General features: G+C 55.6%; 1 protein-coding gene across 1 annotated transcript; it reads left to right on the forward strand.

Moving 5' to 3' along the window:
- Positions 1-14,098: 14,098 nt before the first annotated feature.
- SYT13 (synaptotagmin 13) lies at positions 14,099-59,769 on the forward strand. Its single transcript, XM_051852614.2, has 6 exons — positions 14,099-14,424; positions 44,436-44,661; positions 47,245-47,379; positions 48,750-49,051; positions 54,252-54,381; positions 56,681-59,769. The coding sequence occupies exons 1-6, from the start codon at positions 14,242-14,244 to the stop codon at positions 56,983-56,985; spliced, it is 1,281 nt and encodes a 426-aa protein (XP_051708574.2). The 5' UTR covers positions 14,099-14,241; the 3' UTR covers positions 56,986-59,769.
- Positions 59,770-60,972: the final 1,203 nt, after the last annotated feature.

A 60,972-nucleotide genomic window follows, 5' to 3' on the forward strand; every position in this document is an offset into this window, starting at 1 on the left:
CAAATTTCCATATACAACTGCGTGGGGGAGGGGGGCGGGTAGATTCTCAAATATCAGCAATGGAAAGCATTTCCCCAGACCCCAAGAGCTGTAGTTGTCAGCCCTGGGATTTCAAAAGAACGGGGATAATCTCCCGTAGTCCGAGGCTAACCCGTGCCGGGCACTGGGCTGAGCATGTCACAGGCACCGTGGCCCTGCCTTCCCGCCATTTTACAGATGTCCAAACTGAGGCCGGCCGAGATAAAGAGCTCGTCTGAGGCCACCCGGCTGGTTCCCGCAGGGACCGGGAGTCACCCCGGTGTGGGCAAGCTGCTGGCTTGACCATCACGTGGCAGTACTTCCGGCTGGCCTGACCACCAGCCCAAACCAGAGTCCAGGGGCTCTGGCTGCGGCTCCTCCCTTGTCCGCCCTGGGTGGCAGAGCAGAGCCGGGGCTTTTGAACTCTCTTGAGTAGGAAGGAGGGTGGGAGCTGGGCCAAGCCTCGCGTCTCGGGTGGGGCCCACGTGGCGGCAGGGTTATGGGACCGGGATCCCGCTCCAGGGTGTCCCCTGGAGGTGGCTGTGCAGGGCGCCCTGTGAGACGCCGCTCCCGGCCTGGGGACGCACCCACCGCCTCTAGGTGGCAGCATCTTCCTACTCGTGGGGCAGTGCCGCGGGCTCCTCTTCCCAGCCCGGGCGGGGGAGTGGGCGGCAAAAATGAGCGGGAAACTGGGGGGAACCCAGAGACCACACAGGAAAAATTTCTGGGATGTGAGTATTGCCCCCTTTCTTGACCTGGACGCTGGGTAAACGGGTGTCCACTATGTGGGAATCCACGGAGCCCGAACTTTCCACCTGCTGGCCGCACTTCCGTACCAAGTTCAAGGGCTACTTGGAGCCAAGACGGCTGCGCAGCGCCCGCCTTCCGGAGAGACTCCGACGCGACCGGCTGAGGGCCCCTACAAGAGCTAGGGGAGCCAGGAGAGAGACCACGGCGCCTCTTCTGTTGATAATCCCATGAAATATCGCACTGAGGAAAGCGGGGAGGGAGGAGATGCCCGCCCCCTGCGCCAAGGAGTGCAGCGTGGAGAGCCCCCTCTCCCTAGGCAGTGGGCGAGGGGACTGAATCCCACCACCAGGTGCACACGCTGTAGAACATTCCGAGGGGCTGAGCCCTGCAGCCCCAGGTCCGTGCTTGTGGAGTGAATATTTGTGGCGCCCCTGATAGCTGGCTGCTCTCTGCCACCCCTTCCCCGACGGCTGGCAGGCAGGGAAACTCCACCCGCGTGGAGTAGCCAGGAGAGGGCGCTCCGAGGTGCCTACGGGGCGGTAAATGGCACGGGAAGAAGCCCGAGACCTCCAACCCCGCGCGGGGGGTCGGGGGCTCGCTCAGGGACTGAGTCTCCGGACTGGGCTGGCACCAGGCTGAGCCCTGTGCTCCCCCAGGGGTGGGGAGGTGGGGAATGGGGGGGGGGTCTCTGCTGGCTTCTGGTGGCCTTGGTGGACACCCCGGGCCTTCGTAGGGACCTGTAACTGCAGGGGTGACCAGCCTGGGGCCAGTGTGGGTGACCAGAGGGTTGCCTTGGTCACCATCCTCCAACCTTGGGCAGACTGCAGGGGGTCAGGACTGCTCTCGGGGCTCAGTGCTGGGCTGGTAAAGCCGAATGCTGGGTGAACCCTAACGGTTACCGTCCTGAGGCCAATGCCCACGGCGCCTCTGGACTTGGCCTGGTATCAGGCAGGCAGCCTGTGCCTGGTGAGACAGACTGCTGTACCTCACCACCAGTCTCTCCCGGGCCTGGTGTGCACCCCTGAGATTGCACTGGGCCTGGAGGCTGTGAGGCGCAGGTGTGGGTCAGTGAGGGTCTGCCTGAGTTCCCGAGACGCTGCCTCTGCTGCCCTCCTCCAACCTTGGGCAGAACAGCAAGGAGTCACAGGGCTGTTGGGGGTACTCAGTGCTAGGCTAGTGAGCAGATCCTAATGCTGCCTGTCCCCAGGCCAGCATCTGCAGACAGAGCCTCTGGGCCTGCTTCTGTGCCCAGAGGCATTCCATGGTCCCAGCTGGGCAGCCAACATGGTCCTACCCCAGCCAGCACCACCATGGCCGCCAGGCACAGCAGTGCCCTCCAGCGTAGCGGGAGCTTCCGTCCCAGCCCCGGGCTGCACCGGTGTTGGTTGGGCGGAGGGCACTGGATGTGCTGTGTTAGGGAGACCGGTGCTGTCTTATCTGAGACGCCATCTTAAGCCCTGGGCACCATCTTAGGCTCTGTCCCCGTCACCATCTTGTACAACAAGCTTCCATCCTAAGCCCAGCCTGGCTTCCTGGAAGTCGGGTGACCAAATGGCCCAGCCGCAAGCATCAGCTCCACCCCACCCTAACGGGATTTGCTGCTCCTGCCTCCTCACCTCTGCAAAGCCACGGAAGACCTGCTCTCCCAGTACCGGCGCTGTTTCTCTTGTGCACAGGAAGGCAGTCTTGTTGGCTGATGGCAAACTCCCTTAACCGCAGGGTTTGGTGTGTTTTGTGCTGGCCTTTCCTTCCCTGTGAGTCTGGCAAAGGCCCAGGAGACGGCTTGTAGGAGCTAACAACCCCATGTTAGGCACTTCCCCAGTTCACACTGAACAGCATAGTGACTTCAGATTTGGGGCAAATTGGAGTGTTGTAAGACTATACCAGCACTGGTCCTGGAGCAAACCACAGCCTAGGGTCTGTCTAGTGCTGAAATGGCAGAAGCATCCACAGGCTCAGAGGAAATAGCGACTGCTTAGACCTGCCAGGAAGGCAGCCACATATGAAGTCAGGCTCTGTAGCTAATCCTTGTGTGCATCGAGGACTTCCTGGGAATCGCGACCTTCCTGAAGGCGCCCCAAGCCAAGCATGTAGGGACTGAAATTTCCAGTGCCCACATGAAAATTTCAAAATTGCTGTTTTAAAGAAATGCACTGTAATTCAAGGGAATATGGAGAAATGATTCAATAATCAAACAGATTTGATAAAGACATGAAAGTAATGTGAATCAAGTTGGAATCTTCACACTAAGTGAACTTTAAAACATGATAGAAGGCAGCAGTAGCAGAAGAGACCAAACAGGAGGGCTGGTGAGCTCCAGGACAGGCGAAGTGGAAACACAAAGAATGCAGAGGACTGAAGAGAGCTTGTGGGAAATGCGGGCTAGCATGACAGAGCAGATATCCGGGTTATTGGGAGTCAAAGGGGACTTGGGAATGCCAATGGAATGCAAAGCACAGTCAGAGATAAAGACAGAAAACACCCACACCTGGCAAAGATCCAAGGCTCCAGGCACAAGAAGGTCAAGGCTATAAGTCAGATGCAGCGACCAGTGCACGACCTGTCATGATCAAGCTCTCCAAGGTTATCGATAACGGAGAGGATTCGCACAGCTGCGAGAGAAGCAGATACCACATCAGAGGGTCCCTGTTCTCCTGCCTGCAGACTTCTCTAGAGAAACCGGTGGGGCCAGGAGAGAGCAGGTGAGACTTCTACAGCGCTGAGGGAAAAAGTCCCCAGGCAAGAACTCGAGACTCCAGCAAAGCCGTCCTCAGTGATGGGAAGAGATACAGACATCCCCAGACAGACAAAAGCTGAGGGAGTTTATCCCCATCAGACCTGTGTTACAAGAAATTCCAGCAGGAATTCCTCAAACTGAAAGAGATGTTAACAAGTAAGAAGAAAATATCGGAAGGCAGAGAATTCTCTGGTGAGGATAACGATAGAAAAAGATCAGAATGCTCTCCTACAGTAAACATAGCGTGCGAAACATTCATATCTGCTGTGAAGACTAAAAAATTATAACCATTGGAATTGTAAGACGCAGGCAATATTGAAAGAGGTCAAATGTGACATCAAAAATTCAAAATGTGGGCAGGCATGGAGCAACAATGTAGGATTTCTTATCTCTTTGTTTTTTATTTGCCTTTTCCCCATCTTTATAATCAATGTTACATTGTTGTCATTCCAAGAAAGCTTGTTATAGCCAAGGTTTTTATAAGCCTCATGGTAATGCCAAAGTAAACACCTGTAGGAGATTTATCAAAACTAATAGGCAAAGACTCAGAGCACGAGAGAAAATTACTTGATCACAAATGAAGATTGTAGGAGGGGGAGAAAGAAAGGAACTGTGATAAAAATACAAAACAAGTATCCAAAGGACAGCAGTAAACTCTGCCTTAAATGTCAACAGACTACATTCTCCAGCCAAGACGCAGAGAGGCTGAATGGATGAAAAGAACTGGACCTAATTATACGCTGCTTACGAGAAACCCGCTTCACCACTGAGGATAAACACATGGGCTGACAAGGAAAGGGTGGAACCAGGTGCTCGCTGTGTACGAATGGAAGCGGGAAGGAAGCAGGAGGAGCCCTTTGTCCATCAGGTCAAATGTATTTAAATGTATTTAAATGCATTTAAATATTAAAATGTATTTAAAATCAGAAGCAATAAAAAAAGAGACCAGGAAGGTCTGCACGCAATGATAAAGGGATCAAACCAGCAAGAGGAAATAGCACTTTATACGTTATTTCACATACATAACACCCAACATCAGGGCACCCAAATATGTAAAGCAAATGTTAGTAGGTGTAAAGGGAGAGGTCGTCTCCAATAGACTGACAGTAGGGAATTTAACAGCCCGCTCTCAGAAATGGACAGGTCATCTAGACAGAAAATTAGCAATCATCAGAGCTGCCTTGCATCTTAGATTGGTTGGGCCTGACGGACATTTACAAAACTTTTCATCCAGCAGCCACAGCTTACGCGTTCTTCTCGATGCACGTGGAAAATTTTCCGAGTAAGATCATATGGTAGGTCAAAAAGCAAGTCTTAACAAACGTAACAAAATAGAAATCATATTGAGTAACTTCTCTGGCCACAATGCAATAAAGCTAGAAATCAGTAATAAGAGAAACTTTGGAAACTACACAAATCCATGGAAATTAAACAACTTACTCCCGAACAACCAATGGATCAAGGAAGAAATCAAAGTTCAAAAGATTCAAAGTTTTTTGGGGGAGGGGGCTGGTGACTATGGCGCTGGCATCACATGTGGGCACTGATTCATGTCCCAGGTGCTGCTCTTCCGATCCAGCTCTCTGTTACTGGCCTGGGAAAGCAGTGGAAGATGGCCCAAGTGCATGGTCCCTGCACCCATGTGGGAGATGCAGACGATTTATTTATTTATTTGAAAGGCAGAATTAGAGAGAGAGAGTGAGAGAGGTCTTCCATCTGCTGGTTCACTCCCCAGATGGCCGCAACAGCCGGAGCTGGGCCAATCAGGAGCCAGGAGCTCCTTCCAGGCCACCCAAGTGGCTGGCAGGGGCCCAAGCACTTGGATATCCCCTGCTGCATTCCCAGGCCATGAGCAGGGGAGCTGGATCGGAAATAGAGCAGCTGCGACTCGAGCAATTAGACAAGAAAAAGAAATAATGAAGGGCATGTACATTGGAAAGAAATTCAAATTGCCTGCAGGTAACGTCATCTTAAACATGAAAGACTCAACCAAAAACCTGTTAGAACCAATGAACAAATTCAGCAAAGCTTCAGGATGCAAAGTCAATGAACAAAAGTCAGTAGAGTTGTTGTACAGAAACAGAAAATCAAGACAGCAAGCCCATCTCAAATGAATGAATAAATACCTGGGAATAAATGTAACCAAAGAGGAGACAGAGCCCTACAAAGGAAACTGTAAATCATTTAAAGAGAACACATGTAAATGGAAAGACAGCCCCTTGTGGATGGATTGAAACGATCAGCATCATTACAGTGTGTCTACTGCCCAAAGCCATTTACAGATTCAGTGCTATCCCTGTCAAACTCTCAGTGACATTTTTCACAGAACGAGGAAAAGCACTATGAAAATTTCTATGGATGCAGCAAAGACCTTGAATAGCCCAAGTGATCTTGAGCAAGAACAACAAAGCAAGAGGCATTATACTACCTGGCTTTAAAATATCTAACATGGCTACATTCATTAAAACAGCATGGTGGCACAGAGGGTTAACACCCTGGCCTGGCATCCCTTATGGGCACTGGTTCGAGACCTGGCTGCTCCACTTCTGATCCAGCTCTCTGCTATGGTCTGGGAAAGCAGTAGAAGATGGCGCAAGTGCGTGGGCCCCTGCTCCCATGTGGGAGACCGGAAGAAGCTCCCGGCTCCTGGCTTCAGATCGGCGCAGCTCTGGCCATTGTGGCCAGTTGGGGAGTGAACCAGCAGATTGAAGACTTCTCTCTCTCTCTCTCTCTCTCTCTCTCTCTCTCTCTGCCTCTCCTCTCTCTGTGTAACTTTGACTTTCAAGTAAAATAAATAAATCTTAAAAAAAAAAAAACCCGCATGGTTTGGCATAAAAGCATCCACAGGGCAATGGAACAGAACTGACAGCCTGGAAGTAAACCCACACGTCTACAGCCAGCTGGTCTTTGGCAAAGGTGCTAGGTACATGCATTGGAAGAAGAGCAGTTTTGTATTTTTGTTTTTGTTCATGAATGGTGCTGGGGAAAATGGATAGTCAAATGCAGAAGAATGAAACTAGACCCCTGTCTCTCACCAGCACAAAAATCAACTCAAAACGGATTGAAGATCTAATGTGAAACCTGAAACGTTGAAACCATTAGAAGAAAACATAGTGAAAACACTTCAGGATGTTGGAATGTGCAAGGACCTTCTAGATCAGATCCCAAAATAACAGGAAATAAAAGCAGAGTAGACAAATGGCATTTCATTAAACCAGAGAGCTTTTGAACAGCAAAGGAAATAATCTAACAGGGTGAAAAGAAAAACCTACAGAATGGGAGAAAATATTTGTAGGCTATACATCTGACAAGGGGTTAACATCTAGAATATATAAGGAACTCAAACAACTCAATAGCAGAAACCCAAATAATCTGAGTTAAAGTTGGCCAGCACATCTCAGACCTTTCTCAAAGGAAGATGTACTAATGGTCAACAGGTACACGAGAAAAAAAAAAGTTCAGCAGCAGTAGTCATCCAGGAAACACAAATGAAAATTATGATGAGCTATGAGCTATCACCTCAAACTAGAAGAAGGGATTTTGAATGTTTTCACCACAAAGAAACATTAGAGGAAATAAGAATGTTCACCCCAATTGCACCTTACACAGTGTGTACATGTATTGAAACATCACGTGATACCCACAAATATGTACAGCTTGTGTGTGTCTGTTAAAAATAAAAAAGGATTTAACAAATTAAACTGAGTCACTCTTGCACCCTTCACATCTGTTACTCATTTGCAGCATAGATTTTTGTATCGACTAGAAGATTAAACAGGCGCATATAAAGCGTGAAAATGGTTAAATCAGAACCAGGGTTCGTTCTCTGCTTTCAATTGAATGCCAATCCTTCCTTGCATAGTAATTTTGCTCTCATGGCTTTCCAATGCAGCAACTTGTTTTCTTAAGGATTTATTTATGTATTTGAAAGGCAGAGTGACGGGGGCAGGGACACTTCCATCCACAATTTTACTTCCCAAATGACCACAGCAGGTGTGGCAGGATCAGGCCAAAGCCAGGAGCCAGAACTCCATCCTGGTCTCCCATATGGGTGGCAAGGGCTCAGGTACTGAGGCCACCACCTGCTGCTTTCCCAAGCACCTGAGCAGGGAACTGAATTGGAAGTGGAACAGCAGGCACTCAAACCAACAGTCCACTACACAATGCCAGTGATTCTGGCTGTGGCTTAACCCACTGTGCCACAGCACCAGCCCCAAGCATGGCAACCCTTGGAGATAAACGGAGGGTAAGTATTTTTAATTCCAGCTTCAAGGTAAGGAGATTGAAAATCTGCTTTCAATTTTAATATCAGAAACTATAAAAGCACAAATGACTATTAGAGATTAGCTGGCGAAATCCACTTAGGGATGAAGGAACCAGGGCTAAGAAAAGCTGACCGAATTTCCAAAGCTCTTAACAGACTCAGGCTGAAATGATGACATCTTAGCCGTGTTGGAACAGGAAGGTCTATGTCCCTGAACAAATCGGCTCACCATTAGTGGACAATGCCCTGTTATTATTTGTACTGCGCTGTGTTTGGGAGATGATGGTTCCCATTCTGCAGATTTTACAGGAAATGGGGGCTCCATGGAGCCCATGGCCCAATGCATGGAGAGACAAAGGGCTCAAACCTATTTCTCTTGGTTTCAATTCTACCAGTCTTTTGGCCATGCCCAAGACTCCCAAAATGAAAAAACAGACGCTCAAGCAGGTTAAACTAACGTGTCCATCCAGAGCCTTCCGAATGGATGTCCAGAAGTCATCAGGTGGTCTCTGCATAGCTTAGGGCTGCCTACAAAACTTTAGATCAAGGCATTGTACTCAAGCAGTTTTCTGGAAAAATGGAAATGGATTTTACTAGATCCTCATGGGCTTCCATGACCCCCATGAAGTGACGAATGACATTTCCGAAAAAGTCCTGGCACACTCACACACACACACACACCTCCAGGGCACCCAAGGCCTGCGGGCAGTGTGCATAGTCTCTGAATGTTCCCGAACCAGAGAGAGAGAGAAAGGGAGCCTTTAGGTAGCCCTGGAGGAAGTGCAGTGCAGTCGGAGGCTGTGCCTCGGAGGCAGGGAATGTGCCACTTCATCCTGTGATCAGATGGGGCCAGGGTCTGGAAGGCAACGGGGTGGCTCCAAAGGCCCTGCTGGGGTGGCCGAGGACAAGCCATGGTTGATAAAATGATGCTGCTCTGTGCACCAACTCCAAGATACTTTTCTGCTATCAGCAGATTTTGGATTTCTGGATCAGGGGCTCCTGGACACCACCCCCTTTCTTCTTTCGACCTGAGGACATGGCCCCGGAATTGTCAGAACCAGCAACGGGAGTCCTGGAACGGAACTTCACTGCTTGGCTTGGGCAGAGCCAGGCTGATCACTCCCTGCTTTCGCTGTGGCCAGGGGTCAGCTCTCTTGGATTCTTCCAGGCCCTGCTGGGGGACCCAGAACCTCCACTCCTGAGCTCACGCAATGTCCTCCTGCACATCCCACCCTGGGCAGGGACCTGGGCTTGGGGAACTTCCAGTTGCCAGTGGTTCAGCTTAGAGACCCACAGAACCATCACACCACTGAGCTAACAGCACACAGCTGACACCTGGGGGTGGGGGCAGAGAGAAACAGGGGCCTGCTCGTGCTGTACCTGCCTGTTCCTGTGCCAGCAACAATTTCAGCCCAGCCGGGTCTGCACGTGTCTGGGGCGAAGCCTGGGAAACCTCCCCTGGACACCTGCTGCTGCCTTCTGTCTGGTCTACCGCATGGGTGGTACCCTTCCCAGTCTGTTCTCAATACATTGGCTCTCAGTACCCATGGGTTCCACAGCTGCAGGCTGAACCAAATTGGGATAGAGAAAATATTGTTTTTAATTGCACCTGCCCTGAGCACGTACATTCTCTTGTCATTATTCTCGAAACAATACGGTATCTCTACCAAGACAGCATTGACGCTGTAGTAGGCATTATGAGTAATCCAGGAAGGATGCGGGGCTGGGTGTTGTGCTTAGGCTCTGTGCAAACACAGTGCCATAGGACATAAGGAACTTGCACCAATCCCCTGCAGATACAGGGAGATGCCTGCAGTGCAGCCAGAGGGATCTTTCAAAACACAAGTCTGATCAGATGAAGTGGTCCTCCCCAAACTCACCCAATGGCTTCCCACTATGGCAGGCAAGGCCCTGCCTGCCTCTCCCCTAGGGCTTATTTCTTCCTCCCTCCCTCCCTCCCTTCCTTTCTTCCTAGATTTATTTATTTATTTGAAAGTCAGAGTTACACAGAGAGAGAAGGGGAGGCAGAGAGAGGGAGGTCTTCCATCTGCTGGTTCACTCCCCAGTTGGCCTCAATGGCCAGAGCTGTGTTGATCCAAACCCAGGAGCCAGGAGCCTCCTCCAGGTCCCCCATGTGGGTGCAGGGGCCTAAGGACTTGGGCCATCTTCTACTGCTTTCCCAGGCCATAGCAGAGAGCAGGATCAGAAGTGGAGCAGCAGGGACTCGAACCTGCGCCCATATGGGATGCTGGCATTGCAGGCGGCGGCTTTACCTGCTACGCCACAGCGCCAGCCCCAAGGGCTCATTTCATACCGAGCATCTCTCACTTGTGTGCAGGAGCTGGCTCCTACCTTCCCGCAGGAGCCAATTGATAAATCTCCAGGAATGTGTTGGTAACTAGAAATCCACCAGGTGGGAGTATTTTACAGCAGAGAAATCAACAAATGCTAAAAATCAGACTCTTGTTTTCCCAAGAGCCCACCAGCCCTGTGTCCGCCCATGCCAACTGTGGGCAGGATCCTTGCACACACCTGGAGCTCTGAATGGAACGTTTGTGGTGGGTGAGTCTTGTCCGTCTTCACCATGGGAATGGAGATCTTCCAGGCAACTGGCACCACGCCTGTCTGTTCACTATCTCTGCTCCGTCACTGGGCTCAGTGCCCGGCGGTAGAAACTCACATCGGGGAGACTGGAGGAGAGGACTACACACTGGCCTGCAGCCCTAAGCTCAGCTTCTGCCCGTGCCCCTGCTCGTTCTCCTCTGCACTTCCCAGCCTCCCTGGCTGCCTGCGGGTCCTGTACTAAATCCGAGCCCATGGAATGGGGCGCTCCATGTGAGACTCTCGTTCTAGCCATGACCTCTAAAGTGGTCTTCAGCGCACTTCCTCCCCTCCTCTGAAGGCTGGAAGCAGCAGGGAAAGCCCAGGTCCCCCCGGGGGGGGATCGGCTGGAGAAGATCTCTCCAGGGGAGTCAACAAGTCTCTTGGAGCTTAGTCGGAGGAAGAACCTGTACCCAACTGTGTCTTTAACTCTCACCCTCCAGGCAAACCACAGTCTCTTGGGTCCCAATTCCCTCCAGGGCCAATATGCTGTCACTGTACTTGCGTATTTTCCTTCCCCCTGCCGGGCACCATATGCTGGCGCCACAAATGTTGGCCACGTAAGAGAATCATCTACACAGTTACAGGCCACCTGACGGCTTCTCAACGGCATAGCACCTGTGCAGGGCTGAACAGTTCCTGCTGCCTGGCGACGCTGGGACCACTGTGGCCTCTTAGTGCCAGGTTACTCACCTGTTCATGCTGATGTCGGCTTAAACACACCTTCTGCTCTGCCAGTTGTTTGCAACTCTGGTGCTTAGCATTGTATACAGGTTACCGGCTTCTGTGTTTTTATTATTCTATATGTTTTACTGGGCTGTGTGTTTGACTGTGTTACTTTGGGTGGGAATTTTAAAATGTACCTCTTCGATCTGCATAAAAAGATCGACTGTCAAGACTGTCAAATAGGGTGTCAGGGTACAGCCGTGGCCATCTCCTGCATCCCTCAGTTATCTGGTCTCTTGACTGTCTGGAGAAAGGCCGCGTGGAGGCAGCCGCCTGTACCATGCAGCTGTGCATCTGTGTCCTCTGAGATGTTCACATGATGTTGAAGCTACCTCACGACGCACTTCTCAAACCACGTCCCCTCTAATAAAAGCATTTTTAATAGCTTAGCCATTCAGAGAGATTCCTTCGAATATTTAAACACTCAAAAGGTACAATGTCCATCCCAATAACAGTGGTGACATCTCATCAAGAGGCTGGGGAGCCCGTGGAAGTCTGCCTCCCACCTCCACCTTACAGACGCTCCCCTCCCCGCGTCTTGCCCCGTGTGCCCCGGGCTTCCCGACAGCCCCCCAACCTCCCCAATTAGTTCCAGGCTTCCGCCTCAGACTGTCTAGCTGTTCTACTTTTACTGACTCTGTCAATCACTTTTTCTCGAAACACACAGCCTTGTCTTCTCAAAGGAATCCAGCAGCGCCTTATCTTCGGCACTGCAGGTCGCACCTGCTTATCAGAAACCAGGAAGCAAATGTCGGATATTTGATGAGAACTTGGGTAGCAAAGGCAGCCCAGGGTCCTGATGCTTCAGCCGGCTCTCAGAGATCTCCTGGGTTGTCTTCCTGGCTCTGCCCCAGGAGCATTGTGTGCGAGAGAGAGGTCAAGGGCTGGGCTCTCTCTTCCTGCTGCTAATAGCCTCCTGGTAACCATGGTAACCAGGGACCACATGACAGGTGTCTGATTCCCATCAGGCATTTTCTGATATTCAGCATCCCTACCCTGGATTCTGCTCAGAGTGGTGGCATCAAGGGTCTCGGGGGAAGCAAGTCAGCCAGGGAGGATCTGGAGCGGCAGCATTAATTAAATCTCTGATTTCCCCCCAGAACATTCTGCATAGCCGGGCCCGAGAGCCAGGAAAATCTCCCAGGGAAGTTTTTATGAGAAAGCGCGCTACGTCTCACACCGGGAACTGAGGCACTCCTGCTCCACAGCTGGTGGCAAATGGGGCTCAGTAGGGAAATACGCCTGGCATACAGCAGGCACACAATTAATACTTGTAGAAGAGCTAGTTTAATAAAATGGCACTTACATGGAAAATGAGATTTCTCCCAAGCCAGAGGAATTCCTGCACGAGATGATCGTGTGGATCACTCAACAGTTACTGAGTGACAGCTGCATGCTCCCGCGAGAGATGCCACGGAGGCCCTGAGGGTGGGCGCTCGCCGAGGACCCCAGCTGTCTGGGAGTAGCTGCAGGGCAGGGCATGTTGGGCAGTGTGTAGCGAGGAGTGTGGCGGGACTCACGGGGACCACCTCCCAGAGGGCTTTGGAGCTGTTGTCTCTTGCACTTTTTCCTGGAGAACCCTTGAAGGTTGTCAGGCTTGGACAGGGTCCACTGTGCATTCCAGAAATCTCTCTTTGATGCCCACTAGGGAAAGAGCTAGAGACATGATGTCCTAGAACTCTGGGACCTAGGCCTTCAGAGAACCGGCAATGTTGCATCCTTCCTCTTGGACCCTGGTCACCGTGCAGAGGGATGCTCCAGCCACTGGGAGAGGTGATGTGCAGGAGGCCCAAAGAGCACCTGCTGATGGCCCAGTCATGTTCCCAGCGGCAGCCAGCACTGTACACTTGCCATGTGAGTATCCAGCCAGCCTGACCCCCACATGACTGCTGTCCCAGAATACGGCACGCTGAGCAGGAAAACCACCCAGCTGAGCCCAGTCAACTCACAGGATCACCATAGGTAATAAACAGAGCAGTCCAAAACTATCAGCTATGGGGGTGGGGGTGTGTAGGTGTAGACACCTGAACACTGGAGGGAGCGGGTACCAGGCAGTTTAGCAGAAGAGCGTCTGCTGGGAGATTTGGGACTCTGATCAGCTTCATGGGAAAGCGAAAGCCGACTGTGGATGAGATCTGCATATCCCTTCTCGCACACGCCCAGCTCACCTCGTGTCAGCTGACTGAGAGCAAACGTTTCCACATAATGAAAGCCCTCAGGGTGGAGGGCAGTCGCCGTTTTCTTGGTCTAAGACGGACTTCCTCACACCTGCGGTCCGGTTTCCCCTGACTCTAAGCACACCCGCTCTCTGAGTCAAGTGGGTACTCCCGGGTGGCGCGCTGCAGGGTGAAGTCCTTCTGTTGTACCCAGACCCGGAATCTGGGCTGCAAATTTGAGTTCTGGGTCAGGACGAGGCTTTTTCTGGCTACGCCCACATCCTCACTGAGCCTCAGCTTTCTCGCCTTTATCCAGGGCGGAGAACAAACTGCAGATGACACCAGGCACTGAACACGAGCCACCATCAGTGCCAAGCCGCTCAGCGGGCCTCAAATGTGCACAGAATCATCGTGGTCGTCTTCACGGGACAGGGGGACAGTCCAAACCCCGCGGCTGCAACCCTTGCCTCTACCTGTGCCCCACCCCCCCAGTCTCTCTCCTGCATTGGAAACACCTGCCATCGTCAAGAGGTGGGGGCTCGCGACCATCCTGTGACTGTTTGACAAGCTCCTGGAGGACCCAAGTTCACAGCCCCTGAGGGAGAGGCTGAGACAGGGTTAGCAGCCTGGTAGGGAGTCTCAGGCCTGAGTCCCAGCCCTGGTTTGCTGGCTCAGGGAGCGAGACCGCCGCCGGCCCCCACGGCCCCGTGTGTGCGCTAAGCAAGGAGAGCCGCCTGAGCCAGCCCTCAGGTCCCCTGCGCACGGGTGGGGACGCCGGCACGGTCACGTGTTGGCGGAGCGGGGGTTGCTGGCCAGCCTCCTCCTCTGACGTCCTCGCAGCCGTGCCCCCACCCTCGCTCCTTCCCCCGCCTCTCTGGCGGCGGGAGAGTCGCGCTCACTCGGATCCCGCAGCTGCCTGGCGGCGGGCGGCGGGCCCTGCCGGGGCAGGTGCGCGGCTGCAGGACCGAGCCCCGCGGGCAGCCGGCACCATGGTGCTTTCGGTGCCGGTGATTGCGCTGGGCGCCACGCTGGGCACCGCCACTAGCATCCTCGCGCTGTGCGGGGTCACCTGCCTGTGCAGGCACTTGCACCCCAAGAAGGGGCTGTTGTCGAGGGACCGGGACCCCGACCCCGAGAAGGCAAAGCCGGGAGTGCTCAGACCAGTCCAACAGGTGAGCTGGCGCGGCGCCCTCCCAGAGGGGGCGCAGCGGGGTCGCGGGGGGCTGCGGGGTCGTGGGAGGTGGCGCCGTCCTTCTTTGCGCCACAGAGCTTGACGGGGAGGGAGACCGCGCATGTGCTTCAGGGGTAGGGGAGGCAGGGAGGTGGGCGGGTGGGACTGCGGGGCCTAGGAGAGGAGTGGGGGCAACAGCAGGAGGGTTAAAGGGGAGGGTATGGGAAGGGGGATTTGGACCGGAATGGAGGCCGGGAGGGGAAGGGACACTCAGGAGCGTCCTGGAGGGGGCCCAGGAAGCTGGGGAGGGGTCACTGGAACAGGAATTGTGGAAAATGAGAAGCCTGTAGAATTAGGGGGCGAGAGGAGGGAGCCTGTGAGAGGGAGGCGGTAATTGTGGGGCTGGTGTAAAACACAGGGGAGAAGGGGGCACCTCCCCCACCCCGAGGGTAGGTGCCTTCTGTCCCCGTGGGTGCTGGGAGCCAGGGGGCGGTTGGACAGGGGCCACCTGGGGTCTGGAGAGGCAGCTGCATCCTGCCCCCTCCCTGCCCCCAGCAGCCCTCAGCTCCAGCCAGCCAGAGGGGTTGCTGTGGCCCCCCCTCTCAAATGTCTCTGAAGCTGGCCCAGGTCACAGGAGGGCTTTTCCCTGGGCAGGCATCTGCTGTCCCCAGAGGTCCCTGGGGAGGAAAGGGGGCAGCAGAAAGGGCTTGGGGCGGAGGTTTGGTAAGGTTTCTCCTGCGTGACCCCCTGAGGCACATTCCCAAAATGTGGGGGTGCAGAATGGGCTTGGGGTGACATGGGGAGCAGTGTCCGGCTGGAGTGACGTGAGGACCTGTGCAGACGCCTTGTGGACCCTGTAGTTCTGGGAGAGGCACCACAGCGCTCTGCTCCCCCTTCCTTCTCACGATCAATTATTCAAAAGCTCGCAGGACGCACTGGTGTGGGGCCTGTGACAGTCGCTGCACAGTGAGAGTGGCAAGGAAATGGCTGCTGTCTTTGGGCACTTAAAATCCAGAAAGAGCGACACTGACATTGGCCAACTGGGAGCCGGCTGGGCAGCAGGATGTGGGGCCTGGCACCATCTGGGAGGGGGAGTAGTGGGCTCTCAGCTGGGGGTGGGACGAGCCCTTCTCTGGAAGCTGGGCCAGCTGCCTCCTCCCCTGCTCAGTGCACCTGCAGACAGCTGTCTCACCTCCCACCGTGACCCTCTCACCTCCCACCGTGACCCTCCAGGCCCTGCCCCTCCCCCCCTCGAGAGAACAACTGGGCAGCACTGGGTGTCCACAACCTCTGGGCGCCCTCCCGGTTCTTGGTCTGATTGACAACCAGCAGCCCACACGATGGCTGGGAATCTGTTCAAGACAAACCAGACTGTGTCTCTCCCCTATCGGAATCTGCTACAATTTGCCATTGGAAGAAGTCACAGCAAACAGGGACATAGTGCACGATCCGTGCCAGACCTTGCATGCACTGCTGTGTGTACCCACCCTCGGAGGAGCCAGATGGTGACTGACTTTGCAGAGGAGGAGACCCAAGCTCAGACAAGGAGACTCGCCCCAGTCCACACAGCCCGAGGAGTCTGAGCCAGACCCTGGCTGAGCGGGGCTGGTTCTCAAGTCTCTGCTATTTTTTTTTAAGATTTATTCATTTATTTGAAGGGCAGAGTTACAGAGAGACAGACAGACACACACACATACACAGAGAGAGAGAGAGAAACAGAAAGACAGAGAGAGAGAAAGAGGTCTTCCATCTGCTGCTTCACTCCGCAATGGCCATAGCTGGGCAGATCCGCAGCCAGGGGCCAGGAGCTTCTTCTGGCTCTCCCATGTGGGTACAGGGGCCCAAGCACTTGGGCCATCTTCCACTGCTTTCCCAGGTGCATTAGCAGGGAGCTGGATCGGAAGTGGAGCAGCCGGGACTTGAACCGGCACCCGTAGGGGATGTCGGCGGCTTTACCTGCTACGCCACAGTGGCACTGACCCCCAAGTCTGAGCTGTTACTAAGCTGCTCCTCTCCACTCCCAGCCGCCTGGTGCAGCAGGTGTCTGCCTCTGTAGCCAAGCTCCTGCCTGTATTCCCTTCACCTACGGACTCCTCCCCAGATTTGTGGTGATTCTTAAAAGACACCAAGGTCTCTCTTGCCCCCACCCCTTGGGTTTTTCCCTGACTTTTCCTACATATGGCTCCTTCTTCCCCTCTAGGTCTTTCTGTTGAAATATCACCTTCCCAGGGAAGGAAATAAGCACCGAAATATATTTTTTTTAATTTATTTGACAGGTAGAGTTATAGACAGTGAGAGAGAGAGAGAGAGACAGAGAGAAAGGTCTTCCTTCTGTTGGTTCACTCTCTAAATGGCCGCCAATCCGAAGCCAGGAGCCAGGTGCTTCTTCCTGGTCTTCCATGCGAGTGCGGGGCCCAAGCACTTGGGCCATCCTCCACTGCCCTCCCGGGCCACAGCAGAGAGCTGGACTGGAAGAGAAGCAACCGGGACCAGAACCCGGCACCCATATGGGATGCCGGCGCCGCAGGCAGAGGATTAACCAGTGAGCCACGGCGCCAGCCCCGTCTTTCCAAAGTCTTGTACAGCCCTCATTACAAATAGATGTGATCCTGCACATTCACTCACCTGTGTTGATTTCCAGCCCCGACTCAGCGCACTGTCAGGCGCCAGGAGGAAACCCTTGACGGATAGGGCACCCAGCATCCAGCCTGTGGGCTGGGGTTGCTGCCTGAGATTTGCCTTCAGATGTGAGCGCGTGCCCTGTGTCTATGCAAGCCAGGGATAGCTCAGGAGACATGCAGATCTGTTTGTTTATACAGGACAGCTGCCCGGCCACAGGGGCGGGATCAGACGCATCCAGAGAAAGTAAACAGAGCGGGGGTGACAGGACTGACATTTCAGAGCGAGGAAAAAAGGTGGTGTTCGGGGTGGCAGGTGACAGCCGATGATGCACGGGGCACATGTTGACAAGGAGAGCAAGTGTCAGAGGGCTCGCTGAAGACAGCCGCAGAAGAGAGAGGGCACGGGGCTGCGGAACACGGGGTCTCCATTTCTGTAGCCCCCAAAGAGGTTTCTGAGGCTTGGGGCATCCCACTGAGAACTGGCGTGTGGGTCAGGTGGGAAATTTTCCTTGGATTCGTAGGCCATGCCCAGGAATCTGAATTCTGGCCCCGAGTGGCTGGATGAAGTTGGAGTTCCTGGTAAGCGAGTTGGAGAGCTTCATGGTCTTGGAAAACATCACAGCTTCATTTTAGCAACCTCTGCCTACAACTGAACATCTCCTGGAGCATGACCCCCGCCTGTGACCTTGTCCCCGGCACACAGCCGCTGCTGCAGACAGTCTACGATAGTATTCCCTCGTTTAAAGGATGAGATATTCATGATGTCTCCTGCTAGATCCCATTATTTACCAGATTAACAAAGACGCACACGTAGAGCTGTTGTTGCCGACTCGGTTTTTGTTAGCTATTCCTTTGTGGTTTCCTGTCTTGTAGTCCCCGCTGCTTCGCACGTTCAGGGGAAGTGACCCAGGCATCTTGGACAGCTAAGGGAGTCATGGAACAGAGAGGTCCAGGGTCCCCAGCACCTGTGCCGGGGTCCAGCCTCTCACTTACCTGTCCCCAGCCAGCTTCAACTCCCAGCTCTTGGTTTTTCTGGACTCCACACCCGGCCCCTTGCTCTCACCTTCCTTTGCCATTCCTCACCCTCTGGGGCTCGCAAGCCATGCAGTCTCCCGACCACTGACCACCGACCACTCCTGCTCTGCCAGGATGTCCTGGGACCTCCCCCTTGCCAGTCCAGCCCCAAGCTCAGCTATCATGCAGTGAGCTGGCAGGAGGAGCCAGGAGACAGGCCAGGGAGGCACCAGGAGGATGATTGCGTCCATCCACTGTTACTTCCCTGCTGTTCCTGCCCAGCAGCCAGATGGGCGGGCTCCTGACCCCTGAATGTCCGCTCCACGCCTGTCCACACAGGGTGCCCCTCATCCCCTTCGTGGGCCCTTCCAAAGCAGTCCTCTTTTTTCCTAACCCAGAGGACGGCAGAGCCAGCAGGGACCCCGGGGGCTCAGTGCTGCCCGCACCCAGCGCTCAGACGGAGGGGGGTCCTGTTTGCAGAGAACTTTCCCCTGAGCAGGTTGCTGCCCTCCCCGCTCGGTTCACCCTTCTGCCCTTCGTGAATCTTCTCAAACGCTGAGAGAGCCCCCGCGGGACCCCGGTGCTGTGCCCTGGATCTAACGTGTCGTCGGAGGCTTTGGCAAGGCTCTGAGCAATGGTCCCCACGCCTCTTCTCTCCATGTCTCCCCCACCCCCTGCCTCCCGCCACACAGCCCTGCCAAGTTCCAAAATCCTATCCTCCCTCCAACAGAGCTGGGAACCGCGAAGCTGCTTCTGATGGAACCTGGTGGACTGAGCCCCAGCTCTTCTTGTGGAATAAACTACGTAAGCGCTGGCTTTGTAGCACAGGGCACCTTTCCTCCCCGAGACCAACAGCAGCGCCTTCACTGTCCCTGGACCCCCGACAATGTCAGCCGTGATGCCAGGCACCACGTGATACCCCTCCAGTGTTTATCTTGAGTTAGTCATCTTGTACCTAACGCAGAACCAGAGAGGGAGGGAAGCTGCGAATCCAGGCACAGGCACACAAAGACTTGAAGCCAAACCCAATTTATACATGCTGCTCCCCTCCCCCTCCCACCCCGGGGAGGGGGGACAGGGAAAGACTGGGGCAGGTGCAGGAGCCTCGGGCTTTTGTTCCTGCTCTGCCTCCCCATGTGGGTGCTGCGTGTGTGTGGGTGCTGCACGTGTGTGGGTGCTGCACGTGTGTGGGTGCGCATGTGTGTGTGGGTGCGCATGTGTGTTCACTTTACGAAATTGCATTCAAGTCCACGTTTAGGATTCGTGTACTTTCCTCTATGTAGTTGCTCGTGAGTAAGGTTTTTATGAAAATGTGACAGATTGCGACGTGAGGTTTGGATACTTGAACTGAGTATCAGGCCCGTGTCTTTATGACCGGGAGGACTTGGGGACTACATTCGAGAGACGTGGCTGTGCTCTGCGTGGTCTCTGACGAGCCGCTTCCCTAACTCTGTCTGCCTCCTGCTGTCCGTCCTGTGGCTCTCTCCTTCCTTCCCGCTGGCTGGTGTTGGGCCTCCACACCACCGATGGTGCCCTATTAACCCTTCTCCGGGTTTTCCTCTTTCATAGACCTCCGGAGTCAAGCCCTGCGCCCTCTGCTGGCTTGGCTTGATTTGCACCTGCAAGTGTGAGGCTGGACCAGGGCGCAGGTGCTGCGCTTTATCAGTTAATTGGTTCATTCATTAAAGTTTAATGAGCACATGTTAGGCATCGGGATACAGCGATGGAAAAGGCAGCGTACGCTGTTCCTCATGAGGAGGGAGGCGATGAGAAGCAGCTGCCTTAAAGCTACTTCAGTGCTGCCTGAGAGGGACACTCCGGCAGAGGGGCGGGGGAGGGCACGGGGACCCTTGGGAGGGCATCCTCCCCCCTTAACCCCGAATGGTCCGTCCCCCAGTTCAAGTCGGCTGCTCCCCTCTGCCCTCCCCTGTACCCCAGGGATCATAGGAGGTCCTCGGAGTGGCTAACCTCACTCCTGGAACCGAGCGGCTAACCCCACCCCTGGAACCAAGTGGCTAACCCCACTCCTGGAACTGACTCGACCCGGGCTGCTGTGAGGTCCGAGCTCTGTGGATTCTCAGGCTTTCAGGGATTCATTTTTTCAGCTCCCTGTGAGCTGATGCCCTGGCTGATAACCTCCCCCCCCCCCCGATCAGGTGAACCACAGCAACAAGAAACCCACTTCCACAGAGTGATACATGGTGGCGGGTGGAGAGCCAACATCCATCAGGTGCTCTCGGTTGCGTCAGTCATGTGCTAAGTCCTGCTGCCACATTAATTTTAATTCCCACAAGAACCCTTGTGCATAATTATTATTTCCATTCTACAGATCAGAACATTGACACACAGAGAGCTTCAGGAACTTATGCCTAATCAATTTTGGAAATCTGGCCAGAGATGGGCAGAAAGTACTGGTCAGAATTTTACTTGAGCCACTGTGTCTTCCCCAGATAAGAACTAAACCTGTTTACGAATGCACCTGCCTCTTTGCAGGTCAGGGAGAGGTCTCTTCCCCAAGGCTCTGGGTCGCTTCATCGTCTCCTACTTCCATCACACTGGAGCTTTGGGTGCAACCCAGGCTCTTTGGAGAGATTTTACACAGTAAACATGTTTGGGCTGGTTGCTTAGCAACCTGGAAGACAGTATGAATTTTTCATCAAGGAATTAGCATAGATTATTTCGGGGAGCTAAGCACCCACCCGCTGGAAACAGCCCTTAGAAGCACTCGTGACATAGACTTTAGCGTCTGTGTCCCTCTATCCCTCCCCAAGCGCGGGGGCTGACCTGCACTGCTCCCGCCCTTCCCCAGGGTCTCCTCGGGGGTACACACAGAGCTAATGCAGGCGCACGGCCCTGGTCTGCACAGAGTCGATGGTTCGCTAGCACCTGTGTCAGCACTAGCAGAAAATACTGCTTTTCAGATAGCGGCCAGGTTATGACCAATACCTGAGCTGCAGGGAGAGGCATAGAGAGGCCCGCAGACCCCGACAGAGGAACAAACCTGAAGGAGAAGTCAGGGCAGGAGAGACTTGGGCGAAGGCAGAGGAGGAGAAGAGGCTGGCGGGAGAGGGAGCGTCAGACCTGCAGGGCAGAGAGCAGGGCGCGGGTGCAGCTTTTGGCCCCGCGGTTAAGATGTCGGAGCTCCTGGGCTCGAGCTGCAGCTCAGGCTCCCAATTCCAACTTCCTGCTAATGCACGCCCCAGGAGGCAGCAGGTGACGGCTCCAATACTTGGGTCCCTCCCACCCAGGTGGGAGACCTGCACTGAGTTCTGGCCCCACCCAGCCCTGGCTGTTACAGGCATTTGGAGAATTAACCAGCAGGGGGACAGACCAACAGGAGAGGTGAGAAGATGTAGGGAACGAGCCCTTGGCTGTCCACGCTCAGGGGCAGCGCCCCTCCCGGCCCTAGTAAGCCAGTACTGGGCACTTCCAGACCTCGCTCTTGCTAACAAGCCCTGCTTTGCGGATGGAATGCTTCCATGGAGCCAAGTTGTAAGAACCGAGGGAAAGCCGGCGCCGTGGCTCAATAGGCTAATCCTCCACCTTGCGGCGCCGGCACACCGGGTTCTAGTCCCGGTTGGGGCGCCGGATTCTGTCCCGGTTGCCCCTCTTCCAGGCCAGCTCTCTGCTATGGCCAGGGAGTGCAGTGGAGGATGGCCCAGGTGCTTGGGCCCTGCACCCCATGGGAGACCAGGAAAAGCACCTGGCTCCTGGCTCCTGCCAGGATCAGCGCGGTGCGCCGGCTGCAGCGGCGGCCATTGGAGGGTGAACCAGCGGCAAAAGGAAGACCTTTCTCTCTCTGTCTCTCTCTCTCACTGTCCACTCTGCCTGTCAAAAATAAAAAAAAAAAAAAAAAAGAACCGAGGGATTCTACACACACGTGTCAGAATTTGTGCCTGTGAAAGACCGCCTGTAACCATTTGATAATCAATCATGTATTCATAGAGCTCTCAAAGGAAAACAGATGAGAAGGGTGTGGTCCTCTCTCGCCCCTCCCTCTCTGCGTCCCTCTTTGGTGATGTGTGCTTAGTGCAAGGAGCCGGGGACCGTGTTGGGGGAGGGGATGCAGCAGGGGCTTCTCCTTCCTCGAGACCACAGCGCCCCTTCTCAGCCCTCATGCAATGCCTGGTCTCATGGGAGGAGACCTGAGTTCATGGAAGAGCACAAATCAATGAAAACATGCGATGGAAGCAAGTGACAAGGACCCGTAGGGTGCAGGATGGAGCTGGCCCAGCAGGAAGGTCAGGGAAGGTTTCCTGGAGCTGGAGTAGGAGGGAAAGTGAGCCAGGCTGATACGAGGGGTGTCAAGGGGCCCACACGGAGGAAGGGGCCGGTGCCAAGGCCTGTGCAGCAGGACAAAGCCCAGCACCCAGGCAGGCCTAGGCCAAAAAGCCGGTGGGCCTGGAGAGCAGAGAGCGAGGGGGAGCCCGGAGCACAGCGAGGCTTGGGAGGTGGGCGTGGATTTGCACCAATGGGGCTTTGCAGAGCAGACATCAATCACTGGTGCCCATGCAAGGGGCACCGCGCCGTGTCCTGACCATACAAAGCTCACAGTGGCTTTCGGAGCGTTTCCTATGGAGATGACAGTCACAGAAAATGAGCCGTTTGCGGACGGGTGAATCAGCACCGCTTAGTACATTCACAGCCGTGGCAGCCGCCACCTCCACCCCATTCTCAAGCATACAGCCCCGTATCCATGAAGCAGTCCCTCGCCATTTCGCCCTCCTTCCCCGGGGCCCTGGCAACCACCAGTCTGCTCTCTGTCTTTACGGGCTTGCTCATTCTAGAAAATCCCTCTAAATGAAACCACGTAATACATGGTCCTTGCCACGGGCTTCTTCCACAGAGCGTAATCCTCTGAAAGGTTGCCCGTGTGGGAGCAGGCGTGCTCGACTGTGATGGCTGTAGAATGTTCCAGGCTACGACATGCTTCATTCTGTTCGTCCACTCAGTGGTTGACGGACATTTCAGGGCTAACGCTATCTTTGGGCTATTGTGAATAGCACGGCTGTTTTCCTGCACTTGCATTTGTCTGGATACCCATGCTTAATTCTTTTTTAAAAAACTCATTCTAAAAGTTATTTGAAAAGCAGAGAGAGAGAGAGAGAGAGATCTTCCATCCCCTGGTTCACTCTCCAAATGCTTACAACAGCCAAGGCGGGGCCGGGCAGAAGCCAAGAGCCTAATCTGGGTTTCCTCCATGGGTGACAGGGATCCAAGGGCTTGAGCCGTCACCTGCTGCCTCCCAGGGTACACTCCCAGGAAGCAGAGTCGCCAGGATTCGAATCCAGGCACTCTACCAGGGGATGCGGGTATCCCAAATGGTAGCTTAACTCATGGCACCACAGCCCCTGCCCCTTCTATGTTTAATGCTTTCCCGAATTACCCAGGGCTAGAATTCCCGGCTCGTACCGTACTTCTGGGCTTACCTTCGTGAGGGGTCACCACACCACCATGCCCACCGGGCGGCAGCATTTCCCATCCCACCAGGGGTGTCCGAGGCTCCAGGGCAGCCCCTTCCCATTCTCTTCTCATGGCTATCTTTGTGGGGGCAAAGTAGCGCTTCACCATGGCATTTCTGAAGCTTTTAATATTAGAAAAAACCAAACCCTTCATCTTCACAATATCCACCCGGAACTGGTGAGCGCTGCGGAAACGTTTGCTGTGGGCGCCGAGTGCCCTCAGGGCCACATATGTTCGGCGGTGAAAATGGTCAGGCTCACAGCGCCTCACAGCCTGGCTCCTCGCTTCTCCCAGCAAGCTCACACTTGCTGCCCTGACCTTGAAATGCGCCCACGGCCCATTAGCACCGCCCTCTGCCCCATGGTTCTCCCCTAAGACTGGACCCCTCCCCAGAAGTCCCAATCCGCTTCACCAACACGCCCGGGGACCCTCGATCCTGTGCCCCACTGAGGCGTATCCAGCATCCTAGAGTGTCGGTTCCTGGTGCGGGGACACTGCTGGGTCAGTGGGGTGCCGGGGGCAGGGGGAGGCGAGCGCCGATCCCCCACGGTGGGGGTGTAGTGTACACACAGAAGCCTTCCTGCTCGGTGCAGAGTCACCAGGCTCACCTTCAGGGCGTTTTCATCAGTTTATAAGGCAGAAAAATCCTGGGAGAGTCTTACTCAGCGCTGAAGGGGCATCACAGTGACGGCTGGGGAAGCTGATTGACTCGGCTGGGGGACTCGGAGTTCCTTATCGTGTTTCCCATGAATGTATCAGAGTCCAGCCGCCTGCCTTCCACCATGCACTGGCCAGCACACTCCTGGCCCCAGACTAGAGTGAGGTAGAGGGGCAGTTGCATATGCAAACACAAGTGAGGAGGGATGGAGAGAAGAGGCTCGTGGGGATCCAGCGAGATTGAGGCTGAGTCCATCCAGCACGGACCAGGCCAGGGGCAGGGGACGGGCAGGGGTTTGACGCATTTCACTGCCTTCCTGCACCTCCAGGTCCATGCATGGGAGCTGAGGCAGATTCTGCCCTCTTAGCAAAGCGAGCAGGCTTAGCAGACGGCAAGGGGAAGTGAGGGGGAACGTGGGACCACCGCGTGTGAGTGGATGGGCAGGTGAGTGAGCAGGAGCAGATTCTCGGGGCGGCTTCCTCTGCTTGTGGCCAAGGTGAGAACCTCAAGGCCAGGGAAGCCGGGCGCCTTCAGGACAGGTAGAGGAGTTCCGACAAGAACGGAGTGTGGGGCGGGTTTAAGAACACGAATCCAGTATTTATCTGTCTGTGCATTTATTATCTACTTATCTGAAAGGGAGACAGAAACAGAGACCTACCATGCACTGGTTCGCTTCCCCAAGTGTACGCAGCAGCCAGGGCCAGCCAGGAGCCCAAGAGCCCAGACCTCAAGCTGGGCCTCCCATCGGAGCAGCAGGGACCCAGGAACTTGCGCCATCACCTGCCGCTCCACAGGTGCACTAGAGCGAGGAGCTGGGACTTGAACTCAGGCACTCCGATGTGGGAGGCGGGTGTCCCATGCATCAAGCTAACTGCTGCACCCAGTGCCCGCAGGTCTACCATTCACTTGGTTAACACTGGGCCGAGCTGTAAGACTCTCAGCTGTAGGGCAATGGGGCGGTACGCCTAGAGCCCAGGTTTTTGTAGGAAGCGCACTGTGACCCACATGGCTTTGACCTGGCTGCTCAGAGGACCCAGCTGGGAAGCGGGGGTAGGGGAGACTTGGCTCCTCAGGTGGCTGGGCTGTGGCGGTGAAGGGGAGACTGGGGAAGCCACCTGGTGAGGCAGCCAGAAACCCACGTGCAGAATGTCTCCCGGGGATCCTGAGCTTCTCGCCTGTTCCAGGTTCTCCTCCTTCCCTGGAGCGGGTCACCAGCTGGCTGACGCCACCACGCCACCCAGGGTTTCCAAGGCATGGAGGAAGGAGCGAGGTTGCCAGAGAGACAGGCGGGGAAGGCAGTGATGCTGTGAGAGGAAAGACGTGCATGGCACACTTCCCCCAAGTGCACCAGCTAATGAGCTCGTCTCTTACTGCCCGGTGGAACGGGTCCTCTAGGCAGCAGCATGACCGTCGCTCCGGGCACGGCAACCACAATACCAAATATGTCAAGGCCGACAATGGAGAGACGAGAACGCAGGACCAGGGCTCCTCGCCTAATCCTGCCACACTCCGGCCTTGCCTTGGATGTGGGTTACTTGCTAGAATCAGCTTTTGATAACAAGCCTGGAGCACACTCGGGAGGGAAATTGCATCTTGGAAAGAAAAATGTTCATCTGATGTGCAAGGTGCGGAGCTGGAATGGGAAGCAGATGAGACTTAGAAATCTGACCTTGAACTCAGACTCCGCCATTTTTTTAAATTAAAGGTTTATTTATTTATTTGAAAGTCAGAGTTACACACAGAGAGAAGGAGAGGCAGCAAGAGAGAGAGAGAGAGAGAGAGAGGAGAGAGAGAGAGGTCTTCCAACTACTGGTTCACTCCCCAGTTGGCTGCAATGGCCAGAGTGCACCGATCCAAAGCCAGGAGCCAGGAGCTTCTTCCAGGTTTCCCACGTGGGTGCAGGGGCCCAAGCACCTTGGCCATCTTCTACTGCTTTCCCAGGCCATAGCAGAGAGCTGGGTCAGAAGTGGAGCAGCCGGGACCTGAAACGGCGCCCACATGGGATGCTCACACTTCAGACGGTGGCTTAACCTGCTACGCCACAGCACTGGCCCCCAGACTGCGCCATGTTCAGGCTAAATGACCTTGCGCATTCTGGATTTGTGTTGGCCGTGTGTAACACCGAGACAGAATTCTGGCTCTCTAAGATGATGTCGGAGACGGAATAGCTCTATGAAAGCACCCCTCAGCCTCAGTGTTGGCCTTGACTCTCAGTATATTTTAAGTATCCCTGATTCATTTTCTCACAGATCCTTCAGCCAAGAAATGCTGTGTCTACGGTGGGTTCACCGGGCAGGAAAGTGAGCATCTGCTCAAAGTATTCTGAATGTGAATGGGAAAAATGCACCTGTTTGTTCGGGAAGGGTAGTGTGAACTCCCATTCTTGAACATCCGCTCTCTCACGAAGTCCAAGGTTTGCTTTCCTGTGACGTGCAGGGCACTGGCGTAGCCCCGGGGACACCGTGGTGACGAGACAGACTCCATCCCTGAGCTGCACAGCTCACGTTTGGACGGAGTGGCTCTCTGGTCTTCTCTTAAGATTTATTTATTTCTTTGAAAGGCAGAGTAGGGGCAGGGGAGACTTAGAAAAAGAGAAAGTGTGAGCTCTTCTGTCTGCTGGCTCACGCCCCCGGGTGGCTGCAATGGCCAGGAGTAGGCGGCAGGGACCCCAGGACCTGGGCCAGCCTGCATCAGAAGCGGAGCAGCGGGGACTGAAGCCAGCGCTCCGACACGGGGCGCCGGCACTGTGGGCAGCAGCTTAGCTCCTTCTGCTGTACCAGTGGCTCCTGCAGGGCGAGTGATTTTCGTCACGCAGTCATAGCCACTCAGGACGGTGGCAGGTGGGGCGGTTTAGGGCCCTCCAAGGAAGTGCTGACTAATGATTTCTCTGACCCTCCACGTGGGGTCCCCTTTCACTAAGAACACGTGGAGCCTACCTGCATCTCTGATACACGGACTTAGTTCTTCATAGAGCACACGTATGCTCTGTATGACGCATGTGACTAAACAAATACTTTGTACATGTAATACAGCATGCATAAAAATAGGCCTCTTGAAACAGTAAAGAGAAAAACAAATTATAAAGTGAAATTGTGTTATTTTCTTCCCTTTCCCTAAATGGACTACATTGCCCACCTCTGTGGCATATGGTTTGTGTCATTTACACAGGGAGGAAGGTTTGAAATAGTGTAGGCACACAGCATGTGCAAAGGCCCTGTGGCTAGAAGGAATATCCCTGAGGAGGGGCCGGAAGGTCAAAGGGAATGCACAGGAGGGAGAGATGAGAGGCGAGGGGTGGGCCAGGGTTGGATTTGGGTCCTGGAATGCGCCTTCCAGCTGCTGTGGAACTGGGGAGACCAGCGGGGGTCCTGGGGGAGATGCGGTCCTGGCTCGGGCCAGGGAAGGCACTGTTTAGGAGAGAGCCTGGCCTGGCAGGCGTGGCTGTCAGGAAGAGAGGAGGTGGGGACGACAGCTGAGTTTCTCCCTTACCCCGCTGGATGGCAGAGGCACTTGGTGAAGCCGGACACTCGGGCAGACGAGGTCATGGGTCTGCTTGTGTGCTGGTGGCGGGTGAGGAAGGTTGGTGCTCTCTCCATGAGGATGGCGACGGGGCTCGTGGCTTCTGCACTCCCAGTCCGCATCCAGGCCTGAGGGGAGGTTCCCGCAGGAGGCAGCAGTGGCCACTGGGAGCCTGGCTGAGCCGACTTAGGAAGAGGAGGGGGAGGGGCAGGGGCCTGGGAGCCAGTGCTGATGGCCAGTGAGTGTCTACAAGGGATGCCGGGAGGAGTGGGAAGAGAACTCAGGGCGTTCATCATCAAAAACACTCAAGGCCCCCACAGCCTTGGGGCCAGCATTGTGGCGCAGTGGGTTAAGCCATCCCGTGTGACACCGGCATCCCGTATGTGCGCCAGTTCAAGCCCCGGCTGCTCCACTTCCAATCCAGCTCCCTGCTACTGCGCCTGGGAAAGTAACAGAAGGTGGCTCAAGTGCCTGGGCCCCTGCACCCACGTGGGAATTGAGGGGCAGGAGGCTCCGGGTGACCTTGCAGACCCATTGTGACCTCCAGGGGCTGGCAGGACCTTTGGGGGATGGGCAGCAAGGGAAGATGTGGATGGGGGATGTTCGTCCCGATGGAGTGGCGAGCGGTGGCGGCCGTTGAGCAGGGGACGAGAAGTCACAAGAACTTCAGAGTACTGAAAACCTGATCGGGAGGCGCCAGGGGACGGAGGAAGGTGGATTTCAGGAGGAGGGAGGAGCAGCGGGGGTGCAGCTGGTGCAAAGCCCCCGTGCACGCAGGGGAAGGCTAGGGGCAAGGACCCTTCCTGGAGGGAGAGGTACGGGGCGGGGAGAAGAGTGCCCAGGCTCTGTGCCTGGCGCCAGGGAGCTGAGGGGCCTCCATTCTCTTGGCCAAGGAGAGGTGAGAAATCCAAAGGAGTGGACATGAGGAGATTAGGAGGTGGACTGCCGGGCGGGGGCAGAGAAGCCCAGCTCTGGCAACCGTGACTTTCCCAGGGAGTGCGTGCCCTGCGAAGCAGCCCTCCCCCCATGCAGGGGCCGTGGGATCATGGGCGGATCCCCGGCGTGGCTCTGCCCTGTGGCACCAGGGCAAGTACCAGGACACAGCAGGGTGGGCTGCTGGGGTGGGGGGCTCTTTAGATTCCAAACACGGGATCTGATGATGGACCAGGGGGTCCGATCTGGGAAGCTGGAAAGGAAAGAAAGGGAGCAGAGGGCTTCCTGGGCTCAGTGGAGGACGTGAAGCTACAGGGGGCCAGGCCAGCGCTGCCCCGGGGTGGGGGTGGAGGGTGGGGGAAGGCTGCAGCCACGGGGCACCATGCTCCACGGGTGCCCTGAGAACAATACAGCCACCAGGGCCCAAGAGCCGGAGCCGCCCTTTAGTGCCCAGCAAGGCTGGTGGGGTCGGGCAGGAGGTGGGGCGGGTGGCAGTGTTGGAGTAAGTGGTGCACTTGAAGTTCTTACTGAGAAGGGCCGGGCTGGCATCTGTCTGAGCAGTGAAGTCCCTGCCTGTGTCTCATACACGTGCACCTGGCTTCCAGTCTCCGCTCCACTTCTAATCCAGCTCCCTGCTAATGTGCAGTGGCTGATGGCTCATGGACTTGGGCCCCTGCCGCCCACAGGGGAGACCTGAATGCAGTTCCTGGCTCCTGGCATTGGCCTGGCTCAGCCCCAGCTGTTGTGGGCATTTGGGGAGAGAACCAGTGGATGGAAGACCTCTCTCTCTCTCTCTCTCTAATAAATAAACAAATACAACTTAAAAGAAGAACAGCAAGCGATCAGCAGGTAGGGGAGCAGCCAACGTGCCAGGAGTTGCTTCTAATTTTAGCAAGACAAAACTCCCTCAAGGGAGGAGTCCCTTGAACGTGCCGCCTCCACAGCTCGCAGGGGCCGGGGAGCCCGAGCCTGGCTCTGCTGCTAGTGCCAAGTCTGGGGAAGGAGCTGTGGCCACCGCCCTGGACCTAGGCAGTGTCTGCAATTCCTACATCGTCCCTGGGGGAGGTGTGCAGGGCCATGGCCTCCTCGGGAGCAGGGGAGGGGTGGCTGTGGCGGCTACTGCTGTGGATCCTGGCTCCTGGCCCCCTCCAGGGTGCCTCTGGGGGCTGCACTATGGCAACAGTGAATGAAACCGTGATTGGGCTAATGAATCATATTAATACACTTGTCATTCAGCTGACTCCTGTGTGATTTGACTCTGTGCCTCAGACACGTGGCGGCTGGCAGGCCCTTGCTCCACCTGCGGCCACCAGCCAGGGACGCCACCTGTGCCTGCCTCGGTGTGGCCGCTGTCATCTGTGTCCTCACCACTGAATAGTCATGGGGATTAAATCGGCCCGAACACCAAGGACAGCACCCACAGCACAGTGATGCTGCACTGTCCCTGGCTCCTCCAACGCCGCCCTCCTGTCCTCCTCACCCAACCCCAAAGCTCCCTGCCCGGAGCCCAGCTGTATTTTCTGCCTTCCCCCTGCTCAGGCCCCAGGAGGTGCCCTGCTATCAGCCAACCCAGTTGACCCCAGGGAGGTCCCAGAGGGAGAGTGGGGGAGGCATTCCCTCCCCCTGCTCCTCCCCACCAGGGTGCTGGGGGCTGCTGCGCCCCTCAGCCAAACGGCTCAGTCTGCGGGGAGGATTTCCCCACTCGGCACCCCACCCTCTCTGCCCCTGCTGTCCTTTGTCCCTTCTGACTACAGCTGTCCCCAGCTCCCAGATCTTCCTGGCTATGGCGTTTTCAGCTTTCCGTGTTGACCGCCATGGCCCCCCCAAACCTTTGTAAATACCTGCTTTGGGCAGTATCAGTTACCCGGTTTGCAGAATCTTTAGGGAAAAGATCCCCAACCAACGCTGGCTGGGCTCACGGGCCCTCACCCCTAACAACAAGGAGCAGAGGCTCCACGAGTCCTGGGGAGCATTTCAAAGTCACTCCCACGTTCCGCATTGGATCCAGCATGTTGCATGGCGCGTGCCTTTTGATAAGCACACACACCTGCAGCCAGCAAGGTCATGGCCGCTGTCTTCACTTCCAAGCACTTGAAATGAGCCGAGGAAGCCGATTCTGCATTTATAGTAACTCGAAGCCAAGTACTCTGGTGGTACTGAGCTGCCACGATCCAATCCTATTCCTGGGGGCTGCAGCTCTGTGCTCTGCTCCAATGCTGGCTCGTGTGTCGCGGAAAGGGAGCCCAGTGGGTTTGCATCTTGTTTAAAAGAAGGAGCGGCCTCAGCTATGGGTGGTTACTGACCAGCGTTGTCCACCCCAACCCTCCTCGCCAGCTGACTCCCTCGCCACAAGCATGGTCCCCTTTGGGCCCACTCTGCTCTCCTTCTCCCCATTAGAGAGGCCTCCATCTCTCCCACCGTTGGTCATCCTTGAGTGCTGGACTGAAGCTCCTCCTCCAGGAAGCCTCTCTGATCACATTGATGCCGAGGAGCCAAGAACACTGTGTCTGAGCTCAGCAGGAAAGAATGCATTGATCGATTTGCCATGCCTGCCAGGAGCGCAGGCAGGAGGGTTGTAGCACGGGTGCCTCATGTTTCGCATTTACGGAACATCTTGTCCCCAGCATCGGATGGTCAATTGCCTGAGGACATACTCACTTGTCTTTGTGCTGTGTAGGGCAGGCGAATACATAGTCAGTGAGTGACAAACATGAGCTGCTTTCTGTTTGGATAGCAATCCAAGATGGCAGGTGTGAACAGGAGCTGGCCCAATTTGATGCGTACCCCACAACTCAGCAAACTGTTTGTCCCAAGTGTGTGCACATCAGTGGAGAGATGATAGCTGTGCTGAGCGGCTCTGTGACTCTGTTCCCACGGTGTCACCTTTGATGGGTGACACTCACCGGCGTGAAGGGTTCTGCCGACGTCATCTGCTTCCTGTCCTGTGGAGTAAAGCTTCCCAGGATGCAAACGTGTGAAAGAGGCTTTGCTAGGAAGATAACCTTGAATGCACTCTAACCAATTTGTTAAAGATTTTATTTATTTATTTGAGAGGCAGAGTTACAGACAGAGAGAGGGAGAGAAAGAGAGAGAGAGGTCTTCCATCCACTGGTTCACTCCCCAAATGGCCACAATGGCCAGATCTGGGCCAATCTGAAGCCAGGAGCCAGGAGCTTCTTCTGGGTTTTCCATGTGAGCGTAGGGGCTGAAGCACTTGGGCCATCTTTCACTGCTTTCCCAGGCCATTGCAGATAACTGGATTGGAAGTGGAGCAGCCGGGACTCGAACTGGCACCCATATGGGATGCTGGTGCTTCAGGTGGAGGCTTAGCCCACTACGCCACAGCACCGGGCCCTACTCTAATCATTTTGAGATGGAAAAAAAATAGCACATTCCAGGACATCCTCACTTTGACACAGCAGCTGGGCTGAAAACAGTTGCTTTCTTCAGTGATGTCTTCAAGTAACCGAGCACCATGGGACCAGAAAGTCCTCGCGCTGTTCTAGAAGAAGACCTGAAATGCAGTAGCAAGGACCCTGGCCTCTCGGCAGACTCTTCAGCCTCTCACGCCCCTGGGATTTTCTTAGGAAAGTGCACATTAAGCACGCGGTCCCCACAAATAAGCTACTGGGGAGAAGAGCCCACAGGACTGCAAGGAGCACCATTGGTAAGACCGCAGAAGCCAACACCACACCTGTGTGCACCCGTCTTGTAGAAGCCATCTCTCTTGCACATCCAGGCTTGAGCTCACAAGGACTTGGAGTCCCAAGAACGTTGTGCCCTGGGACAGGAGCCTGCACGGAGATGCTGGATGGCAGAGGCTGGCTCTGAGATGACACACGTCACCAGCAGCCTTGCTGGTGTGCCTGAAGATGGGAGGGCAAGGACAGGGTGCATGGTGGGAACGCCGAGTCTGAAATGTCCCAGTTTAGGAACAGCGCTGATGTGACAGAATAGGCTTGACGCTGTCTTCGCTGCGATCACAAGAGAAATACATCTCCGCTCCAAAGCTGTGCATCCCAGATTCTGAACTGAGTGCAGCCACGAAGCTGCTGCCCCAGCATCTGGGGAGCCATTTTAAATTTATTTCAAATGCAGAATTATAGAGAGAGGATGGGGCACACACAGAAAGGGATAGGAAGGGAGAGAGAAAGAGAGAGAGAGAGATCTTCCATCACTGGCTCACTCCCCAGATGGCCACAATGGCCAAGGCTGGGCCAGACTGAAGCCAGGAGCCTGGAACTCCATCAAGATCTCCAATATACCTGGCAAGGGCCCAGGCACTTGGGTCATCTCCTGCTGCTTTCTCAGGTGCATTAGCAGGGAGCTGGATCTGAAGGGGAGCAGCCGGGACTCAAATTGGCGCTGTGATACGGAATGCCGGCTGCAGTTACACCTGCTGCGCCATAACACCAGCCCCTAGGCAGTTCATGAAAGCAACCAGACAACTGGTGGAGGCGAGAGGAAGGGAAGGGGCTGGTGGCTTAATTTTGTGGCACTTGCTGGAAAACCAGAAGTGATGATCTGGGTGTTTCCATTTTCGCTTGCTGTGGTCCTACTGCGTGGTATAGTGTGGTGGCTCCCAGGGCCAGATTTGGGGACTGGGCTTGGGCTCAAAGCTCAGCCCTGTCGTATATTGGCTCTGTGACCCTGGACAAGCATTGATCTCTTTGAACTTCAATGACGACCTCTGTGGAAAAACATAATTAGATTCTTTTCACTTCTATTGATTAGTATCAGAAAATATAGGCACTTCCCTGGGGGGTTGTGTGACGATGAAATTCAATCGAGTTTGCATCACGCTTTGTGGAGTGTGTGGGACACAGGAAGTGTCACCTCCTTGGCGGCCATATTGGCCTCCAGGCATTGGGGTGCGATGGCAGGTACCAAGGCAGGGATCCTCTCTAAGAACTAAGTCCCTAGGGAGGCGCTTGCCATTTTGTGATTTCTGGATCCCTGCAGCCTTTTTTATTATTATTTGTTTGTTTATTTTTTCATTCTGTTTCCTCCAGAAATGTTGGCCAGCCCTCCTCGCGGGAGCGTCACTGTACCCGTGAGCTCATTGTCAGAACATACTTCAAACCACACCCCGGCCCAGAATGCCCTTCCCCACCTCTCCGCCGCTCAAACGGCCACCCGTGCTTTTTGCCCCCTGCAAAAGCCAGCACCTCCGTGGATCTTCCTCACACCCCCTTCTCCCCTATCCTGCTCTACCGCCGTCCCCAGGCAAAGCTTGGCTTACTCCTACGTGATCTCTCTGTGCACACACGCACACACACATTGCGTGTGAAGGAAGGAGCCAGAATCTGCCATTGGCTTCTGGCACAGAAAACATCCTCAGTATTGGGTGATGACTGATGGAATGAATGAGTGAGTGGTTGGGCTGGAGGTGAGAATGCTGCATCCTCCTGCCAGCCCCCCACTGGCTCCTCCTTGTGCCCACCCCAGGTCTTAGGAAGGTACCAGACCATTGCGTCTTTCATTCCTCGGCCTTGCCCAGGCAGAGAGAGGTCCACAACCAATGCTGTAAAGCCTGCAGGCCCCAGAACCTCGGCCGTGGGTTCAAATCCCTGCCCTGCATCTTTCTCACCGCACAGCACCAGACATTACCACTCTGTGCCTCAGTTTCCCCCCGGGAAGTGAGGTTAACGGCAATGCCCTCTTCATGAAGTTTAAGGGAGGCCCTGCTGGCGACATGTGCGGGCCTGTGTCTGACACTCTTTTCAGCTCCTCACTCTGGAAGCCCTTCCTCACCCTCAAACTCCTGGTGAGCACAGCTTCCCCTCCCAGCCACGCCGCTCCCGTCTGTCCTGGTCGTCATAGTACTTACTGCCGTTGAGTGTCTCCTGCTCTCTAACTCATGGGAAATGCCATCTTTATCTGCAGCTTTAATGATTGCTGGACACATACGAGAATGAATGGGTTATCGCAGGGGAAGGGTTTGCCCTGGGACTGGCTGCTACTCCCAGCTGTGTCTCATTCTTGCTGGGTTGGAAGAGTTGCATATACTGGACTGACAGCAAGGCTAAGCCCCCCACAACGCTCCCATTCTGTCGCCTTGGATCCCGGCTATGGGTTAGGGAGTGTAGTGGGTCAACCACACTCTTTGTGGTTACCTTTAAGATTTAAAAATAGCCACAGAGGGAAACAAAAGTAGGAAGAGGTGAGTCCCCAGAGAAGGGGATGTGAGAAAGATGGAGGACACCCACTTGGTATAAACAGAAGAGGCGGTGTTGGAAAGAATAACAAAAGATGAGGTGGAAGGGTTGCCATGGAAACGCCGTCCACCCAGGTGGTGCCTGGACCAGAAGATGAGCCCGCTGCTTCAAAGCCCAAGTTCAGCTTCCCAGCTTGGAATCCACCACCTGCCCAGGACCTGACCCCGCGGATGGGTCTCTGGGAGGTCAAGAAGTAGAGGATCCTGGTGCTGACAGCACCTTAGGAGCAGGTGAACCCCCAGATCGACGAACGTTTCTAGGGAGCTGAGCAGACTCAGTTGAGAGCGGTTGGGGGGAGGGAATGTGCATCCACAAAGGAGGATGTCCCCAGATCCACCCTACCTCCCCTGACCAAGGCGCCCCCCAGTGAGGGGTGGGTACCCTGGGGAGCTTCTCAGATGTGCAGATTCTCCAGGGGCCGCCCAAGCCCAGCCGAGCAAATGGTTGAGGGCCTGGGGATCTGCGTTCCCCAGGCGGCACGAATGCACACCAAAGCATGGAAGCCGCCCCTCAGACTGAAAGCTGTGCAGGGCGCCAGGGTGGGGGTGCGGGAGCCAGGCAGCCAAGACGGCATCCGGCAAGGGACCAAGGTCGCCGGGAATGCGTGGAGGTGGGTGATGGGCAGGAGGACAGCCCCTCAGAGTGGAGCAGTGCAGAACTCGGGGGTGAGCCGGCCTGGGTTTGAGTGGAGTCTCTGCTGCTCCCCGGCTGGCCACGACTTTGGACAAGATGCTTCACTCCTCTGCAGCCAGGGTCCTAGCTTGTAAAATGGGGTGCACCCTGTAAGAGGCTTCAGTGAGTTTGGCTGCGAACATTGCCCGACACAGGTGGGCAGGAGCCCCCAGATGGGAAAGACTGAGACCTGTCTTTGAAGAGGAGCTGGGGGGTCATTCCCAGACTTGTCATCCTCAGCACCTGAGGTTTGAGAGTCATTTGTTACGTGGCATTCAGCCTTCTCTGACAGATACAAGGCTGTGAACAAAGGGCTGCCAGCCACAGGGGAGCCACCAGCTGCGGGTATGTGCGAGGACAAACCAGCAAGGTTTCTTCTCCTCCAGAAGCAACGGGCACAGGACATCCAGGCTGTGGAGGGGTGAACAGCACCTGTGGCTGTGCCCCAAATTCTCTCCCAGATAAAGTTCCATTTGCTTGGAAGGAAAACTTGGATCCGCTTCCACGCTCTTCCTGGGATGGTGAGGGCTGTTCCACTCCCAGACTTCCAGCTTCAGCAAGCGGACTTCCTGCTTGTTGTTTGGACATTAGGGAGACCAGAGCCCTGCTTTCTGATGAGAGAGAGAGAGAGAGAGAGAGAGAGCTGTAGCTGCCTGCTTCCTGGTCCCTGAAGTGCACCTGACCTTCCTCTGCTACCGGAGCTACTTTTGGAAAGAAAGTTTGCGAAACACTGGTCCAGACAGAGCTGGGTCTTAAATGCAGGTGCACAGACCGGTCTGTGTTGGTTATGTGCGGGAGTCTTGGGAAACGTGTGAGGGCCAGTATCATACCGGGCTGAGAATCACGGATGTAAATCGAATCATGCAGTATTCGCAAGGGGTCTCCAACACAGTCCTGGAAAACGCATGCTGTGATGAAACCGTGCACGGATATCAAAATGTTTTGCACCCAAACCAGCTCATCTTTTCACCCCATTTTCCCACGCACTGTTGGTGTGCCCGCACAGTCCCACGGATCTGCTGTCCTCTCCCCAGTACACTCCCATGACACTTCTCTAGCGTCACAGCGACTTGAAGTTGGTTCCATTTTGAGTGTGGAGAAATCCTCCCAGACAAGCACAGGCCACAGCGGCCTCCCCGTGGTCCTGTCGGTCGCCACCTGCACTGCTGCAGCAGAAGTCGCTACCAGGGGCCTCGTGGAAGTCTCTGTGGGGACTGGCACTTTCATATTCCCTGGGTCATACGGTAGCTGTACGGTCAGCTTTTAAGAAACTTCCGGTTTTCCAAAGTGGTTCTGCACCTTCCCTTCCACTGGCAAGGAGTGAACATTCCAGGTGTTTGACGCTTTTGCCGAAATAGATGTTGCCAGTCTTTCTCATTTTAGCCATTCTAGAGACACCTGCATTCGCTAGACCCCCTTGCGAAATTCTCACGAAGACCTGTATTAGTTGTCTCTCTCTGTATACTAAATCTCCCCCAAACTTGGCGGCTGCAAACCACAGCGCTTCTTATGTCTGTAGGTCAGGACCCTGGTCCTGGCTCCACTGGGTCTTCAGACTCAGGGCCCCTCCCAGGCTGCAGGGAAGGGGCCATCCCGGGCTGTGGCCATCTCAGCGTTCCACGGGGACAGCTCTGCTCCCAAGCTCACTCCTGGGGTGGAGGACAGGATTCAGTGCCTCGCAGGCTGCCCTGGGCGGCTCTCAGCACTGCAGCCCGTGTTATGAGAGGGAGCCAGGGAGCCGGAGCAAGGAAGATGGAAGGTGCTCTCGGGAACCATCTCAGGAGTGACATCCCCTTAGATCCTCGTGTTCCGTTCATCCGAAGCAAGTCATCAGGTCCAGCCCCCACTCCAGGGGAGGGGCTGCCCCAGGATGCCGACGCCAAGGGACAGGACCCCTGTGAGAGCTTGTTGTAGATGCACCAACCACAGCAGCCCCTGCTTGAGAATGCTTAGTCGAGAGGCCGGCGCTATGGCGTAGAGGGTAAAGCCACAGCGTGCAGTGCCGGCATCCTATATGGGCACTAGTTCAAGTCCCGGCTGCTCCACTTCCGATCCAGCTTCCTGCTAATGTGCCTGGGAAAGCAGCGGAGGATGGCCCAAGTGCTTGGGCCCCTGCATCCACGTGGGAGATCGAGAAAAATCTCCTGGCTCCTAGTTTGGGATCAGCCTGGCTCCAGCTGTTGTGGCCATTTGGGGAGTGAACCAGCAGATGGAAGATCACTCTCTCTATAACTCTGCCTTTCAAATAAATAAAGAAATCTTAAAAGAAAAAAAGAATATCTGATCTAGACCAGAGCTTCTCGTGACATCTGTGGGAGAGGAACCCGTTTAGTTTAGTTTTGTTTAGTTTTAACACCTGTCCTCAATATCTATACTTATCTCATCACAAGTGAGTAATTTCAAAAGACCTCATCAACTTGTCCCAATGCACCAACTGGGCTTCATGCAGTATTGATCTAGGCTCTGGGATCAAACAAATGTGCCAAGGGTTTACTGTGCCAGCCCTGTGCCAAGAGCTCGCCATGGGTTATCTTACCTAATCCTCACTCCAAACCCTAGAGACAGGTGCAATGGTTAGCAATCCCATTTTACAGGTAAAGACAGAGCCCAGAAATGCTCATTCATCCAACCTAAGATTGCACAGCAAATCACTGGGCGTCCAGACTCCAGCCAAGCAGTCTTGTTGAGAGCCTGAGTGCCTGGTCAGTAGGCTCCATTTCACACTCGGACTCTTCTACCCACACCACGTGTTAGCTCCTGCGGTGACACAGTCAGGGCCAGTATGGTGGCGTGCTGGTATAAGCCACTGCCTGCGACACTGTCATCCCATACAGGAGCTGGCTTGAGTCTCAGCTGCTCCACTTCCAATCCCGCTCTCTGGGAAAGCAGAGGAAGATGGCCTGAGTGACTGGGCCCCTGGCACCTCTGTGGGAGACCTGTGTGGAGTTCTAGGCTCTTGGCTTAGGGCTGGTCCAGCCCTGGCTGTTGAGGCCATTGGGGGAGTAAACCAGTGGATGGAAGATCTCTCTCTCTCTTTCTCCCTCCCTCCCTCCCTCTCTCGCCCTCTTTCTCTAACCAGAATGACCGAATGTTGCAGGCCCCTTTGCCCTGGTCTGGCTGCCCCTCTGAGGGGTCCACAGCTGTCTCCAGACCCAGCAGCCACCTCGGCCCTGTGTGGTATCACCTGGGTATGCAATACCCAGCCCCGTCCTCTCTGCCCTTTTCCTTAAGTTCAAGTGCAAGGGCAAAGCCGGCTCCTTTGGCCACCAGGTCCGCTTCCCACACCGGTGACTTATGCACTGCAATGCCACTTTGGGGGGAAGTCCCAGCTTGACACCCCAAATTAATAAATGGCCTGTAGGTGACAAATTAGTCGTGTCACCCGGCTTCTCTAATAAGGCTACATGTGTGTTTACAGATCATTAACTACAGAATTCATTTCTGTTTTCCCAACATAAACTCCATGCGGGAAAGGACAGCATCTGTCTTGTTCACGCCTGCGTTTCTAACACACACATGGGACAGGGCCTGAAGACAGACTCAATAAATATTTGTTTGTTAAATGAATGTCCAGCCTCCCCTCCCTCACCCATGGCATCTGTCTTAGCCTTAATCGGGCGAAGCAGAGTCCAAGGTTTCTGTGCCTTCTCAGGTGGAAGCAGGAGCCGGGGTGGGGGTGGGGCCGAGGCCAGGAGGAGGCGGGGCAAGCCCAGGGCGGGGTCCGGAGCCACCACGGAGCCACGGCTGTGCGTCCAGGATGACTTCCAAAAGAGAGCTGCAGACACAGTCAGCAAGAATGATGAGGAGGAAGGACAACACCTTTCTGGCTTCCTGCTCACAGGGTCAAGTGCTACCGATGGACATGCTGGTGGCTGGTACTTCCCCCCAGTCATTTTTTAAAATTGTGGTAAATCCACAGAACACGACAGTTGCCATCTCAACCATGTTGTAAGTGTTCAGTTCAGGGGTATTAAATGCACTCACAGTTGCCCAGCGCCCGTTTCCAGAACTCGCTTCCTCTTGCACAGCTGAAGCCCTGCACCCACGCGCGACTCCCCACGCTTCCTGAGCCTCTGGCGTCCTGCTGCCTGTCTCCAGGACTCCGACCCCTCAGAGGGGCTCCCGGAGGCTGGGTCTCACGGCGCTTGTCCTTCTGTGACCAGCTTACTGTGCTTAGCATCGTGTCCTCCAAGTCCACCCGTGTGGTAGCAGGTGTCACAACTTTACTCCTTAAGGCTGAAGACTATTCCATCCCATCCCTACACCAGCTTGCTTACCCAGGCATCTGTGGGTGGACACTCAGGTTGCGTCCACCCTGTAGCTATTGTAAATAATGCTGCTGGGAATGTGGGTGCACAAATACCCCCTCAAAGACCCTGCTTTCAGGAGCCAGTGCCGTGGCGTAGTGGGTAAAGGTGCCGCCTGCAGTGCTGGCATCCCATACGGGCCCCACTTCCGATCCAGTTCCCTGCTAATGACCAGGGAAAGCATTAGAGCTTGGCCCAAGTCCTTGGGCCCCTGCACCCATGTGGGAGACCCAGAAGAAGCTCCTGGCTCCTGCTTTCAGCCTGGCCCGGTCCCAGCTGCTGCGGCCATTTGGGGAGTGAACAAGCAGATAGAAGATCTCTCTCTCTCTCTCTCTCTCTCTCTCTCTCTCTCCCTGCCCTTCTCTGTAACTCTGACAGTGTCCCTGTGTCTCACATCGCAGCAACAGAGGAAAGCCCCAGGGCACAGCTCAAGGTCCCCTTGGGCTGTGCCTCCGTGAAGTGGTCCGTGCAGAGTTGCCCACACTGGACGGAGCAAGTGACCAAAAGTCCTGGAGATGGGGAGGCTGGGAGAGGCCAGGGAGGGACGGCAGGGTGTCAGGTCCGTGTCTGAGGGTGCATCCTCCTGTCCAGCTGGGTGACTTTGCTGAGCACAGGAAATCTTCCCCGACTCAGCCTGCATCCACGTCTCCCAGGCCCTCTCTCCTGACCGGCAGACAGGGAGTGCCGACAAGAGCTGTCGCTGCTGCAGCCACCGTGTGAGGCCTGGACGCAGGTCTTTCTCCAGGACCTGCTTCCCCGAGCACCTGCTTTCCACCAGGTGGTCTTTCCCCCCCAGCTACCTAAGCCTCTCCCTGGCTCCCTGCCTACACTCCCAAACCTCTTTTCTGCTTCCTGTTTCAGTTATTTAAGCGGAAACATAGATGCCTTTGAAAGATGTTGCAAAAGAAAGAAAGAAAGAAAGAAAGAAAGAAAGAAAGAAAGAAAGAAAGAAAGAAAGAAAGAAAGAAAGAAAGAAAGAAGTTGCAGACTGGGCTTTTGAAATGCAATAAATAAGATTTTTACAGGAGGTCACAATGGGAAATCAGCGGATGCTTTTGCCTCTTGGAGAGACTCACGTAGCTGTCATCAGGCTCTGCTCTCTGCCTGGCCATGGGCTGTACATCATTTGCCACACAGACAAGGCAGCCCAAGGATGAACAGGGGCCGGGGATGCTTTTGGCTGAGTTCCTCTGCCCCTGGGTCACGGTCTCCAAGGACACGTGTTAGGGTGCAGAGCGCCCATGTGGAATGCTCTCGACTGCAGGGCACAAAGGCACCCAATTCAAGGCGGTGTCAACAATCAGCACAAAGACAGCTCGTGGGGCCTGACAGGCAGAGGCAGGGCAGCGTCCGGGGCTGGACCACTCACCACCTCCATGACATCACCAAGGGATGCAGGTGTTTGTGTCTCTCCACAAAGCTGTCCGTTTGCTCGGCTTTGTCTTCAGGCTGACTCACTCTGCAGTCACCAGACAGAGCCACGCACTTCCTGTCCAGGAGAGAGAGGACTTCTCCTGCCACCATAGGACACTAGTCCTTCCACCCCATCCCTGTTGGCCTCCCTGTGACGGGGGTGGGGCAATCCCTGGGCCAGAAACAGTCATGGAGATAAAGCCTCAGACTGATAGGATCAGAGCAGACAGACAAAACTCCACACACACACACACATACACACACACACACACCACCTGTCCCAGGGAGCCAGGAGCAGGGTGGATCCTATCCAGCCTCGGTGATGAGTATGGATGGCAGAGGGAAGAAGGGGTGGGGACAACCTGAAAGAGCCGCGCCGTTACTGCAGGGGTGCGTTTCAAGGACCTGAGACAGCTCCCAAGTCCTCAGGGACGCACACACTGAGAGCCCTTGCGAGGGAGGAGTGCAGCGCCGGGGCTCCCTGATGATTTGAGGCCACGCAGGGCGAAGCTCACGCAGAACAGAGCCCAGAGATGCTTTCCCCATTGAACTGGCAACATCGGCCACGATGGATCACACTGGGAATCCACCTGTGCCAGCATCCTCTGAGAGATGAGCAGGAGGGAGCTGACCCTGGCGTGCGGTGACCGTCACTTAGAACCCAGTGTCTGAGACCAGCAGCAATGGAGCTGGCGTGGAGTTGAAGCCGAAGTAGCTACAGGCTCCACTGTCCGTGCTGTGTACCAGTTGTGAGACCTTGGGCCCCGTGCCCCAGTTCCCACATTGTACAATAGAATAAAGAATGTTGCACTGACGTAGATGAGATACTGAGGGTAGACGTGACTTTTGGAGGACACTAGTTATTGTTCTGAGTGTCTCCTCCAGGGCCCTGACACACACCTTCACCCCATTTGCCTTCCAAACCTCCTTTCCTCCAAGGCCCTGGCTCCTTCCTGAAGCCCTGGCTGGCCTCCCAGCCTCCTCTGGTTGCACGCTGAGTGTGTTTTATCTGCTGTCCCCAGCAATCCTGAGCACAGACTGCTTGCCACCCACTGCACGGCCAGCCTGTGGCACTGCTCAGTAGGCAGCCAGTTGCTTCTATGGGTGATGGCCTTCCCAGCCCACCAGTGGCTGAACATACAGCATGGGGTCTCCCCCTGCTTTGCAGCTTAGAACGCAGAGCGGGATAAGCCTGAGATGCACCTGTCGCTTGAAGGGATAGTCCAGAAAGACAGAAAGTCCACCCAAAGTCACCCAGCCCCAGAGGTAGGATCAGAACTGGGAACCAGGCCCCTTGATGCCCACTGACACGCTCCACGGGGGTGCAGGTGGGAGTCGGACCCTCATTTTACAAATCGTGCAACTCATTCCCAGGGTCTAACAGGGTAACGGCAAAAGTTACTGGTGGGCAAGAGCTGGTGGGCTAATGTTGCTGCCCGGGCTAGGACTGCTGTGAGGGCCGCTTGCTCCAGCACACGCGGCGGCGACCAGGATGGGGGCAGGTCCTTGCTGGGCTTGGTTTGCCTTAGAGTCTGCTGGGCGGAGTTTCCAAGGGTTTCACCCCTTTGGAGCCTCAGTTTCTCCAGCTATACAAGAGGCTTGACCTGTACCGCTTGGGGCATCCTAAAGAATGCACACAGTAGCGGCACAGCAGGGGAAGCCACCACTTGTGATGCCGGCCGCCCACACTGGGGCACTGCTCAGGTCCCTGCTGCTCCACTTCTGCTCCTGTCCCTGCTGATGCACCTGCGAAGGCAGTGGGAGACGCCCAAGTACCACCCACTGCTAGCACCCACATAGGAGACCCAGGCTCTTGCCTTCCACCTGAACCAGTGCTGGCCTTTGTGGCCATTTGGGGAATGAACCAACAGATGGAGGACCTCTCCCTCTCTGTCTCTCTGCCTTTCAAATACATAAAATAAATCTTTAAAAAAAAGTACACGCGGCAGTAACTAGGTGGTGTCTGGCTGCAGGAGTGGGAGAGGCTGGTTCCTGCTTTTGTGTCCTGAGGTCCAGCTGTGCCTTCTTGTGCACACCCACACATTTGTCCAGTGCCTGGATGATAAAGGATTGGCCCAGCCACCAGGTCCAGCCTGTCTCGGCAACAGTCAGGAACCGCCAGGATCCATCCTGGTGCAGGTGCCAGGAGTGCAAGCTATGAAACAGGGTCAGCCCCACCCCCTCCGGACCATGCCCACCCCAGGCTGCCCGCCCCTGGGTCACACCTGCCACTGGACAGAGAGCCTTGACCCGTACCAGCCTCTTGGCTCCCGTCACAGAGAGGGGAGGGGCTGGAGGTTCAGTGAGACTCTCTGCGATCCTCTGTGTTTGCCCTGACCTGAGGGTCTTCTGGTGGCCACCCACCTGGGGAACCAAGATTCAAGTTCTAGACCCAGTCACCAATTCCCATCAATAATTCTCAGTTTCACAGGGCCTGGGACTGCTGCCTGTTAGTGTAACTTTGTGGGTTTTTGAAAAAATTTCTTTTATTTATCTATCTGGGCAAAGCGACAGAGAAGGGGAGAGAGAGAGAGAGAGAGAGATCTTCCATCTCTTGGTTCACTCCCCAGACATGGACAAGAACTGAAGCTGGCTGAAGCCAGGAGCCAGGAACTCCATCCGGGTCTCCCACATGAGTGGCAGGGCTGCAAGTACTTGAGCCACCTTCTGCTGCCTTCCCAGGTGCACCAGTAGGAACTAGATTGGAAGCAGAGCAGTGAGGACTTGAACCGGCGCTCCAGTATGCAATGCTGGTGTCGCAGGTGGCCACTCAACCTGCTGAGCCACAGTGCAGGCCCCTGTTATGTCGCTTTGAATCCTTCAAGTAGGCGGGGGCTCAGTGCCTGCTGGGGGCAAAGATGGCAGATGCCACCTCTCTTTCTTCTGCAGCTCTACTTCCTTATGGCTTGATAAGACATAAGGCGGGTGGGGAAGGGGAGGTAGAGCAAGGGAAGAATGAGAGGATGACGGTTCTGGGGCGCTGAGATTGGTAGAAAGAGGACCAATGCGATAGGCGTGGGCATAGCCGGGAGACAGGTGCACCCGTGGCTGGAGAAGCAGCGCACCCCCCGAGCCGTGGGTCCCCTGAAACTCCCCACGATGTGGGTTCTGCTGGTCCAGGCTTCTCCCTTCCTGTGAGTGGGCCCCAGGCAGGAGGTCCCTGGGCACCAATCAGAGGAAACTTGTCTTTGCAGTTCAACGTGAAAAAGTCCACGGAGCCTGTCCAGCCTCGAGCCCTCCTCAAGTTCCCAGACATCTATGGCCCCAGGCCAAATGTGACCGCTCCAGAGGTCATCAACTATGCTGACTACACGCTGAGGACCACGGAGGAGCCGGCTGCACCTGCCAGCCCCCAGGCCCCGCACGACAGCCGTCTCAAGCGGCAGGTCACGGAGGAGCTGTTCATCCTTCCCCAGAATGGTAGGCGTCTCCTGCCGCATGTTCTCCATGGGTAGCACACGAGGCGGGGGGTGGGGGCGGCACTGCCCCGGAGGATGCTGGGAGCTGTCCAGGAGCCCCTGGTGGTGGCCTTTGACCCTGGACAAGCAGGCGGTCCAGGGCCTTGGGGTTCCAGTCCCGTATTCCTGTCACGGGCTACACGCTGCTCCTCCTTGATGCCCCTAGCTGCCCACAAGGGAACCAGGGAGTCCCTGTCATGTCCTGTGTGTGTCCTACAGTCACAGTGAACACACTGGGCTTCAGGGCTGTGGGTATAATTCTCGACTCTCTTATCCACCGGCTGAGTGGCGGAAGTCACATTGCTAACACCTCAGGGCCTTATTTTCCACATTTATAAAATGAGATCCGTCTACCACCTGCCCGACAGGGTTGCTGCAAAATACAAATAAAATAATGCACAGGAAATGCTTAACTCAGGGCCTGGTCCAGAGGGCAGAGCCAAAACCTATTCTTATTTCCATTCTCCTTCCGAGAGCTTCTATATCCTGAATGCGACCCTATTTTTCCACATGTACACAGCTGGCACTGGGTCCTAGGGTAGGTATGAGAAGCAGAGACCCAGTCCCTCATGCAAAGGAATGGGTGAGCTTCCTAGGGAGTGAAGCATCAAGACAGGGAGATGGACTGTGGCATGGCTGGGGTTTGGTTCTGTGTGTTTGGTGAGGCAGGTGGTGGAATAAGAAACCCAATGGCTTTGACATTGACTGTGGTCTTAGTGAGTCTTCCTTCCTGGGTTCACTGGAGGCACCCTGGCCAGGGAACAAATGTCCCCGGCCCGCCCCAGCCTGGAACCACACTGATTAACCTGCCTGTGAAGGACAGACGGTGTGAACCACTCCTGGCTGGGCATTAGCCCCCAGGTCCACCCGCCCATCCGCATTTCAAACACATTGAAAACAGGCCCACTTAGCAGGCAGCCTGGCAGTGGAAGCACCGGTTCAGACCCTGGCTTTCGTGGTGGTGCGCCTGGCTTCAGTCTCTGCCTCGACTTCCAACTGCTGCTTCCTGCCCTTGCTGACCCTGCCAGTGCTGGCTCAAGGAGTCGGGTCCCTGCCACCCAGTGCAAGACCTGGATTGCAGTCCTGGCTCCTGGCTTTGGCCTGGCCCAGCCTCAGCTGTTGTGAGAATGTGGGGTGAGAACCAGTGGATGGGAGTGTTCTCTCTCTGTGTGTGTGTCTGTCTACCTCTCAAAAAATAGATAAAAATAAATTTTAGAAGGAGACCCGTTTAATACCTGAGAGCATAGGGTTGAGTGGGAATGATTGATATGAGGACCCTTGGGGGTGGCCATCACCATCATGATAGCAGGATTCCCCTTGCCAGGGAGCTTCGACGTCTCAAAGCTTGCATGAAGGCAGGATCGGGAGCAGAACTGTTCCCCCGGAGTTACAACAGCCCGGGCTGGGCGAGACCAAAGCCAGGAGCCGCCAGGAACGCAACCCAGGTCTCTCACGTGGATGGCAGGGACTCAACCACTTGAGACCACGTTGGCTGCCCCCCCACGGTGCACATTGACAGGACTGGAAAGGGGAACGGAGCCAGGACTCGAACCCAGCACCCCAGCCAACATGAGGCACGGGCGTCTTCGCTGCTGCACAGACGCCCTGCCGGGGCTTGGTCTGGATGCCGAGGACCGAGGCTGTCTCGGAGCTGCCCAGGCCGGCCCCGCCGGTGCCTGTGGGAGCCCCATGGGTCTTGCTTTATTACATCAGCCACATCCCAGAGATTCACGAGGGACATTTTGCACACTTGCGGAAACTTCAGAAGGAACCATTGCGAAGCTGAGCAGTCCTCCCGATTTCTACCCTCGCAATGAGCTCTGAGAATCAGACATTTGAATTCCAGTTTGCTAAAAGTGGCATCTGCCGCAGCTGCAGGATGTGTTCGGCGCTTAACACTGTCTCTGACTGATGAGCGTCTTTCAGATGGCGGGCTGCCGTCTGAGCCAGGGCAGAGGGAGCGAGATCGCTTTTAGAGACGTCTGAGTTAAAGATAAACTCGTCAATGCTCTCAGCAAATATTCATTGCACACGTGCTCAGCTCAAAGTGCACTACCCCCGACCTGGTCCCAGCATCCTCTCCTGACTTGTTCTTCTATGATCCTCTCCATCTGCTGACCCCGGGATGCAGGGACCGTGTTCTCTGCGAGGGGTGGAGCTGGAGACGGGGCTGCTAAGGGTCTGTCTCCCTTAGGGAACGCCCACTTTGGCCAGGCCCTGGGCTGAGGACATTCTTGGCTTTGTTTCATAGCCCGCAGTGACCAGGAGAGAGACACTGTTGTCATGCCCATCATAAAGACAACCTGAGGTTCCAAGAAGTCAAGTAACTTGTCCGAGGTCACCAGCTCCCATGCTGACAGCAAAGCCGGCATGTCCACTGCTGGGCCACTGTGACCCCTTGAAATGCAGTGCCCGTGGCCGCTTGTGTTACCCCCACGTGGCCGTGGCCACCACGTGTGGGTAGTGGCCCTGAGTTGGGGTAGTGGCCCAGGCGGCCGAGACGGGAGGGGGGTGTGTGGCAGCCGTGGCTCTCCCTCTGTTGCAGGCGTGGTGGAGGACGTGTGCGTCACGGAGACCTGGAACCCGGAGAAGGCGGCCAGCTGGAACCAAGCCCCCAAACTCCACTACTGCCTGGACTACGACCGGCAGAAGGCCGAGCTGTTTGTGACGCGCCTGGAAGGTACTGCTCTGTCTGAGCCCCCCCGGGGTCGGCAGCTGTGCGGGCAGCTGTGCGGGCAGGCTGGACTAGCACCGGCCAAGCCGAGCCCCAAACACACCTGCTCAGCCTCCCCGCTCACAGGCCCAACCGAGCGCCCTGTTGGTAAACATCTTCCTCCACACGGCGAGCCAAGGCCCAGCCCCCTCCGCTCTGAGGCTCCATAGTCCCCCGTCTCCCTGTGGTCCCTCTCTAGCAGGTGGGAGGGGAATGAGAAGGAGAGGGCGTGGCCGTTCCTTTGTAGCCTGCACCTGGCCTCGCCGGGCCTCGCTTCTGCTCACATCCTATTGGCTGCAACCCAGGCCCGTGGCCACACCTCCCTGCAAAGGAGCCTGGGAAGTGTGGCCCCGCCAGTTGCCCAGGACGAAGAGGTAATGTGTTCTTGGTGAACACGCGGCCATCTGTGCCCCAGGAGGCCCCGCCATGGGGCAGGGCGGGGCTCGGTGCCGGAAGCTGAGATCATTGTGAACAGGCGGAGAGTTTCTGCCTTCCAAGACCGAGCCGGTTTCTCTGAGGGCGTCAGGGTACCCTCGGTCTCTCTACCCGGGCAGTTTGCTTTACCAAAAGCAAGACTTTGCAGAGTAACCAGGGCTGGCGACGAGGCCAGATCAGTCCTGAGGACCCACTTTGCTTTTTTGTTGTCTTGTAATACTTTTAAGAACTTTCACGTGCTTTGTTATGGTTCATCGTCACAATGGTCCCATTTTACAGATTGGGAAACTGAGGCCCCGCAACTCTTATGACTTGTTCAGCATCGCTCCCACAGCCTGCGGCAGAGCCAGGACTAAATGTCCCGTGAGGCTCCGTGGAAAGCTCTTTCTCGTGGGGCAAAGACCTCGGTTCCTCAGCTTCTTTTCCCACGTGATCATGGAGGAGCCAACCGTAAAAGCAGCGCAAGGGTGGATTTCTGGGTAACTCCACCTCATGGAATGGTTTTCAAAGCACCCAGGTTCCGCATACAAAGCAAGCCTCTTGGGGTGGCGGCCAAGTGATCCGAATCACAAGCTGTTGTGTGGTAAATATTTAAAATGCAGAATCAGTGACTCACAGGCTCCACAGCGATGCTGGAACCCGGCACAGGGCCCTACGCCTTGGGGAATGCTCAGATCACCAGGGCTCGGGGGAGCGCCGAGTCCGGCCCCGATCCCCCAGGAAGTGCAGTGGGTGCTGATGCTGGCCCCTCAAGGACCTCCCGATGCTCAGGGTCTCCCAGGGAGGTCAGCCTTGGGGTCCATCGGACGTCCATCGCTCTGCAGCCCTAGGCAGGGACAGGTGTCGCCCCTCCCCCTGTCCTCAGGGAGTGCCAGTGTGTGCTGCTTTGTCCTTGCCTGCAGCAGTGACCAGCGACCACGACGGAGGCTGTGACTGCTACGTCCAGGGCAGTGTGGCCAACAGGACGGGCTCCGTGGAGGCCCAGACGGCCCTGAAGAAGCGGCAGCTGCATACCACGTGGGAGGAGGGCCTGGCGCTCCCGCTGGTGGAGGAGGAGCTCCCCACAGCCATCCTGACGCTGACACTCAGGACCTGCGACCGCTTCTCCCGCCACAGCGTGGCCGGGGAGCTCCGCCTGGGCCTGGACGGGGCGTCAGTGCCTCTAGGGGCCGCCCAGTGGGGCGAGCTGAAGACTTCCACCAAGGTAGGGTTCCCTCTCCGCCAGGATGGGTGGCACCTGTGAGTGGGGCAGGGACTGGCAGAATGGGCTCCCTCCCAGCAGCTCTGGGCCAAGGTGAGCTTCAGAACCCCTCCCCCCTGGGGAGTGGAAGGAAGAGAGCAGGGGGCTGGGGCAGAGTCAGCTCTCAGGGTCTGGCATTCATGGTGTCTGCTCCTATGTGGGGTCTAGCTTGCCATGGGGTGACTGCCCTGCCACGGTACAAAGCCTGATGCCCTGTGTGTCTCTTGGCTCTGGTGCTAAGACCACGTGACCCCAGCTCAACCCAGTTGTACTGTGTGCACCTGCTGGGCGCCAGGCCCTGCAGAGAAGGTGAGCGCAGAGGAAAGGCAGAGCCTCCTGCTCAGAGAATGTCCAGCCCAGGGCAGTCAACTGGCACAGGCAAACGATGCCAATGACGATGTCTCGCACATGTCGAATCCTGAGCCATTGGCGAGGCACCCCACTAAAGGGCTGGGGGGAACAGTTCCAGAAGGCCCGGTCCACAGTGGTGTCTGTGCTGGAGCAGCCCCGGCTGGGACAGACCCGGAGCCTGGTGGTGTCTGCTGTCACGAGGCCTGGAGGATCACGGTCCTTCTGCTGCTGGGGAAGCCACAACAGGAAGAGGGTGTGCTGAGCTGCTGCACTCTTTGGGGAGGGGCTTCCTGGAGAGCAACCTGTTGCCACACCCAGGCCAGAGCAGCAGGAGTTAGGGAAGGCCAGGGCTGTGAGACAGTGACCACATGGGCATCACTTAGGCTGCTACAGAGTCTCCCAGCCAGCCCAACAGCGCCTTTTCTGGAGATGAAGCCCTGTTCCCTGGCCCTCCCAGAAAAGCTTGCTCACTGTGGGTGCCAGTGTGGGTGTCCCCGCAGGCCTGGAATCTTTAGGAGGGAGACCCAGTGGGAGTCACAGAGGGAGTGACTTCAGCAGTGGTTCCTCGCCTCTAGCCTGTCACCAGAGGGTTGTTTGTAAAAGCCTGAGTTTGGGCCCAGCCACTCCTGCTGTTTCCATGGGATCTTCCGCATGCTCTCTGCCATTGCTATCTACCACCCTCACCAGAGGCCAAACCAAGGGGGCCACTCGACCTTGAACTTGAACCTCCAAAACTGGGAGCTCAATAAACCTTTTTCTTTAAGGAAGTCAGTTGCCTCGGGTGCCTTCCCGCGGTTTGGGAAAGCTGACTGGTGTCACCCCCTGGGATGGAGGAACAGATACCAGTCAGGACAGGGCTTCGTGCACTCACAACGGGAGGATACACTCAGAACTGTACAGTGAGTTCTTCCACTCGCCCGCCGTCCTGGTCCATGCCAGAGGCTGGGTACTTTATAAAGCAAAGGGGCTTGGAGGCTGGAGGTCTAAGATGGGGCAGGTTCATCAGTTCAGCCTCTGGTGAGGTCCCCTTGGCTGCATCGAAGCAAGAAAGGAAAGAGCCAAGAGCATGAGGTGGCCTCATTTAGTAAGAATCCACTCAGCCCAGAAGTGAGTCACCCCGAGAAACCAACACTGATCCCTTCCCAGGGCAGTGCCCAGGCCCCTCATCCACCCCACCACCCTGGGGACCCCGGCTTCCAGCACATGACCACTGGGGGACAAACCACCCGCAAGTCTCAGCACCTCCCACGTCAGCCAGGCGAGAGAGACCCGGGGCTATTCCGTTTACAGACGGGGAGCTGAGACTCGCAGCAGCTCGGGCCGCCTCACGGGGTCCCCCAGCCAGGACACCACTGAGCTCAGCTGGGGGGAAAACTGACAGAAAAGTCACAGGTGCTCTCCGACGGCACCAGACTGTTCCAGAACCGGCTCTCTTCTCTTGTTAGTGTGTGGATTGTGACAGGTGCGGAAACACAGGTAGCGCCCTGGGGAGAGGGACCTGACACGTGGGTTTACTAAGCTTGTAAGGCAGCTTCCTCTGCAGGTGCACAGGCCTCCACTTTGACGTTTTGAGGCCTTGGTGCAGTCCCCAAAGGGCTGAAATCTGGCCACCTCGCCCGCTACCACCCTGAGCCGATATAAGCAGAAACCATCGATTCAATCCAGCATCTTGCCCAGCTTCTACAGTGTCCTGGGTCCCATGCCAACAGCTCAAGCCCTGCCTGTGGCAATGATGAAGCCGGGCCCACCTGGCTCGTGCCTCCTAGCAGTCATCATATTAGCTGTGCTGCACCTGCTCCACCCATATCCTCTCACCCCGGCCTGGACTCACCTGTATGAGTCATTGCAGAGGGTGGCGTGGAGTCACAAGTCGGAGGTGACATTGTGAGTTCACAGTGACAGGAGAGCGACCCAGGCCAGGCCAGGCCAGGGAGCTCCTCGCCCAGGTCGGGGTGCAGGCTGGTTTGCACCAGGTAGATGGAGCCTGCAATACAGCAGCCAGGTGTTTTGTTTTGTCTGGGCAAGAATGAGTTAACAGAGGTGGCAGCAGTGTCTCCAGTCCACCGGAAGCCACTCATTCACAAGTGGCGTGTGCAGCCAAAAGTGGCTTGTGCGTCACCAGGGGCCACAGTTACGACCCACGGAGAGAGCAGCCTTGAATGATTCATTGAGAAGCTCAGGGGGAGAGGGAGGGTGGGGGCACCAGGGAGAGACAGGGAGATCTTGGCTGTTAGGTTTTTAAAGCGGCAGTGCTAAGGCAGCAGGGGCTGTTGGCAGCCAGGCTGCCTGGGGCCTCGCCCTGAGTGCAGGTGGGTGGTCCCGCGGGGGCTCCCAGGTGCTGGCTTCTCCCTCCAAAGCTGATGGTTGTGCAGCTGCAGCGCGGGCCATTTGTGCACCCCCAAGAGGTGACCTGGAGTCCATCGCTGCTGTGTTCCCACCCCGCTGGGCACCAGGAAGGAATCTCTGTGTAGTGAGAGGCCTGGGGCAGACAGCGCATGGAGGAAGATCCAGGACGCGGGCTTGGCCGTGGTGGGAACCTCCCTTCACGACTCAGCTTCGCCACTCACTGGCTCTGTAACCCCAGACAGGCAGTTCCCTGAGAGCAGCGCTTCCTACACCGCGAGGGAAGCATGACCGGAAGCCTGGTTAGGGTGTTTGCCAGCACAAAATGCAATGCCTTGCCTTTTTTTTTTTTCTTTTCCCACAAATTCAATGGTACTTCCAAAAGTTCATGGAGAACAGAACTGAAATAAGTCATTGCAGCCTTATTTGGGTGCTAAGAGCTTTGAGATCCACCCACAGTTCTTTCATAACATGCATTTCCACACACTTTTTGGTATGGATTTCAAAATCCTTTGCACCAAAATATAAGCTTATCTCATAATCCCATTTTTCCGTGAATGATTGGAAGTGGCCTTGTGAATCATCGTGCACCTACTGTGTGCAGGGTGCAGGGGATGCCTGGTGAAGGGTTCCTTAGTGGAGCTGACACGCTGGTGCACACACAATGCAATTGTGTGCAGCACATAGTAGGTGTTGAATAAACGTTGATTAATTTAATAAATGATCATTTGTGTCACTGCCAAGGCTCTGGGATCACCAGGCTCAGTCACCTAAGGCTGGGTGAAGCCCTAGAGTCCGGTGGGAGACATTTTTCCAGGACGAGAGGTCTGTGTGTACAGGCAGGGGCTGAGCCAGAGCCCGGAGACAGTGCTCCCCGCGCAATGCTTTCCTGAAAGAGTGCTTGCACTGCCCTGATGGGGCCAGTCGCAGCACACGGCTCCCCAGCCCTTGACGTGTGCACGACACTGCTGCACACCACCAAATAAACACACCCAACCCGTGCGGCGGAGCTGCTGTTACTCCCATGTTACCTAGGAGGCGCTGGGGGCCCAGAGAAGTTGAGTAACTTGCCTGAGGCCACACAGGAAGTATCAGCATGATTGGAACTCAGACCCTGGCGGTCTGGCTCTGGAGTCTGTGCTGGGTTATGAACAGCAGCTGTGGTCTTGGCAGTGGGCGTGGCAAGTGTGAGCTGTGAGCTTTAGGGTGGCCTCCCCGCCTGCACCTTCTCATCCAGTCCCCTGATAGCTGCATCTCTTCCTAGCATGTAACACTGCCTGATGCTATAGATGAGAGTCTTTCCAAAAATGTGTGTGACACGGAATTCAAAGATCACTTCAGTGTGGTGCAAAAAAAAAAAAAAAAAAAAAAAAAAAAAAAAAAGGATGACATCCATGCAGTTTCTTCATTTCCATGAACACCTGTTGTGCACATGGATTTCAAATTCCTCATTGCACAGCTGAGAAACGGGGACAAGACTGAGAGGTGTGACGTCTGGCAGGACCCCCCCCACGCCTCCCCCCAATTCCCACCCCGTCTTGGGGTAGCAGCCACACGGCTCCCTCCTCCTCCCCAGGATTTTGAGGGAGGGGCCTCTGCTTTGGGCTCCCAAGGCGGGACTTGCCATGGCCTTCAGCCACACCTTCCCACAGTCCCCTCTCTTCCCTACCAGCCCTCCCTGGAGCGCGGAATACGGCCCAGCACCCACCGCCTGGCAGGAATCTCTGGGTGGTTGGGTGCCTCGGTGGGTTTGCTGGCATCCAGACAGACCCGTGTCGGAGTTTGCCTGCAGGCGCCCCGGCGAGCTGCATACACGGGCAGATGTGTCTGGATGCTTCCTGGAGGCGGTGGCACAGGTGGTTCTTAGCGGGAGTCCTTGGTTCGCTACCTACCGGTGCTCCACTCTGCATTTTGTTGACGTCCGTTCTGTCCACCCTGTGACTCTGGCCGCCCCTGGCTTGCTTTATTAGATGGCAGGAGCCACTCTCCCAGCCTACAGGGGCTGGAGTTAGCTTCTCAAAGTAACAAATTACAATTCCCCACCGCTCCCAGGAACCTGGTGGCCAAGCAGTGGTTCTCACCTGGGGTTCCCTGGAGCACCCCAGGAGCTCGGTGGGGGAGGCAGGAAAGCAGGTGGGATGTGAAGGGGGAGGGGACTTCCAGCTCTCTGCCCCTGCCCCATCCTGCATGGCACCCCTTTGCGCTGTTTTCCGTATTGGATTTAAATAGATGACCTGTGAAAAATGTCACCTGTGGCCACCAGCAGACCGCGGTGGATGGCACACGCCAAGGACAGCTCCTCAGTAGCCAGCTCCCATCAGTGAGGGTAGAGAAGCCGGTGCTGATGGGTGAATGGTTTCCAGGGTGCCTGTTGGGTGCACACCGAGCGCCACCCCAGTCTCGGCATCAGTGGATAAGCCGGAAGCCACCCTGGAGGCAGTGGCCTCCTGTGTCTCCTCTTGTGTTCCAGGAGTCGTCTGCAGGGGGCGGAGAGATTCTTCTGTCCATCAGCTACCTCCCAGCTGCCAACCGCCTCCTGGTGGTGCTGATCAAAGCCAAGAACCTGCACTCTCACCAGTCCAAGGAGCTCCTGGGGAAGGGTGAGTGAGGTGCCAGGGCAGGAGCCAAGGAATGCGTGCGAGGGAGCGGCACCCGGGAGGAGACGGAGACGGCCGAGCAGGGAGGTGAACTACGTTCCACGTGCTCCACGCACGGAGCTGCTCTAGCCGTGTCCCCCACCCTAAGCCCACAAACCAGTCTTCAAGGGCACGCTTATTTCAGTTCACTCCTGGGCCAATCTCATTCCCCAGGACCCGGGTGGGCACTACCTGGACTCACCACCTTGGACAGCTACTGGGAGACCCATCAGCCCCTAACCGGGGCTTACCGGAAGCCATGGGCCAGACTACAGCCAGGGAGTGGGCGACCTGGGCTGGAGGGAGAACTTGATCTTGTCTACATCACCCAGGTCTGGCTGGGCCATCTCAGAAGACCCGGCTCCTTCCCCTCCTGAGGTCGCGGCTGGTGGCCACGGCACTCCCCACCCCTACACCAGGCTCTTCTCTCTTCTCAACCTTGGCCAACTGCCACCCCCACAGCAGCTGAGTGTGGGTGACAGCAGAAGGTGTGTGGGCATGGGAGCCAGGGCCGGAGGCTTCAGGAGTCAGTACCCCCTATACCCGAATAAACCCCTCTGTAATGTTCCAGAATTTTCCAGAGGCCTGCTCTCTCCGTCTGTATCCCCAGGCACAGCTCCCAGGTCCAGGGACCGAAACAGGCTTCCCTTTATAGACCAGGAAAGCAGCCTGGGCTGGCGGAGTAATACCTGGACCAGGAGCCAAATGCTCCTAGCGGGATATAAATAAATCTCTATTTATAGCCGCACAAAGAAAAAATTGCTGCTTCTGCATTCGGAATCTCTGAGCAAAAGATTTGGGGTGAATGAAGTTGGAAACGTGAACCTGGCTGGCAGGTTCCTGGGCCCCTTTGCATCCCCCTGCAGACAAATCTCTTGATCTTTTGTCAACACTTCTGGTAGGTCCCGGGACAAGGACAGCACAGCGCTTTGTCTCTCAAGACCTCTCTTGAAATAAATGAATCACCAGGGATGGTAATTATAGCCCCCAATAGGAAGTCACAATGACTCGCACATTAGCTGGGGGAACCTTGACTAATGAAACAGTAATTAGGTCCCAAGGCTTGTGCTGTGTTGTGAAAGTGCCTCTGGGGACACACGTGTGGGTTTCCAGGGTAGGTGGTGGGGTCAGCTCTGTGCCCAGGGAACCCAGGCAGTCTGTCTACACCCTGTGAAGTTAGGGTTCTCAAGTCAAGTTTGACAGAAGTACACGTGAGAGGAAACCAGCCGACTAGCCGTTCACCACTGTTCACTCTCCAAATGGCTGAAACAGCTGGGGTTGGGCCAGGTTGAAGACCATCTGGGTCTCCGACGTGGGTGCAGGGGCTGAAGGGCATGGGCTATCCTCTGCTGCTTTCCCAGGCACACTAGCAGGGAGCCGGATCAGAAGTGGAGCGGCTGGGATTGGAACTGGTGCTCAGATGGGATGTCAGAGTTGCAGGTGGCGGCTTAACCCACCCAGACACAGCGCGGGTACTGGGGTGGGAGTGGGGGACTGCTGTTTTAATAGTAGACAAAGATGCTGGGAGGGAGAGTTGAGGGGAAGAAGAAATGGAGGTGGCTTTGTTTCCTGGGCTGAGTTGCAAAGCAAGCCGCAGGAGCCCTAAGCTGTTTGTGCACCTGCTTTGATCTGGAGGCCTGAAGTCACCGGGAAGGGCTCATGGCAAGAGGTCGCTTCCCGGCAGCCCTTGGCTGCGCCCCCATCCAGCGATGCATCTTACAGATTACGAGATAGGCTGAGTGCCCTTGATCCCAACGGGGACATCGGAAGACTCCAAACCCCAAAGCTCTTGGCACACTGATATGGCAGCACAGGCAGATTCTTTCGCACCACAAAACTTTGCTTTGTGTGCAAAATGATTAAAAATATTGCATGGCATCACCATCAGCCTATTGTGTAAGGCGTATTTGAAACAGGAGTGATTCCTGTATTCAGACTTGGGTGCTACACCCAAGGTACCCCACGACAGATATGCAACATTATCCCCAAATCTGAAAACATCCCAAATCCCAAACACTTCTGGTCCCAAGCATTCGGGATAAGGGATTCTGGCTGGGTACTGTCCATTTCCTGCACAGGAGTGTGGGTTCTCTGGGATGTGACTTCCACCGTATCCTGCTGTCCAGGCCAGCCCCGCCGTGGGGCAGGCACTTAATTGTTGGACGACACATGGCCCAGTGCCGTCCAATGGAGATGCAGAGGGCAGGCAGAAGTCATTCTTGGCCTTTCTCTCTGACTCATTTCTCCTCCCCCTTTCCCCCAGATGTCTCAGTCAAGGTGACTTTGAAGCACCAGGCTCAGAAGCTGAAGAAGAAGCAGACAAAACGGGCCAAGCACAAGATCAACCCCGTATGGAACGAGATGATCATGTTTGAGCTGCCGGATGACCTGCTGCGGGCCTCCAGCGTGGAGCTGGCGGTGCTGGGCCAGGACGAGGAGGGGCAGAGCTGTGCGCTCGGCCACTGCAGCCTGGGCCTGCACGCCTCGGGCTCCGAGCGCAGCCACTGGGAGGAGATGCTCAAAAACCCACGCCGGCAGATTGCCATGTGGCACCAGCTGCACCTGTAGCCGGCCACCCGCCCGCCTCCCAGCTCCGGCACCACCCCATCCTCTGCAGTCTCCTGTCTGTCTGTGCCCCTTCCTCATTCTGACACCCAGAAGACAGAGACAGTGACAGGCAAAGGCCAGGGCCTGACTCCCCAGGCGTCCCATTCCCGCCTCTAAAACAGAAGCCTGGCAGGTTTGGAGGGTGCAGCCAGGATGTCAGGGGTGTCCCTGAGAAAGGCACTGAACAGGTGTTGCAGGTGGGTGGCAGCCAGGTGCGGGGAAAGCTTCAATTGTGGAGTCACGGGTGCAAGGGGGAAAGAGGGGTTTAAAAATGAAGCATTCCCAAAGCGACGTGGGACTAAGTCTCCTGGGCCAGCTCCCACAAGTTGAGGTTGTCTGGGTGGGGTGGGAAACCTTAGCCAGCGCTCTATCAAGCTCCAAACAGTCAGACCAGCCATTCTCAAGCTCCAGTGTGGAGAGGACCACCAGCAGCTCCCGAGGCCCCACCCCACCCCCGAGCAGGCGTGCCACGTGAGCATACCTGCTCCGAGCCCAGGAGCCCACGTGTTTTAGCAAGCACCGGGTGGTTCCGATGCAGAGGTAGAAGCGCCGCACGTGGAGAATCCTTTCCCCCACATTCTAGCAAGGTTTCCAGCTGCACGCCTTGCCGAGGCTCCAGCACCACATGGCGGCCCCAGTCCCAGCGCTGGACACTTTGACCATCATCAGTGTGAAATGTGCAGCTTAAAAATGTAGTTATCTTCATTCTTCAGATTTTAACTCGGGTTTTGAGATTCTGCTCTGGGACCAGATGTTGTGCTTTTTATTGAAGAACTGTATGGTGTTTTTTTTTTTTTAAGATTTATTCATTTATTTGTAAGGCAGAGTTACAGAGAGGCAGAGGCAGAGAGAGAAAGAAAGAGAGAGAGAGAGAGAGGTCTTCCATCCACTTCTTCACTCCCCAAATGGCTGCAACAACTGGAGCTGCGCTGATCCGAAGCCAGGAGCCAGGAGTTTCTTCCAGGTCTCCCACGTGGGTGCAGGGGCCCAAGGACTTGGGCCATCTTCTACTGCTTTCCCAAGCCACAGCAGAGAGCTGGATTGGAAGTGGAGCAGCCGGGACTCGAACCAACACCCATATGGGATGCTGGTGCTGCAGGCAGTGGCTTTACCCACTACAACACAGTGCTGGCCCCAGAACTTTATGGTTTTATCTCAAAATCAGTCTGCTCATCTTGGGAAGACCGTGTCTGATGAAGACCCTCACTGATGGCTGGGTTGGATTCTGAGTGCCCATTGTCAAGGCCACCAGCACCGCCACGGGACCCTCTGAGACAGACCTGCCCGCCCCTCTCTGCCTTCCAGCCACTTCAGAAGGAAACTTCATGATCAGCTCAGCCCGTTGCGTCTGGCTACAGGAAAACGGCCATGGGAGAGAGCCTTCCATAGGAAACGAGGGCTCTGGTAGCCACGCCTGGCTCCCTCAGCGTTCACGACTCACTAGTTTAATCATTGAAAAGAGACAGCTTGGTTTTGAATTCCTACTTTGTTATTCCCAGTAGATGTGCACGCCGTTGATTAACTCTGTCATGAGCCTCATGAAGTGGAGAACACTCCGCTAGGAGCCAGGATTCCTGGGCCGGTGCCCGTCAGAGCCTCGGCGTGGGGTGTGCGGGACAGGACCAGTGACGCGGTTGCTGTCCCTGAATGGTGAGGTAGATGATATAGAGCGGTAAGTGCTCCCTGGCTAAGGACAAGCCCTGAGTCCACTTGCCGGTCATCTTTAAGTTGGCCTAGTGTCTTGAACTTCAAGTTGGCAATTGAGAATGCCCAGAAAGTGCCAGAACCTTCTAGATACTTCCAGGAGACAGATTCTGCATTTGGACATTTGGATGCAAAGTGGCTTCCGAAAGTTCCTGGAAAAAGGAAATCAAAGATAATGAGAATTTGCCGCAGACTCTTAGACGCCTCCTGCACTGTTCTCCAAACTCCGGCCCTACAGATGCCAGCTCAGGCCCCCGGTCTAAGAAGGCGTTCCTGAGTCAGGCCATCCCTGGCTTCCCCCTGAGAATCTGGGGCAGAGCTGAGCCCCGCTGGCCATCATTTTTCCTTCGTGCACAGAAAGAGGAGAGCTTTAGAAATAATGCCGACCCCCTGTCTGGAGAAACAGGGAAAAAACATTCCATCTCTCCATCGGGGAAACTCTTTGGGTGCCCGGAAGGGCCCTTGCCGGTTTCTTCTTTCCCTTCCTTCCGGGGCGAAGCTCTTGGTGGTGGCTTCTTAGAACGTGTTTCAGAGACTCCTTGCCTTCTTTGTGGCCAGGATGGCACAGAGAGGGTAACCATTTCCTGGGCGAGGCGACCAGCATTCTTTCCTTGGTAACAGCTGCTGCTCCAGTCTGGAAGAGCTTGGATTCCAGACCTAAAACCCCCAGAATTTAAGTATTCAGCCAGAACCCCTGTCCTGCTTCCTTCTACACCTGTGCACCTGCCTTCCGGCCCCATGGAAGGACATCTGTGGGAAGCTTGGGCGGGGCCCTCGATCCCAGGGTGTCCACCCCATCTGGTCCTTCCATCACAAGGCAATCATTTCTTTGGATCTCAAAGTTTCCATCTTCCAGAATCCAAAGGAAGGTTTTCCCCTGACAGGAGCCAATGCCTGGTTTGCCAGCCAGCATCTCACACTGCAAGGACCGATAGAAGTGGACGCGTTTTGCAGGGAGTTTGGGTCCACATTCACTGGTGTGTTCCAAGTTTCTAGGATGGCCCTGTCTCTTGAGTACTCAATAAATATTTGTTGAATGAATCAGTGATGGATGGGGGCAGGGGAGAGAAGACGATAGATTTCAAAGCATAGAAACGTTAGCCGGGTGCTCAATGCTAGACCCCAGACATCATAGAGATTGGGCTAGAAGTGCGTGACAACGAGTCTCACTGTTTGTCTAATGCAACCACAGCTCTCGCTGCAAATGTAGTGAGAGAAAAGAAGAGAGAATTGCTGGGCTTCTCCTCCGAAACTCCGTCTTGGTGGATCTGAAATTACCCAGAGATGCTCACATTGCCAAACGCAAAACTTCAGTCACATGTCCCAGACACACTGGCCATTTGCTAGCCATTGAGAGTGGTTGGGCCGGTGGGACGACCTCTGATCACTGTGGGAAGGGGCGCCTTGCTCTTGGCCAGGGAGGAGCACGAAGCAGAGGTGATGGCAGGGTGGGAGACCGTCCCAGCTGGGCGTTGTCCCGCAGGCAACCTGGTCCCTTATAGACATGAACACAGGAATTCATTCACCCCCCCGTGCCTCTGCCTCCTGCCTCCAGTCAGCACGTGCGCCATGGAGCCCTGGAACCAGCATTTCCATCGGAGGTGTGACCCTGGATTGAGGGGCAAGTCTCCCCCAGGGAAGGGAGCCGGGGCGAGCGGGCAGGGAGAGCCAGCATTCAGTCCACTCCTGGAGGGTGGACAGGGGTCCTGGGCGGAAGGTGGCTGTGGCCACCCCCTCCCCACCCCCGGGAAGAGAGACCCAGTCCTTGTGATTTGTTCCTTGTTGTCAAGTGCTAAGTGTGTGCGTGTTTTTTCAGTCATGAACCGAAGCACAAAAAGACGCATGAGACACTGTCGTCGCCATCCGGTGTCACATTTGGGAGTAAAAACCTTGCAGTAGCAAATAAATAACTTCCACAGGGTCAGCCGCCTGCTGTTTTGCCTTCTTCCGTTTACATAATCGTTGAGACACATAAAATGCAGGGGAAAAAACCTCCCCAAGTCACCTGTGAGCCACTGCCAATTTTAGTAAAACTTGACCATTGCGGTTGGAGTCCCCTTCACCACATTCTCCTTGGGAGGCCATGATCTTGAACGTGGGGTCTCTCATCCCAAGCATGCCTTCATATTTCGATGGCAAATACATGGAAACTCTGAACACCATGCTGTATTTCACATGTGTGTTGAAATCTCCCTGAAATTGTCTCATGCCTTTCCTTACCATAAAACTTTGAGCCTCATCCAG

Source organism: Oryctolagus cuniculus, chromosome 1 (assembly GCF_964237555.1).
Source record: "Oryctolagus cuniculus chromosome 1, mOryCun1.1, whole genome shotgun sequence".
Lineage (NCBI taxonomy): Eukaryota > Metazoa > Chordata > Mammalia > Lagomorpha > Leporidae > Oryctolagus > Oryctolagus cuniculus.

Bases quoted from the DNA above. Each gene is read 5' to 3' on its own strand.
- SYT13 (XM_051852614.2), top strand. From the start codon at position 14,242: ATGGTGCTTTCGGTGCCGGTGATTGCGCTGGGCGCCACGCTGGGCACC. The intron at 47,380-48,749 runs GTACTGCTCTGT...CCTTGCCTGCAG, and splicing joins GTTTGTGACGCGCCTGGAAG to CAGTGACCAGCGACCACGAC. The intron at 54,382-56,680 runs GTGAGTGAGGTG...CCTTTCCCCCAG, and splicing joins CAAGGAGCTCCTGGGGAAGG to ATGTCTCAGTCAAGGTGACT.